The sequence below is a fragment of the Papio anubis genome, chromosome 4 (assembly GCF_008728515.1).
Source record: "Papio anubis isolate 15944 chromosome 4, Panubis1.0, whole genome shotgun sequence".
Lineage (NCBI taxonomy): Eukaryota > Metazoa > Chordata > Mammalia > Primates > Cercopithecidae > Papio > Papio anubis.
Genome location: NC_044979.1, coordinates 158,585,507 through 158,657,595, shown reverse-complemented (window position 1 = coordinate 158,657,595; position 72,089 = coordinate 158,585,507). Strand labels below are relative to the sequence as shown.

General features: G+C 34.4%; 1 long non-coding RNA gene across 1 annotated transcript; it reads right to left on the bottom strand.

The window, feature by feature from the left end:
- Positions 1-51,228: 51,228 nt before the first annotated feature.
- LOC103882679 lies at positions 51,229-64,535 on the bottom strand. The gene is made up of 2 exons (XR_002520858.2): positions 59,369-64,535; positions 51,229-51,380 (listed from the first exon to the last, which is right to left on the bottom strand). It is a non-coding gene; the product is annotated as an uncharacterized LOC103882679 (long non-coding RNA).
- Positions 64,536-72,089: the final 7,554 nt, after the last annotated feature.

Genomic DNA, 72,089 nt, shown 5'->3' with positions numbered 1-72,089 from the left:
AAAATTGATCTCAAAGAAGGAGGGAGTAGAATAGTGGTTACTAAGAGGCTGGAAAGGGTAACAAGAGGGGGAGATAGGGAAAAGTTGGTTAACATACACACAATTGCAACTAGATGGAAGGAAAAGTTTTTAAGGTTTTGTAGCACTGTAAGTTGACTATACTACTAAGAATTTGTTGCATATCTTTAGATAGCTAGAAGAGAGGATTTGGGATGTTCTCAACACAAAGAAGTGACAACTGTTTGAGGTGATGGATTTGCTAATTTCTCTAATCTGATCATTGTACATTGTACACATGTAATGAAATATACTACTATATCTCATAAGTATGTACAATGAGTATGTGACAATGAAAATAATAACAGTGAATAAAAGAGGAGCACATTGGCACATCGTTTGGAGGTAAAAAGGTGGAGAAACTTAGATGCAATAAATGGATGTGAGAAGCCTGGAGTCCCATATTTCCAGAGAAATTTTCATTCAACTGTGCAGGACTTGTCATGTGCAACTGCAGAGGCAAAACATATTGGATACAGGAAATCGGCCATATTGTCATCTTGCTTCAAGGTGCTAAACTATGAAGATTTGATGAGGATGTGCCTACCTCCCTCTTACACTTATGGAGTGTAAGAGTTCGTTTCCGGACTCCCATGAGAAAAGTTCTCACTGATATAGATAGATAGATAGATAGATAGATAGATAGATAGATAGATAGATAGATAGTAAAAGCAGGAAAAATAATGAGCACCTAACAATACAACAACATTAAAATTGTTGTTCAAAGCAGCATTGGTATAACCTTTTCACTTTATGATATTTCTGGTTAAAAAAATCCCAGCTACTTATATAAATTAGAAATGAAGGATCTGAGAGCTCTCAACACTAAATATTTCACAATAAAAATTTAGAAAATTATCAGTGACTAAGTATATGCTGTAACCTCTTAAACTAAGCTGCAAGATATGTAGCAAAAATTCCATTAATCCAGAACATTTTGGAATAAACTTCTATGATTATTGAGGTAGTCTGCTTAGGTGAACATTATAACATACAATTACAAACATAGTGAAAGAAATTTGATATTTTCCAACAGGCATGCTTTTATTTTGCACTGAATTGGAGATACAGTAATATGCACTTTAACACTGTAGGGCAAAGTAAACATAAAAGGGTAGAAAAATAAAGTCAAGCATGCCCCCTGATATTTTCCTTTTAAAATTAAATTTCTTGCATCATTTGGTGTAATTTTGATATACTTAGTATATTTGAATGAGGATGATGATGGCCTCAAATAAACAACAGCTTTCTATTTGAGAAGTAGTTTTTTCAACAATAATTTTTGCATGTGTAATTTTAAAAGAATTGGCTATTTATTAAAATAACATCATTTGACAATGAATACTATAGGAAGAAAATCTTTTTAATAATTATACACTTATATATAAATAAACATACATTGGGTATTTTCATATATTTATGTAAGGCAATGAGTAAAGTATGATATACATGACATATTATTTTGTATTCACTACTATATATATGGTTTTAACACATTGTGGATAACAATGAAACCCAAACATGACAATTAACCAGCCAGTGGGCAAGTCGGAATTTAAATCTAATTTTATCTCTTCCAAAAATATAAGCTCTTAGCTACTATGGTACTCTATCTCCTCTTTGTTCATTTTCAGTTCAATTCATTCTTGCAATGTCATAATTGAGCTTCTAAATAAAAGCTCTCAAAATTTCAATGGACTTTGTATTTGTAGAGATCCAAATGATATAGGACTGACAGATGCACAACTAATAGGCAGCTGTCTTTCAATTTTGCAGGTTATGGAGGAAAATTATAATGAATCCAGTTTATGATTTCTCATATAACTCTGCTGCTATAGGTATAATATTAAAACTCACACAAGATATTATCTTGATTATACTTGTCATTAAAGTCTTTCTATTTTTATTATAGGTTAGCACCAATCTACTTTTACTTTGATAATTTACTAAATATTGGTTAATCATAGCAATCCAAACAATCAAGGCTGTGACAAATTGTCATTATTGCTATATTGAAATTATCCACCTCCACATGGCAGTAGGAAATCTGTAAGAACAACTTGGAAAATGAATTATTCAACCGTAACAAAAAATTACTAAACACATTAGTCTCCCCTTATTTGCAGGACACACATTCTAACACCCCCAGAGGATACCTAAAATTCTGAATAGTACTGGACACTAGAGATACATTTTTTCTAACACATACAAACAGACCTATGATAAAGTTTCACCTTTTAATGTAAAGGAATCACTCTATGACTTATTGTACCACCATGACAGTCTGTGTGATAACCAAGGTGGCTACTAAGGGGCAGGAAGCATCTACAGTGTGGCTACTCCGGAGAAAGGGATGATCCATGTCCGAGGCGGGACAGAGTGGGGTGGCACAAAATTTTATCATGCTACCCAGAAGGCATACAATTTAAAGCATGAGTCATTTACTTCTGGAATTTTCCATATAGTATTTTTGGACCACGGTTGACCACAGCTACTTGAAACCACGCAACGTGAAAACTGCAGAGAATGGCGTGACTACTGCATTCTGGTGAACATACACTAGCGTTCTCAAAACCATAGTTTCTCATCACATGCACTTTCCAGAAAACTTTGTTGACATGTAAACGTGTGCATTACCATCTGGTCTCAGATTTCAGTGAACTTGGAGTGAGAAATTAAGACCATATTCTGAAATTATGTTTCCTTTACGTATTTTTAAAAATAATATTGAACATAAAGAAGGGATACAAAGAAACAGAACACTATTTTAGCCATGTGAACTTTAATTCATCCCCTGTTTTTAAGTGTTTTACCCTAGTATTACATCCGTAACATTCTGCATCTTTTAATGATATGTTAGATTTGCCTGAACTTTTATGGACTATTGATAAGGGAGACTCAGATTACAGATGTCAGCACATCTTATGTGGACAAACGTCCTTGAAGCTGAGTTTGAGTCTCATTTAGATGATTTTTCTGGGATATTTTTTCTTTTTTTCTGTTTTTTTTTTTTTTTTCCTGAGATGGAGTCTCGCTCTGTCACCCAGGCTGGAGTGCAGTGGTGCCATCCCTGCTCACTGCAAGCTCCGCCTCCCCAGTGCACGCCATTCTCCTGCCTCAGCCTCCCGAGTAGCTGGGACTACAGGCGCGCACCACCACGCCTGGCTAATTTTTTGTATTTTTAGTAGAGACGGGGTTTCACCGTGTTAGACAGGATGGTCTTGATCTCCTGACCTCGTGATCTGCCTGCCTCAGCCTCCCAAAGTGCTGGGATTACAGACATGAGCCACTGCGCCCGGCTATGACAAATATTTCATAATTTTTCTTGCATTAAATTTATTTCATCAAACAGTATTTTAGGTCATGTTCTGTCATAGAGTCTGAAAAGGGCGGCACTCAATACTTTACTTAGATTGAGTTACTAGGAGAGCCCAAATAATGAATGGCTAAAAGTCTATGATGAATGGTAAGATTTTCAGAAAATGAATTTTGTGAACTACTTCAAAATATATCTACCTCTTGTTTTTGTGATTAACATGGATTATAACACAATCTTTTAATGAATGAACATTCAGTATATGTGTACATATACATTATTTTTATGGGACATTGGATTCCATCTTTGGGTTATAAAGAAAACAATAAATCCAAGTTTAATTCATGTTAAAATGTTTTGTCAATAATAATGTAAACGTGCTTTTCCTTCTTTTATTATATTGAAAGTAAAAGATTATAAACAATCAATTAAATTTATATGCACAAGAACAAAATCTAGCACTATGATGAGAAGGATTAAAACTAGTTATACTGGTTTTATGCTAAATATTAATTAGCCATAATTAGTAATAAACTTATTTAAATAAAAGCAAGCTTGCAATTACATATTTAATTTAAAAATTTCAGATTTTATTATAATAAAACATGTATTTTTATCTAAACACATTATCAGGCTTGGATAAAACAACTTTATATTTTTGAAAATGTATATGTACATTGTTATGTTCTGGTTTTGATAAAAGCCATGTCTCCACCAAGGTCTGTTAGAAAAAAATTATTTTTTAAAGAAAAATATTGCCCATATCGTATTCATTTATCTGTATTCAAATGTGTGAATCTTCAATAGCAAAAATTCAATAGTTTGCTATTGAATAAAAATCATTAAGCAGGAGGCAAATATGGATACATAGGAGAAAAATCCTGCCAAAATAATGGATGTGTTCATTAAAACCAATCAGTACAATGGTCTCAAGTTCAATACATGTACATATATAAAATGTCAGTGGGGACTTAGGGTCAATTTGTTCTGGAGATTGGACTCTAAGGGCATTTAATCTTCTCACAACAAGCATCTATAGCTTTCAGCTTCAAAACAGTGTGACTGTACATATTAGAAAATCAATGAGAAATTTTTAATTTTTTTCTCACTATTTCACATAAACAGTAAGATCATTTTAAATTTAGGGACACTATAGTAGCTTACCAGTTATGCTGTCTAAACAATAACATAACCTTGACACTGACACTATGAGGTTAAGAAAAATTCAAACTTTTTTTTTTTTTTTCCCTACCACAGTGAGGACGATATTTGTAGCATGAACCTGGGATCAGCTGAGTAATATCTTATTTTGCATGTATTCTAGGCTTTGATTCTCTTGTTAAACTCTGTTATCAAAACTGAAGCCCTATACATTTTGATTTTCAACTACCACCTGGAGTAAAGTTTGGCAATGATGGCCCTTGCACAAGGAACCCCAAATTCCAGGAATCCCTCCTCCTTGGACTCCACGCTGTGTAGCGCACTAGCCAACTGGCTTGCTTTCCCAGTAGTTATCTCTGCTGCTTTAACCTCGCCTCAACTGACCCTACTACTGTCTCACCTCCTTCTCAGAGAAGGGTATTGTGCACTGAGAGCTCGTGGGCCAATGAATAAGAATTATGGTCTCACAATCTGGACAAATCCGAGAACTTTTCTCCAAAGAGTGCTCTGCCTCTTTCCCTCTATTCTTGGTTGTCCAGAACCTCTTACATTTCTATTAACCCAAATCTGCCTATTAAAATGCAACTGGGGTATTGTCCTGAAACTCTGTTTGCAAGTCCTCATTTTAATTCAGTCTCTGTCTCTCTTAATTTTTTTCTTCCTTTTTTCTTCTATCTCTACCTTTATTTGTTTTCCTACCTCTATTACTCTTTAATTTTCAGTATCTGTTATATATTAACTTATTTAGATTTTACCAAACAATCCTATGACTTTGTAGCATAAAAAAACAAAGATCAGAAAGGTTAATACACCTTTGCAAGGTCATCATAATTGTGTCTAAATTAATCTAATTTTAAAACTCAGTGGGAAATTATCTTTTGACATAATTTATGTATTTTCCTGAACATATGTTTTTCATTTATTTATGTCTTCTAGAATTGTTATTTGGCTTTCCAAATATATAAAATTATCTATAGTGATATCTATAGTGACGCATATCCTTCTATTAACCTATTTCACTAATTTGTGTCAAAAACGAAGGTTCAATCAGAAGTGAGAAGAGCATTTGGTGATGATGATGGCTCCAAAGATTATCTATTTTTTCTACCATATATGTGATACAGAAATGGGAGAAATCAGACCAAAAATACCTTGTTCTCAGACATATATAAATAACAAATCATAGACACTTTTAAGTTCCATGTAGTCTTCTGATGCTACAGATTATGGTAGATAAAGACAATGATTTTATCTGGAAAACATTTTTTCACTTCTTTCTATGTGCTATGCTAACAATAAGAATCATTACTTAGAAGATGTTGAAACCACTGGATAATCTGCCACTTAGGGCTGCTAGTACTTATCCTATTTTAGATTTCATCTCAGTAAAATTTTTATTTTGGTCACTATAACGCTAAAATTTACTTTCTATAGCTAACAGTTATTAATATGGTATATATTTTTCAAAGAAAATTTATAGTTGTTTAAACAAACTATAAAAGCTTAATTCGTGTTTACATGTATTAAATAAAATTTTCAGCATGCCACAAGATCAATTAATGTCAGGTTCTTTTCAATTGAAAGTATTGTGAGAAATAAAGATAATAGAATATTTTGACAGAGCCTCAAATATGTCTTCTAAATGCTTTCCCATTTGGTATTTTTCAGTATTGTAGAGTAAGTATTCTCATGGGCAGTCACTTAAACAAGACTTGACTTTGCAGCCTGGTGTGGTGGGGAAGACCCATTTCTAACAGAATTTGTTAAATTGGGGAATAGAGAGCTAAGGATGGATTCAGTACCACAGCAATACAATCCATATCAATCGAAATCTTGTCTTTACTTTTCAGTTTTCTGTTTCTGATAGATGTCCTACAGAATTTGTCTTCCTGTCTTCTCCATTAACTTAAATTCTTAAATTTAATATTTTTCTTTTTAAAAATGTAACTATATTCTTGTCTCCCAAATGAATGCATAATAATCAACAGCGGAAGTCCACCAGATAAGATAAACTGGTTCAAGGAATGGCTACTGATGTAATGTGTCATCATTCCACTGGAGATAATGGACTGGAAGGATTTCAAGGCAGAATGCACTATAAAATAGTCTGTTTATCCTTTTTGAAAATCTTGGTTTATTTAAAGAAGTACAGCTTGGTTTATTGTTAATATGGGAAAGGTTTTACAGGGCTTCACGGTTATACACTTACCTGGTTATAAACTCATCATTAGTAGCTAAACATTACATGAATTTGTATAAATCAAGGGTAAACATATACAACAAATCACTAAGAAATTGTTTGAGGGAAGTTAATGTATTTAACAAATTTTTTTTTAGTCATTTTACTTTGAGATATTTATCTGATACCATACATGACAGAAGATGGCAGTGTAGATCCTTTTGATTCAGTGTTTTATTCCAGACAGAGATCAACATTTAGTTTTTTTAGAAAGTATTTATATCTACAAATACTGATAACATTTACAAAAAGTTTGCAAGGTCATTACTAAAAAGCAATTCCTTAGAAGCCATATTTTACACTACTAAATTAACAGGTGATTTGTATTATATATATACCACTAATGATATCATTAAGAAGAGTCACTTTTCTTTAGTAAAAGTAGCAACTGATAAACCATAGACGGTTTGAAAGAGTAAAAAGTTAGAAATTCAATATAAACAAATACTGCTTATTGTAATTATTTTAAATTTGTAATAAGGTAAGTGCTTTCTGCACAATTTAAAGGTAAGTACACTAGAAAATTTTAATAAGGGTAACAAATAATTAAAATTCAATATGAAAATTAAAATTAATATTGAAAAGGTGAAAGTCAAGATTAATTTTTTCTAATAATTTTCTTCTTTATTGCATGCAACATTTTTATTGATTTTTTTTTCCAGTAAAATGAACCGTAAGAGTCAATTTGAAAACATACAAGAACTAACGTAAACCAACAGAAGGGGGAAATTTAATTTAAAAAAAAAGGTGAAAGCAAACCAGTTTTTGGATTTTAATATTTTGAAGTAATTAAGCATTTAAACTTTTTAATAAACTGCTGCCTATATTTAATTAATATGTGTTTTATATTAAGACATAATGTACACATTTATTTTTTCCTCATAAAATGTTTTTAAATCCAATGCATTTAACAGAATATCATTTTTTCAAATGCTCTATGAAATGATAAACATACAAGGAATTAGTGAGTTTATTTTATAAATGCTAGTATTAAAGATCATAGAACAGTGTAGTAAATCTTTGCCTCCTAGCCTCCAAAATATTGAACTTCTCATTTCTATAACTTTATTTGTACAATGCAATAGAAGTATAAGTCATACATGGACTCATGGAGAAATATTTTCCTTCTTTGAAACATATAGAGTCACTTCAGTTAGAATCAATCTTTTATATTGAATCTGGTAGATTAATATTAAAAGCTGTAAGAAAAACAAAAACAAAAAATAAAAAAACCTAATGTTCCTCTGTTTACGTTACTCTGATGCGAGGTAATTCACACATGAAAAGATGTAGAAAGATTTTTCAACAACTGCGTTAAGTGAAGAAAAGTGTTTTCGAAATTATCAAACTGTTTCAGGAAACATATTTTGACATGGTTCCTTTAGTTTACTGAGATATGTTTTAGAGATTACTGATGACCTATGTGTGTGCTCTGAGATTCTTAATCCAGTCTTAACATCTCTTGAGAGAATACAGAAATAATAATGCCTTTGTAAAACACATAATTACAATAACCCTCACTCTACCCATCAATATGAATAACTACATCATCAAGGCAAGATTAAGCCAAAGATAATCAGGAATTGTTAATTCAAATGTGTCATCTGTTTTGCCCTTTACAAATATTTTTTATTGAAGTACATCTCTAATGAGGGCAGACACATAAAATATTATTAATAAGTATTGCTCATTAGCATTGTGACATATGAATTTTTTTTTAAGATACTGTGACGTGGAAAATGTATAAAGTAGGAAGAATCCAATATATTTATTTGTGTATCTAAGTATTATAGATGTTAGGGTAATGAATCGAGTGTAATGGTTTAGCTGAATGATAGGAACCAATGAAAGAATACATTGAGTGCTGCTGTGGTGCTCAGAGGATTGTCCAGTGCAAAATATATACAAGATAGCTTTGGAGATAGTTATATGGCATATGCTAAAGGAGCATCTCTTTTGTTCAGAGTGCTACAAGGGAAGCTGTCTTTCTAGGGGATGGCCATATTTTAACTAAGGCAAAGAAAGTGAATTGAGTGAAGAGGTTAAAACTTAAAAGAACAGTTGACTTAAAGAAAAAAATCCTTAAGACTTGGTATTGGTGAAATATGTAGCAAAAGAACGTATAAAACTCTCACATGGCAGAGAATATGCTTACCTATTAGTTGATGATTACAATAGGCATGTTCGATTTAGCAAGTAAAATTTGATGCTAAAGAAATAGTTTCTGTGTTTATCTAGCAGATAGTGAAAAGAAGCTGCTCTCTTTGTGTTGAAAATATCATAGAATCTCAAGAGTGAGAGCCAGGTGACTTGCAGTTTTGGGCTTTGAATTTCATATTCTGTGAAATTGAATACATTGTGTTATTATAATCTCCAAACACTATTAAATGAATGATTTTTAAAGGATATATCAGATTGATAGATTGTCTTCTTTAGTTACAGTGGTCCTGAAAGCCCACTGGGGACAAATGTTACTATGAAAGAGCTTAAAATCAGGCAGAGATAAAAATATTATTTTCCAATAAATAAAATGTGTCACTGAGGACAATTCTATAATCTAACATTTTTAGTCTTATAGATTTGCATTGATTAGGAAAAACTTGTGTAATCTGGACAACTGCATATATTAAATGCACATATCTGCTATCAGGATGGTTAGCTATTCCTTAGATGTGGCTATAAAATTATACTAGAGGTTAAGGAAAGCAAACAGTGCAGAGTCTAATATTCTACACATAACGTCTTCCCACCTCAACCTCCCCGTAGCTAGCACTATAGGCACATGCCACCATGTCCAGCTAATTTTTGTACTTTTTTGTACAGACAGGGTTTTGCCATGTTGCCCAGGTTGGTCTCAAACTCTTGGACTCAAGTGATCCACCTGCTTGGCCTCCCAAAATGCTGGGATTGCAGGTATAAGCCCTATTGCCTGGGCCACCCATCTTTTTTTTTTTTTTAAAAGAAAGGAAATACAGATAGTATTAGATATTTGAGCTCCATGTTGCTCATTCCATTCTAGGGCAGCACAAATGGTTTTGACAAGGCTAGAAGTCAGACTCTGTTTAAGGAATCTTGACATTTGAGGCTTAAGGCTTCTTAATATCATGGTTTGGGCTCTATTTCTTGGGTCGTATGGGTCAGAGCACAGTGGAAGTATGATGCAGTAGGCCCTTAGCTTCAGCTGTAACCTGCCAGTTCTGGTAAGTGAAGATAAAGTAGGACCAGCAAAAGTCACTAAGAAAAAAACAGAAATGAGTTAAGAGAAGAAACGTAGAAAGTAGTCTCTAAAGGATATATATTTTTAAGTAAAGTTTGACAAATTGGTCAAACAACATCAGGGCTAAGGATTTCTCAGTGAATTTTAAAATAGATCACTGAGGACCTCGACAAAGGCAATTTTACTGGACAATTGGTCAGAGAAAAAGAAATAAAGTGAATGGGTTAAATAGACAATCTGAGAAGAAAAACTGAAAAGAATGTGTAGAACATCAAAGAACATCATTTTAACTTTAGCATATAAAAGTATTACATATAACTTAACATACTAAAAGTACATGTAATTTTCATTGTATATTTTCATTATTAGAATAAAACTGCACTGTTCTTTTTTATATTGCTTTATGTCTTAATCTCAGCAGGGAAAGTTCTTAAGTCCTTGCCACTTTCTTTAAAAACACTTTCGTTTCTTTTTCCTACATTTTCTTTTACAATCACCTTGTATATACCATGAAAATTATTTTGATACTTTTGTTTGCTTAATATCACAGTAAATCTTTACAATATCCAGGGAAAAGAGGTAATTATGCTTCCTTTATTTTTCTAAAATTTTTCTGATATATTTTTCTAAAAGGTTAACCACACTTCTATTTAACTTAATTATTTAGCAAATTTCATTGAGGTGTCAACCATGGAAGGAAAGTTCTTTCTGGTATAATTTAGCTAGTTATTCTAAGCTAAAAGGAAGGTAATTGCTTTTGTGTATTAATAATCACTTTACAAAAAGCTAACCATTTTACTAAATCCTGGTTACTTCAGGTAAATGAGTTGATTGAATTAACTTCATCAGATTTCGAATGTATTGAGTTTAAGCTCAAATAACATTTAGTTAAAGAGTTATTCTCTGAACAACTTCGAGCTAAAGTAGACTTTGACTATGGCACGTTTTCCAAAATCAACTCTGCCCCTTCGTAATTGTCACCATAAATTTTAAAGTATTGAAATCACACAAACTATGTTTTTTAGCACAATAGTATAAAGATAGAAATACAAATAACATTGTCAATTATAACATCAAAAACTAAAATATGAAGATAGTTTTATAATTTCTTTTGGGGGGAGAATTAGGAATACTAAATGCTTCATTGGGAAATAGGAAATCAGGACCATTGTAAATTTGAAAATTGACTTTTTACAAAGTTACAGTAATTAAGCCAGGATGGTATGGCAACTGGCAGAGAGAAGCAGACAACTGGATCATCAATAAACAGATTCATAAGTATATGATCATTAGTTTTATTTTTACACAAAGGAAACACTAAGATTTAGTGGGGAAAATGTGTTCTTTTTAATCAATTGAATTAGTTCAATTGATAAAAATATGGAAGAAAATACCTCATGTCATATACAAAAGTCAATTTCATGTAAATTGTAAAATACATTACCAAATTTGCTGCAGGCAAAATGCACTAACCAAAACTAAAAATACTGATAAACTGAACTGTTACAATTAAGAATTTGTTATTATTTAAAAACACCAAGACAACATTGAGAATGTGAAAAAATCAACCTTCCAAATAAAATATTTACATATATCTGGATAGAGGGTAGTATACAGAATATATTACTTTACTTAAGACATCAATAGAAAAAAGATAAACAGTGCAATAAAAATGTACCTATGTTGAACCATCTTTGCATCCCAGGGATAAATCCCAGCTCATCATGTTGTGCCATCTTTTTAATGTGCTATTGAATTTGGTTTGCAAGAATTTTCTTGAGGATTTAGCATCTATGTTCATCAAGATAATGGCCTGTGATTTTATTTTTTTGTAGTGTTTGTTTTGTTTTGTTTTGTTCTTGGTTTTTGTTTGTTTGTTTTTTGATGGAGTCTTGCTTTGTCATTCAGGCTGGAGTGCAGTGGCATGATCTCGGCTCACTGCAAACTCCACCTCCTGGGTTCAAGTGACTCTCCTGCCTCAGCCTCCCGAGTAGCTGGGACTATAGGCCTGCACCACAACACCCAGTTAATTTTTGTATTTTAAGTAGTGTTTTTGCCTGGCCTCAATATAGGGTTAATCCTGGCTTTGTAAAGTGAGTTTGAAAGTGTTCCTCACTTTTCATTTTCTTGAACAGCTTAAGAAGCATTGGCATTCATTTTCTTCATGTTTGATACAATTCACCAGTAAAACCATTTGATCCGGGATTTTCTTTGCTGAAGTATTTTTAATTATTTATCAATCTCCTTACTCATTTTTGATCTATTTAGATTTTCCATTTCTTCACAATGCAGTCTTGGTAGTTTTTATGTGTCCAGGAATTCATCCAATTTTTCTGAATTATCGAACTTGTTTGCATATAAATGTTCATAGTGTTATCCTATAATCCCTTATAATGTCTTCCCTTTTATTTGTAATTTTGTTTGAGTCCTCTTTATTTTTTCCTTAGTTAACTTAGCTGAAGGTTTGCCAATTTTATCTTTTCAGAAAACCAACCCTTATTTTTATTGCTCTTTATTATTGCTTTTCTAGTCTCTATTTATTTTATTTCTGCTCTGATGATTGCTATTTTCTTTCTTTACTATTTCTGAGTTCAATTTGTTCTTCTTTTACTAAAGCTCCTTTATAGCAAAGGGAATAATTGACATAGTACAAAAGCCAACTCTGGAATAGAAGAAAATATTTGCAAACCATCTATCTGATAACCAATTATTCTTTAAAATACATAATAAACTCCTACAACTCAATATCAAAGAGTCAATAACCCTATTGAAAACTTGGCTAGGGTCCAGGCATGGGCTCACACCTGTAATCTCAGCACTTTGGGAGGCCGAGATGGGTGGATCACCTGAGGTTAGGAGTTTGAGACCAGCCTGACCAACATGGCAAAACTCCATCTCTACTAAAAATACAAAAATTAGCCAGGCGTGGTGGTGCACACCTATAGTCCCAGCTACTAGGGAGGCTGAGGCAGGAGATTTGCTTGAACCTGGGAGGCAGAGCTTGCAGCGAATGGAGATCATACTACTGCACTTCATCTTGGGCAACAGAGGGAGACACCATCTCAAAAAAAAAAAAAAAAAAAAAAAAAAAAAAAAGGTTAAGAATTCGAATAGAAATTTCTCTGACTGGGTGCGGTGGCTCACACCTGTAATCCCAGCACTTTGGGAGGCCAAGGCAGGCAGATCACGAGGTCAGGAGTTTGAGACCAGCCTGACCAACAAGGTGAAACCCCGTTTCTACTAAAAAAAAAAAAAAAAAAATACAAATATTACCTGGGCATGGTGCTGTGTGCCTGTAATCCCAGCTACTCAGGAGGCCGAGGTGGGAGAATTGTTTGAACCCAGGAGGCGGAGGTTGCAGTGAGACAAGATGGTGACACTGCACTCCAGCCTGGGTGACAGAGTGAGACTCAGTTGCAAAAAAAAAAAAAGGAATTTTTTTGAAGCAGTCACCAGCACCAGGTTCATGAAAGGATATTCAACATCACTAATCATCAGGGAGATGCTGATCAAAATCATAGTGAGATATCATCTCACAACTGTCAGATGACTATTACTATTAAACAAAATATAATATTGGCATGGACATGGAGGAATTGAAACTCTTATACACTGTTGGTGAGAATGTATGCTACTATGAAAAACAGTATGGAGATAACTCAAAAAATTAAAAATAGAACTCTCATCTGATCCAGCAATCCAAATTCTGTGTATGTATCCAGTAAATTTAAAATCAGGATCTTGAGATATCTACAACCCCATGATCACTGCAGTATTGTTTCACAAGGCAAACTATGGAAAAAACAGAAACATATACTGACAGATGAATGGATAAAGAAAAGTATATATATATATATAAATATACTTTATATATATGTGATATATATACTTTATATATGTGATGTGTGTATGTGTGTGTGTGTGTGTGTATATATATATACACTTTAAAATCCTATCCTTTGTGACACCATTGATGAACTTGGAGAATCTTATACCAAGCGAAATAAACCAGTACAAGGACTGCATGATTCCATTTTTGTTAGATATCGAAAACAGTCAAACTCATAGAAGCAAATAATAGAATAATGGTTGTCAGGAGCTTGTGGGAGGGAAAATGTGAAATTGTTGCTTAATGAGTATAGGGTTTCTGGTCTGCAAAGCAAATGAGTTCTAGAGATTTTCTGGGTTATGTAGTACCTGTAGTTAACACCAGAGTGTTGTGCATTTAAAGCATGTTAAAAGGATACATCTCATGTTATGTGCTTTTACCACAAACAAACAAACAAACAAAAACACAAGCAAAGCTTTGGAGGTAAGGGATATGGTTAGTATCCTGTTCCTTGATCATGGTGAGTGTATGCATGTTTTCAAACTCGCAAAAATTATACATTAACTATGTGCAATTTTAAAAATATAATCTAGACCTCAAATGCTAAAAATATCATGAGAAAAACTCTGCACAACTTCATTCAAAATATTATGTTAAAAATTATTTGGCAGGTACACTTCATGATTGTTATAAAAAGTGACATATCCAACTATTAACCTGAAATCAAATATTTGAAAATTAATGATTCTCAATGACCTTGTCATTGTTCTCCTGTAACCAGCTATATTTGATATGAATTACTTTAAGCATATCATATTTTATTATATAATTGTCAAGTTTTAATCTTTTATGGAAGATTCTTTAAAGGTGATTAAAACTAACTAAAAGTCTTAGGAAGTACTAGATTAAAACACTAGGTAATGCAATGCATGCTATTTCTAATATTTAACTAATTTGTACAGTTGTATAAATTAATATTATAGACATTTGTTTTAATGTCATCTATTAAAATATTAATGCCATTAAACAAAATTTTAATAAAATAAAAAATTACACATATATTTTGATGTGGGTGATGTTTATTTTCCTTGAATGCTACACATTGTACACATAAGTGTATATTACACATCCCCACATGCATCCTTAGACATCTAGATACATAGACAAAGACTGAACACTGTTCTTTGATTCCCAGCAAGAAAGAATAACATCTGTATCTAATAATAATGATTATCTCCCTTTCTGTTTTTTAGAGTTAATTATTAGTCTAACAAGATTTTAAGTTTGATTAGAGGCGGATATACACAAGTGAAATAAAACTATTGGTTGTAGCTGACTTTTGTAAGACTTATGTGTATTCAAACATATATGTAAAATTAAACCTTGCCTGTACAGTGGAAGCACTTGGATAGAGAGCTTCTCTGAAACCTGCTTGTATTGTAAAGACTAATCTGACTCCAGACTTAGCCATATTTATGTAAAGTTTAAACCCATAGAGCACTTGACTTACAAAAACCATATATTTTAATTATTATAAAACTATATGGATTATATTTTGAAAAAATATTACATATTTCTTGCACTACATTGGCAATGATAATTGCAGTTAGCAGGCAGCATAGAATAATTGCTTTTGGTTCATTTATACTATTAGTTAATTTTTAAAGTATATTTTAATAAGGCAAAATCTACCTAATTTTAATTAAGTCCATACCTAAAATATATATCTTTCTATTATAAAAAGATTTCTCATAAATATATTTGTATATCTCTATGCAATTCTTATGTATATATATATACCCAGATAATGTTCTCCACTTTACAAGACATTTACAAATGACAATTAATAGCAATCAATGACTTCTGTCATTGATTTCACTCTCCAATTGGCTAAAGTAAATTTTACTTATTGATTTATTTTTTTTTTTATTATATTTTAAGTTCTAGGGTACATGTGCATCACGTGCAGGTTTGTTACATATGTATACATGTGCCATGATGGTGTGCTGCACCCATTAACTCGTCATTTACATTAGGTATATCTCCTAATACTATCACTCCCCCCTCCCCCCTCACCAAAATAGGCCCCGGTGTGTGATGTTCCCCTTCCTGTGTCCAAGTGATCTCATTGTTCGATTCCCACCTATGAGTGAGAACATGCGGTGTTTGGTTTTCTGTTCTTGCAATAGTTTGCTGAGAATAATGGTTTCCGTTGCATCCATGTCCCTACAAAGGACATGAACTCATCCTTTTTTATGGCTGCATAGTATTCCATGGTGTTTATGTGCCACATTTTCTTAATCTAGTCTGTCACTGATGGATATTTGGGTTGATTCCAAGTCTTTGCTATTGTGAATAGTGCTGCAATAAACATATGTGTGCATGTGTCTTTATAGCAGCATGATTTATAATCCTTTGGGTATATACCTAGTAATGGGATGGCTGGGTCAAATGGTATTTCTAGTTCTAGATCCTTGAGGAATCGCCATACTGTTTTCCACAACGGTTGAACTAGTTTACAGTCCCACCAACAGTGTAAAAGTGTTCCTATTTCTCCAAATCCTCTCCAGCACCTGTTTTTTCCTTACTTTTTAATGATCGCCATTCTAACTGCTGTGAGATGTGGTTTTGATTTGCATTTCTCTGATGGTGAGTGATGATGAGCATTTTTTCATGTGTCTGTTGGCTGAATGTCCTCTTTTGAGAAGTGTCTGCTCATATCCTTCGCCTACTTTTTAATGGGATTGTTTGCTTTTTTCTTGTAAATTTGTTTCAGTTCTTTGTAGATTCTGGATATTAGCCATTTGTCAGATGAGTAGATTTCAAAAGTTTTCTCCCATTCTGTAGGTTGCCTGTTTACTCTGATGGTAGTTTCTTTCACTGTGCAGAAGCTCTTTAGTTTAAGTAGATGCCATTTGTCAATTTTGGCTTTTGTTGCCATTGCTTTTGGTGTTTTAAACATGAAGTCCTTGCCCATGCGTATGTCCTGAATGGTATTACCTAGGTTTTCTTGTAGGGTTTTTATGGTTTTAGGTCTAACATTTAAGTCTCTAATCCATCTTGGATTAATTTTCGTATAAGGAGTAAGAAAAGGATCCAGTTTCAGCTTTCTACTTATGGCTAGCCAATTTTCCCAGCACCATTTATTAAATAGGGAATCCTTTCCCCATTTCTTGTTTTTGTCAGGTTTTCAAAGATTAGATGGCTGTAGATGTGTGGTATTATTTCTGAGGGCTCTGTTTTGTTCCATTGGTCTATATCTCTGTTTTGGCACCAGTAAAATGCTGTTTTGGATACTGTAGCCTTGTAGTATAGTTTGAAGTCAGCTAGCATGATGCCTCCAGCTTTGTGTCTTGGCAATGTGGGCTCTTTTTTGGTTCCATATGAACTTTAAAGTAGTTTTTTCCAATTCTGTGAAGAAAGTCATTGGTAGCTTGATGGGGATGGCATTGAATTTATACATTACCTTGGACAGGTATGGCCATTTTCAGGATATTGATTCTTCCTATCTATGAGCATGGAATGTTCTTCCATTTGTTTGTGTCCTCTTTTATTTTGTTGAGCAGTGGTTTGTAGTTCTTGAAGAGGTCCTTCACATCCCTTGTAAGTTGGATTCCTAGGTATTTTATTCTCTTTGAAGCAATTATGCATGGGAGTTCACTCATGATTTGGCTCTCTGTTTGTCTGTTATTGGTGTATAAGAATGCTTGTGATTTTTGCACATTGATTTTGTATCTGGAGACTATGCTGAAGTTGCTTATCAGCTTAAGGAGATTTTGGGCTGAGATGATGGGGTTTTCTAAACATACAGTCATGTCATCTGCAAACAGGGACAATTTGACTTCCTCTTTTCCTAATTGAATATCCTTTATTTCTTTCTTCTGCCTGATTGCCTTGGCCAGAACTTCCAACACTATGCTGAATAGGAGTGGTGAGAGAGGGCATCCCTGTTTTGTGCCAGTTTTCAAAGGGAATGCTTCCAGTTTTTGCCCATTCAGTATAACATTGGCCATGGGTTTGTCATAAATAACTCTTATTATTTTGAGATATGCCCCATCAATACCGAATTTATTGAGAGTTTTTAGCATGAAGGGCTGTTGAATTTTGTCAAAGGCCTTTTCTGCATCTATTGAGATAATCATGTGTTTTTTGTCTTTTGCTCTGTTTACATGCTGGATTATGTTTATTGATTTGCATGTGTTGAACCGGCCTTGCATCCCAGGGATGAAGCCCACTTGATCATGGTGGATAAGCTTTTCGATGTGCTGCTGGATTCGGTTTCCCAGTATTTTATGGAGGATTTCTGCATCGATGTTCATCAGGGATATTGGTCTAAAATTCTCTTTTTTTGTTGTGTCTCTGCCAGGCTTTTGTATCAGGATGATGTTGGCCTCATAAAATGAGTAAGGGAGGATTCCCTTTTTTTCTATTGATTGGAATAGTTTCAGAAGGGATGGTACCAGCTCCTCCTTGTACCTCTGGTAGAATTTGGCTGTGAATCCGTCTGGTCCTGGACTTTTTTTTGGTTAGTAGGCTATTAATTCTCAATTTCAGAGCTTCTTATTGGTCTATTCAGGGATTCAACTTCTTCCTGGTTTAGTCTTGGGAGGGTGTATGTGTCCAGGAATTTATCCATTTCTTCTAGATTTTCTAGTTTATTTGTGTAGAGGTGTTTATAGTATTTTCTGATGGTAGTTTATATTTCTGTGGGATTGGTGGTGATATCCCCTTTATCATTTTTTATTGAATCTATTTGATTCTTCTCTCTTTTCTTCTTTATTAGTCTTGCTAGCGGTCTATCAATTTTGTTGATCTTTTCAAAAAAACCAGCTCTTGGATTAACTGGTTTTTTGAAGGGTTTTTTTTGTGTGTGTCTCTAGCTCCTTCAGTTCTGCTCTGATCTTAGTTATTTCTTGCCTTCTGCTAGCTTTTGAATGTGTTTGCTTTTGCTTCTCTAGTTCTTTCAATTGTGGTATTAGGGTGTCAATTTTAGATCTTTCCTGCTTTCTCTTGTGGGCATTTAGTGCTATAAATTTCCTTCTACACACCACTTTAAATGTGTCCCAGAGATTCCCATATGTTGTATCTTTGTTCTCATTGGTTTCAAAGAACATCTTTATTTCTGCCTTCATTTCGTTATGTACCCAGTAGTCATTCAGGAGTAGGTTGTTCAGTTTCCATGTAGTTGAGCAGATTTGAGTGAGTTTCTTAATCCTGAGTTCTAATTTGATTGCACTGTGGTCTGAGAGACAGTTTGTTATAATTTCTGTTCTTTTACATTTGCTGAGGAGTGTTTTACTTCCAACTATGTGGTCAATTTTGGAATAAGTGCAATGTGGTGCTGAGAAGAATGTATATTCTTTTGATTTGGGGTGGAGAGTTCTGTAGATGTCTATTAGGTCGGTTTGGTGCAGAGTTGAGTTCAATTCCTGGATATCCTTATTAACTTTCTGTCTCGTTGATGTGTCTAATGTTGACAGTGGAGTGTTAAACTGTCCCATTATTATTGTGTGGGAGTCTAAGTCTTTTTGTATGTCTCTAAGGACTTGCTTTATGAATCTGGGTACACCTGTATTGGGTGCATATATATTTAGGATAGTTAGCTCTTCTTGTTGAATTGATCCCTTTACCATTATGTAATGGCCTTCTTTGTCTCTTTTGACCTTTGTTGGTTTAAAGTCTGTTTTATCAGAGACTAGGATTACAACCCCTGCCTTTTTTTGTTTTCCATTTACTTGGTAGATGTTCCTCCATCCCTTTATTTTGAGCCTATGTATGTCTCTGCACATGAGATGGCTCTCCTGAATACAGCACACTGATGGTTCTTGACTCTTGATCCAATTTGCCAGTCTGTGTCTTTTAATTGGAGTACTTAGCCTATTTACATTTCAGGTTAATATTGTTATGTGTGAATCTGATCCTGTCATTATTGTGTTAGCTGGTTATTTTGCTCGTTAGTTGATGCAGTTTCTTACCAGCATCAATGGTCTTTACAATTTGGCATATTTTTGCAGTGGCTGGTACCGGTTGTTCCTTTCCATGTTTAGTGCTTCTTTCAGGAGCTCTTGTAGGGCAGGCCTGGTGGTGACAAAATCTCTCAGCATTTGCTTGTCTGTAAAGGATTTTATTTCTCCTTCACTTATGAAGCTCAGTGTGGCTGGATATGAAATTCTGGGTTGAAAATTATTTTCTTTAAGAATATTGAATATTGGCCCCCACTCTCTTCTGGCTTGTAGAGTTTCTGCTGAGAGATCCACTGTTATTCTGATGGGCTTCCCTTTGTGGGTAACCCGACCTTTCTCTCTGGTTGCCCTTAATATTTTTTCCTTCATTTCAACTTTGGTGAATCTGACAATTATGTGTCTTGGAGTTGCTCTTCTTGAGGAGTATCTTTGTGGTGTTCCCTATATTTCCTGAATTTGAATGTTGGCCTGCCTTGCTAGGTTGGGGAAGTTCTCCTGGATAATATCCTGAAGAGTGTTTTCCAACTTGGTTCCATTCTCCCTGTCACTTTCAGGCACACCAATCAGATGTAGATTTGGTCTTTCCACATAGTCCCATATTTCTTGGAGGCTTTGTTCATTTCTTTTTACTCTTTTTTCTCTAAACTTCTCTTCTTGCTTCATTTCATTCATTTGGTCTTCAATCACTGATACCCTTTCTTACAGTTGATCGAATTGGCTACTGAAGCTTGTGCATGTGTCACATAGTTCTCATGCCATGGTTTTCAGTCCCATCAGGTCATTTAAGAACTTCTCTACACTGGTTATTCTAGTTAGCCATTCATCTAATCCTTTTTGAAGGTTTTACGTTCTTTGCGATGGGTTCAACCTTCTTCCTTTAGCTCAGAGAAGTTTGATCATCTGAAGCCTTCTTCTCTCAACTTGTCATTCTCAGTCCAGCTTTGTTCCATTGCTGGTGAGGAGTTGTGTTCCTTTGGAGGGGTAGAGGCACTCTAACTTTTAGAATTTTCAGCTTTTCTGCTCTGTTTTTTTCCCCATCTTTGTGGTTTTATCTACCTTTGGTCTTTGATGATGGTGACATACAGATGGGGTTTTGGTTTGGATGTCCTTTCTGTTTGTTAGTTTTCCTTCTAACAGTCAGGACCCTCAGCTGCAGGTCTGTTGGAGTTTGCTGGATATCCACTCCAGACCCTGTTTGCCTGGGTATCAGCAGCAGAGGCTGCAGAACAGTGAATACTGCTGAACAGCAAATGTTGCTGCCTGATCGTTCCTCCGGAAGCTTCATCTCAGAGGGGTACCCGGCTGTGTGAGGTGTCAGTCTGTCCCTACTAGGGGGTGCCTCCCAGTTAGGCTACTCAGGGGTCAGGGACCCACTTGAGGAGGCAATCTGTCTGTTCTCAGATCTCAAACTCCATGCTGGGAGAGCCACTACTGTCTTCAAAGCTGTCAGACAGGGACATTTAAGTCTGTAGAGGTTTCTTCTGCCTTTTGTTTGGCTATGCCCTTTCCCTAGAGGTGGAGTCTACAGAGGCAGGCAGGCCTCCTTGAGCTGTGGTGGGCTCCACCCAGTTAGAGCTTCCTGGCCAATCTGTTTACCTACTCAAGCCTTAGCAATGGTGGGCACCTCTTCCCCAGCCTTGCTGCCACCTTGCAGTTGGATCTCAGACTGCTGTGCTAGCAATGAGCGAGGCTCTGTGGGCATGGGACCATCTGAGCCAGGCATGGGATATAATTTCCTGGTGTGCCGTTTGCTAAGACTGTTGGAAAATCACAGTATTAGGGTGGGAGTGACCCGATTTTCCAGGTGCCGTCTGTCACAGCTTCCCTTGGCTAGGAAAGGGAATTCTCTGACCCCTTGTGCTTCCCGGGTGAGGCAATGCCTCGCCCTGCTTTGGCTCATGTTCAGTGTGCTGCACTCACTGTCCTGCACCCACTGTCTGACAAGCCCCAGTGAGATGAACCCAGTCCCTCAGTTGGAAATGCAGAAATCACCCGTCTACTGTGCCACTCACCAGGGAGCTGTACACTGGAGCTGTTCCTATTCGGCCATCTTGGAACTGCCAGCTAAATTAAATTTTAAAGGAGACAAATGAAAATAATCTTTTAAAAGACAGTAAATTTGGGCTTAAATGATAAAGATATTTTAATTCAGCTCATACCTTCTAATTGAAGTAATTCTATAATAGAGGGATATAGTGTCTTTGAATATATGGAACTGTGAATACCATATAATTGGCAAATGAACAACTAGCACTTCAGAGCTGGTAGTTGAAAGCCTTTTTAAAGCAGATAGCTGATAATTTCATTGTTCAAGATCAGCAGGTGTTCTCACAAATTACCTGAAGTAATTTGCAGTAAAGAGGTGCAACAGAGAGCTTCACATTAAATATGAATATGGTGTATGCATGTATGCAGTTCTTTCTATAAAACTAAATCAAAGGTAATTTTATCTTTTTTTCTGGTGCTCACTATTTACCATATAATTATTATCTCAGCTTATAAGAAAATGTGTAAAATACATATTTTAACGTGAGGTGGCATTTTCAAGATCTTAAGTTGCCTAAGCAATTAGGATATAAATTTTAATTTTTAAGGAGTAAAGTGAAACCTATAAAACATATTTTGTGTTATTAGAGTGGTTATTAGTAGTTATTCACAGCTTTGCTTTCTATGTGTAGCCTATGCCATTGTGTGTATTTAAATGTATACACTATTCTATTGAAATATCATTGATACATATTAATCAGATGACATTTTACCTATAAACATTTGTGAAGTCACTTTAACGTTTTTACAAAATTTATTACATTTTGCATATGTACCTAGTTTCTGATAAACCTTGTGTGAGAGTTACATCATTTTTCGTGCCCTCAAATTTTTTTTTACTTCATCCCAGAATGGACTTCGATAGTAACATAATATACTTTACTTTGTTTTATGTAAATTTAAAGTACAACAGTTTAAAGTTTTTGTTAGTTGATATAATTATAATAAACAGCTCTTATTAATGTGTATCTAAATATTTATTTTTAATCATTGAATTTTAGATATCTTAATTAAAAACACAGTAATATCTGGACAGTGCTAAATTTCTAATGGATACACAGCATTGTTATAGCACATATCCTTTAAACTGTATACAATCTGTCATAAGGATGTTTTAGAGTTTGACAGTGTAGTATTGTGATTAATTTTCTAAATTTGGAGAAAAAGAGTTTATTTCTAATTCAAACATCAAATAAATTATTTACTTTTGACTCCAACTTCTTTGCTTCAAACTTCTATCTCTAATAGAGGCACTTCAGCTATAATGATTTTGAGTTAGAAAAATTTAGTCAAAGCAAGTTAATGAGTTAAAAGACATAAGAGTGGTCTACATGATTTGTGACAAGAGCAAAATTAAACTACCATAGTAAAAATATACAGTTTCATTATTTTTGCTACAAATTCAAATTTTTCAATGTAGTTAAAATTTAAAATCCATAGTATCAGTACAGCCCGATGCATGTCCTGTAGGTCTGATAAAGTTTGATATTGACAAATGGAAGCTGTTCCTTATGCTATTCCAAGAAATATAATTATAAAAAGGAATCATTGCATTTTACTCATTAGTTTTATGTAAATATAATCACATTTTGTTTCTTATTAAGTTCAATATTTCTTATCAAAATACATTACTCTTTAAGAAGAAACAAAATTTGAAAAATTTTTATGTAACAGTACAAAGACATTTTTTACCAAAATGTTTCAGTTCTCTAGGATGAATAAAATGTACATTTCTCTATGATGTAGGTCTCTATTAGGTAAAGAGTAAAGAAAGGAAGATAGGAAGAAAAAATAATAAGAAAGCATGCCACTAATTTTAGACCTGTTATTGGCAGGTAATATAACCATGAGATTAATGAAACATTCAGGGCTTCACTTTTATTTATTTGTTTAATTTTCATTTACTTATTTATTTAGTTTATTTTTTCCTTGTTGGAAAATAGGTATAACAATATGTAAGACAGATTGGGAAGCTTTTTATTATTGTAAATTATTAATTTAAAAAATAAAAAAAAAGAAAGCTATTATAAGAATTTCATGCCTAATGTGATTTAAAAAATAATCAATGCTGCTGTTTTTTGTTTTTTGTTTTTTGTTTTTTTTTTTTTGAGACGGAGTCTCACTCTGTCGCCCAGGCTGGAGTGCAGTGGCCGGATCTCAGCTCACTGCAAGCTCCGCCTCCCAGGTTCACGCCATTCTCCTGCCTCAGCCTCCCGAGTAGCTGGGACTACAGGTGCCCGCCGCCTCGCCCGGCTAGTTTTTTGTATTTTTTAGTAGAGACAGGTCTGTAAAAGCAAAGAGAGAGGGACATATGATGAACTAACATTTAAAACAAATGATCAGAAAACTCCTGGCCATCGGAAATTTGTTTTAAATTGTAGATAGACTGCGAAAGCTTGGACATGTAGGGGCAGGTACAGTGGTGACAAACACACAGGTGACAGACACACTTCCCAGGGAAGCTGTGTACTTCTTCATACATTTCATTGGCAGAGTCACACCCTGAAGTAGGTTTACCACCACCAATCTTACAAAAAATACATATATCTGGACAGCACCGAAGTCCTATAAAAGATAATGGAAATGGACAACCTGTCTGCGCGGGGTAATCCTTTCCAGGGTTATTGCTATCCAGGGTTCCAAAGACAAATCTTAGCACAGAACCACTTGCTGCTTGATTAAGCTTCTGCATAAGACTGGAGGTCAACTGTGGCTCTCTAACCTGAGCTTTATTTTCTCCTGTCCACTTAATGCCACATGATCAGATGAAAACTGTGGTCTGGGCTTTAAACCCTCCAAAAGCAAATTTTACCAGTAGGGCAGAAGCTATTTTCAGGGGAACAGGAAACAAAATAACTAGATATTAGAGCAGTAAAATGGCTTGCAGGTGAAGTAAAATTGCAAATTATATACCACACAAAGAAGACTAATTAGAACAGATAGGTCATTGTCTTTTAATTTAGATAAAAACATCTTTGAGACATAAGGAAGGATTTGGGTAACTCAAGCTTTTACAAATTGGCACACCATATTTCTAAAGACATGGGTAAATATTTTGCTCAAAAATAACTGTAGGATAGAAATAGATGTACAATCAGGTAGATAACCGAAGTCTCAGAAAGACAGAACAAAAGAGGAGAAAAATATTTTAAATAACAGTAAAAATGCATTTCCCAGAGTTGAAAATGAAAGAACCAAGAGTGAAAGATGCATTTGATCCTAAAGAGGAGAGTTAAGGAACAACTGTTATGAAAACATATCCTAGTAAAATTAAAGTTTAAAATGTAAAAATAATAATTAAAATTTTAAAAACAATTAGATTTCATATAAAAAACAAATTCACATTTTATAACATATATTTCAATAAGAATACTATAAGCAATATATATATATATTTTTTTTTGGAGACGGAGTCTTGCTCTGTCGCCCAGGCTGGAGTGCAGTGGCCGGATCTCAGCTCACTGCAAGCTCTGCCTCCCGGGTTTACGCCATTCTCCTGCCTCAGCCTCCCGAGTAGCTGGGACTACAGGCGCCCGTCACCTCGCCCGGCTAGTTTTTTTGTATTTTTTAGTAGAGACGGGGTTTCACCGTGTTAGCCAGGATGGTCTCGATCTCCTGACCTCGTGATCCGCCCGTCTCGGCCTCCCAAAGTGCTGGGATTACAGGCTTGAGCCACTGCGTCCGGCCTACTATAAGCAATATTATGCTTCAGTGGTATTTTCAATAATTCAATAACAATAATTTTGATAAATATTAGTCCTTATAAAATTTGCCACACATTGAACATTCTGAATACAGGAGGGAAAGATTCATTAGATAATCCCAAAGGTGTATGAAGAGAATACACCATGTCAAGTCAGATTATACCTGGTACACATAGATGGTTCAATTTACTTAAAATAATCCATGAATAAAATTTAAAGCATTTTCTGATTAAATGACTAATAAATACGATGATTCAATACACACAAAAATAAAATGTAGGAAATAAAACTCATTACCCACTCTGTAAAGACTCTTGAAAAATTAAGTATAAAAAACAAAATAGGAAAGATGACACATACTTTTTAAAACAGTGACAATTTTCTAAAGTTGATTGATTTTAGAAAATATCAGAAAAATTCCTTTTTAAATAAAAAATGAGCCCAAGATTTTTACAGCCTTTTTTCTATGTATTAATTCATTGAAGTTCTTTGACAGTTTTGTTTTCAAAAATAAAAATTACAAAGGTGAAATAAAATTTATTTTTAGTAATGTGATAGAAAACTAACATGTGATAAATATTATAGGAAAGCTTATTTTGGTGAGTAGTTACAAGATGTATTTTAAAAGTCATTTCTATTTATATATACTATTACCAAACAACTTGAGAGCATAAAGTGAAAATATCAAAGGATATCAAGTATCTAAGACAAATCCTACAGAAGATATTGAAGATCTCTCCAGAGAAAATTGTAAACTATTTTTAGAAATATGATACAAGCCTTACTTAAAAACAGTAACCAGTTAAATGTCCTCAAATTGATATACATATATATTTAAAATAAAATCCAACTCTTGACATTTTATTCTGTACAACTTAATAAGGTCATTACATAATTTTCAAGAAGAATAAAAGGACCAAGGTTGACCTGTAATTTTCTGAAGAAGAGAGCAGGGAAATAGTATTTGAACTATGAAATACAAGTCATTCTGAAGCTCTATGGATTTGAAGATACTGGCACAGGGATAGCTATAAACCAAAAATAAAATTCTAAGGTCCCAAACCATCTGAATGGACCCTTCCTGTAGGCCTAGGGGATTCCAAAGATAACCTGAAAAACTAGTTCAGGCCGTGATGGGAAGGGGAGTTAGACATGTGTCATTACTCTTGAGGTAAACACAGACCTTGAGACTGATACAACAGACTTGGTAAGTCTAATAAGAAACATTTACAATCTATTCTCTTTGAAGCCTACTCCCCGGAGGTTTCATCTGAATGATAAATCACTGGTCTCCTCAACCCCCTATTGTAACTCAGGCATTCCTTTCTATTGATCCCAGGTCTTTAGTTAGAAGAAGAAAAGAAGAAAAATACTTGATATACACAATGTGAGACTTTCATGACAAAGTTAATCATAGTATCCATGAAAATAGAAATTGAAAACCACCCAAATATTTATTAATGGAAGAGAGAATGATAAAAGTGTGGTAAAGTGACATAGAAAGTATTGTACAGAAGTTGAAAATGAATATATAACAAAGGAATGTATCTTAGTAGTAGACTATTGAGACAAAAAGTAGATACTTAAATAGTATATAAAGTATAATCAATATTTCAAAAAGATAAAATCACCCCAAGTAGTATTTTGGTAATAATTTTATATAGGCTTGCCATGATAAACACAGAATTTAGAATGAGGTTTATATAATTTGCACAAATGATGGCACCTGGAAAACAAAGTAGAGGAAATCTAGGGTTAATTATAGGTTATTATTGAGATTTAAGCCTTTTTTAAGACAGCAAAATTATAGTTGTTTTTGAAAGTATTTTAAGTTGCTAGTTAAAATTTTCAATTTTAGCTTCACACACAAAAAATTGAAATCATCACTTCTTATTCTCACAGAAAAAAAAATGCTGAATAAAGTGAAATATCAATGGACTCTCTTGTGAAAATACTAGAATTGAGGTCACAGAACAAACTATTACCCCAAAATTTGGAGAGACATATGAATGTAGATTTTTCTTTCTTTATTTATCTCTTTATTTATTTATTGCATTCCTTGGCTCCTGGCTTAGTCTTCCATCTTCAAAAGCAGCAGTGTAGCACGTTGTTTCAGTGGCCCCATTGCATTCTGCTATGGCATCCAGTTCTCTCTGCCTCTCTGTACTAAAGACACTTTTGAATGCATTGAGGGCCCCACTGGATAATTCAAGACAATGTCCTCATCTCAAGACCCTAAACTTCATTCCATTTGCAAAGGCTCTTTTGCCATCTAAAGAAACAGTCACAGTTTCATGGATTAGGACCTGCATCTTTTTGACGGCCATCATTCAGTCTACCACAGTAACTTTGAAAAACTACTGGTCGTTTCTTGAAAAGATAAGAATAGTCTTAGCATACATTGCTCAGTCATGCTCATAAATATTTAGTAAACTGTATTAGTCCTTTCTCATGCTGCTATGAGAATTGCATGTTTCACAGTAGAAACCCCTGACACTGGGTAATTTACAAAGAAAAGAGGTTTAATTCACTCATAGTTCCACATGGCTGGGGAGGCCTCAGGAAACTTATAATCATGGTGGAAGGCACCTCTTCACAGGCAGCAGGAGAGACAATGCATGCCAGCAGGGCAAATGCCAGGCATAAAATCATCAGATCTCGTGAGAACTCACTCACTATCATGAGAACTCCATGGGGGAAACTGTCCTCATGATTCAATGACCTCCCATCCGGTCCCTCCCATGACATGTGGGGATCATGGGAATTACAATTCAAGATGAGGTTTAGGTGGGGACGCAGCCAAACCACATCACAACTAATTGGAAAATATAACCACAGAAAAACATGCACAAAAACATTTACAGCAACATTATTTATTATACAATCATCAAAATGTGAAGCAACCAATATTTTCTTCAACATGCGCATGCATAAACACATTGGCATACAATTATAAAATAAAATATTATTATTTTTAAAAATGAGCTATGAAACCACAAAAAGACATAGTTGCATCTTAAATATATATTGCTAAAGGAACAAAGTTAGTCTAAAAAATTGACATACTGTACAATTCTAATTTTATGATACTGTGGAAAGTAAAGATAGGCAAAGGGTAAACACATCATAGTAAGTAGGACAGGGTGGGGTTAAATAGATAAAGCACAGAGGATTTTTTTGTGGTAGTGAAATTTTTCTGGATAATACTGTAACTGTGGATACATGTTATCATACATTTGTCAAAACCCATTGAACTTTACAGCACACACAAAAAAGAACCTTAATGTATGAAAATTTAAGCACATCATTTAAGGGGTCTAGGGAATTCTGGTGCAGAATACAGAATTTGACAAAACATTCTAACTGTACTACAAGTATATAAAACCGTGTTACTGAAGGTAATAGGGAAATGGTGCTCACCTAAATTACTGAAAATTAATGAAGTCTGTAAAACTGAAGACCAACTGAAAAACACACACTCTGTATTCTAGAGCAAGGGAAGAAGGCTTAAATGATTCATGTGGGAATAGATTAGCACTGGAAATATTAGTATGATCTTGTTTTAGCTTATTATATACAGATGTTTACATATAGACATATTTATAGGTATGTATACACATACAGGTTACAATACATGTGTATATTCCTCTGTTCTATCAACTGAAAGAGACCAGAAGCAACAGTTCTGCAGTAGCAAGAAGCATATCCAGTACCCGGATATTGCTTCTAAAAGCATTCTGCAATAAAATGAACCAGGACTCCTTGGAGAAAAGATAATTCTAGAACTGAAGCATGAAATGTGGAAGATAGGCCTAGAGCACCTTGTAATGCCAGATATCAAGGAAGTGGATATATATACACACACACACACATATATATATACACACACACACACACATGCACACGCACACACACACACATATATATATATATCAGGTACAATTTGGCCATGGTGCTGCTACATGAATCTTTATTCCAGTACCCAGACTGCAAGTTCCCATGCTTCTATAGGAAACACAGGAAACTCATAGCAGAGTGATGTAAATTATTGGTTGAACCACATGAAGGCTTTTAAAGTTTGTACTGAGAAGTAGTACTTATCTGTCACTTATATTCTAATACCAAAGTAAATCATATGGCCACATCTGATTGTATTAGTCAATTTTCACACTGCTTATGAAGACGTACCCAAGACTTGGTAATTTATTTTTAAAAAGAGGCTTAATGGATTCACAGTTCCATGTGGTTCGGGAGGCTTCACATTCATGGTGGAAGGCGAAAGGCACGTCTTACATGGTGATGGGCAAGAGAAAAAATGGTAGCCAAGCGAAAGGGGAAGACCCTTAGAAAACCATCAGATCTCGTGAGACTTACTACCACAAGAACAGTATGGGGGAAACTGCCCCTATGATTCAATTATCTCCATTAGTTTCCCTGACAACACATGTGAATTATGGGAGCTACAATTCAAGATGAGACTTGGATGGGGACACAGCCAAACCATATCAGTGACATAAAAGTGGCAGGGTAGATTTGATTTTATTATCATGCCTTATATATGCATTATATATAACACAGGCATGATAAAATAATGTGTAGAATATATACTGGTGATATACATGTTATTTTATATGTGTTGTATCATATAATCAATAAAATAAAAATAAAATTAATAATGACTGTCAAAGAGTAGCAAATTTTGAAAATGTAGAGCAACGTTAGGATAATGTGCACTTTCAGGAAGATATAGTAATGTAAACAAGATAGTATGACTTTAAAGAGGAATTGCAAATAGAATAGAGTAGAATAGCAAGGTCTGACAACATATGTACGGGAACATTATATAGAAAATCCTGGTAACAAAAGTTTGTGGGCAAAAACCATGGCAGAAGTTAACAATACATATCTATATCTGTATATTCATTTGGTAAATGTACTTTTCCTAATAAGATAAATGTTTTGGTAAACTATTGGTAAATTAGAAGGCAGACCACATGTCTCCTCAGCCCACAGGTCTACAGAAAGTGTTAAATGAAATATTAGAATGTTAGCTATTACTATCTGTGTTAGAGAGGGTATTATAAGAAAGATACAATCTCAGAAAAGAATTGCATGTTTTACAGTAGAAATAAAAGAAAATAGTGTACCGTAATCTGAAGGTTTTCAACACTGGGAAAAATGATTGATTAGGCTCCAAAGACAAAATTGAGATTCATAAAAGACTCTGAATGGTAATGGTCCAATTCATATGTGTCGTTAAATAAACTTACTTAGAACAAAGACAAGTTTAAAGGTGTAGCTTTCCAATTTAATTCCAAGGTTCTCAAGGAAGCTTCTTTGTTTTAACGAGACAGAGAGAGAGAGAGAAATAGGATCAAGGAAGCAGTTAATAAAAAGGAGCTTTGTGAAAAATGTTCATTAAAAAATATTCAATGTGTTTTTTGGCACAGGAAACTGTCAGCAAGCAAATGATTTTTCTTTGCAAACATTGGTTTTGAGGAACTTCTACCACCAAAAATTTGGACTAAATGGTCTTTGAATATTCTGGACCCTTAAACTTCCCAAAGCTGGTGACAGTTTCCAAAGTCATATAGCTCTAAATGGGGCCAAAGAGAATAATGATTAAGAATAAGCTTCCTAAAGTATGGCACAACTAGCTACGATAACGATGGCAGAAGCAGGTTGCATTCAGTTTATAGATCAGAAGCCTTAAAAGACAAATATTTTGAAGACTATACATAAAGAATATTCCAGACTTTGTGTCCCATAGAAAGGGTGTGAGTGATCTGTGTGTAAGAAGTGGGGACAAAACCATTTGAAGTCCACAAGGCTTTGAATGTAAAAGTTTCAAATAGAATATTGTACTCATACTTGCTTGAATTAAATACATTGTGACCCAGAAAGGTTCACTCCTACTGTCAGATAAATCTTTTTTATTTTAATTTTAATTTTTACATTTAACTGGAGTAACTAAATATATGAGTTACCATTAGAACCATTCTTCCAGTGTACAAATATGCAATGTTAAGTACATTTACATTGTTGTGCAATGAACCTCCAGAACTCTTTTCATTTTGAAAAGCCAAAACTCTACACTCATTAAAACATAACTTGGGAGTGGGGTCAAGGTGGCCCACTAGAAGCAGCTAGGGTGCATGGGCTCATGGAGAGGAACAAAAGGCATGAGTAAATAGAGCACTTTCAACTGAAACATCCAGGTACTCACATTGGGACTGATCAGGGGGACAGTTTGACCCATGGAGAATGGAGAAAAGCAGGGCAAGGTGATGCCACACCCTGGGAGCAAGAGAGAGCCAAGGGAAACGCCCTCTTCCCAAGGAGGCAATGAGTTAATGTGTGAACCTGGGAAACAACACTTCTCCCACAGATCTTTGCAACTCTCGGGTTAGGAGATCCCCTCATGTGCCCACTCCACCAGGGCCTTCTGTCTGACATACAGAGTTGCCTGAAGTTTTGGCAGAGCAGCTACTCAGGCAAACACAGAGACCCAGGAGCTTTACATACTCTGGCTCTGGGATCTCATTCTATGAGGCCAGCATCAGCCTGATACCAAAACCTGGCAGAGACACAACAAAAACAGAAAACTTGAACGTGGATGCGAAAATCCTGAACAAAATACTGGCAAATCGAATCTGGCAACACATCAAAAAGCTTATCCACTCAGTCAAGGAGGCTTTAATCCTGGGTTGCAAGCTTGGTTCAACATATACAAATCAGTAAATGCGAGTCATCACATAAACAAAACTAAAGACAAAAAATACGTAATTACCTAAAAAGACCCAGAAAAAGCTTTTGATAAAATTTAACATACTTTCATGTTAAAAACTCTCAATAAACTAGGTATTGAAGGAACATACCTCAAGATAATAAGAGCCATATATGACAAATCCACAGTCAATATCATGCTCAATGGGCAAAGGCTGGAATTATTCACCTTGAAAACCAGCACAAGACAAAGATTCTCTCTCACCACTCTTATTCAACATAGTATTAGAATTTCTGGCCAGAGCAATCAGGCAAGAGAAATAAAGGGCATTTAAACAGGAAGAGAAGATGTCACAATATCCCTATTTGAAGATGGCATAATCCTGTATCTGGAAACCCCATTGTCTTAGCCCAAAAGCTTCTTAAACTGATAAGCAACTTCAGCAAAGTTTCAGGATGCAAAAATCAATGTACAAAAACTGCAAGCATGCCTACACAGCAACAATAGTCAAGCTGAAGCCAAATCATGAATGAACTCCCATTCACAGTCGCCACCAAAAAAAGTTATAAAATACCTAGGAATACAGCTAACAAGGGACGTGAAAGATCCCTATAAGGAAAACTGCAAACCACAGCTCAAAGAAATCAGAGATGACATAAACAAATGGAAAAACATTCTACACTCATGGATAGAAAGAATCAATATCATTAAAAAGGCCATACTGCCCAAAACAATGTATAGATTCAATGCTATTATCATTAAACTGCCATTGACATTCTTCACAGAGTTAGAAAAAAACTACTTTAAAATTCATATGGAACCAAAAAAGAGCCTGAATAGCCAAGAGAATCCTAACCATAAAGAGCAAAGCTGGAGGCATCACAATACCTTACTTCAAACTATACTACAAGGCTACAGTAAACAAAATAGCATAGTACTGGTATAAGAACAGACACATAGACAAGTAGAAAAGAATAGAGAACTCAGAAATAAGACCACACACCTATAAATATTTGATTTTTGGCAAACCTGACAAAAGCAACCAATGTGTAAAGGATTCTCTATTCAATAAGTGATGCTGGGAGAACTGGCTAGCCATATGCAGAAAATTGAAACTGGACCGCATCCTTACACCATATACAAAATCAACTCAAGATGGGTTAATGACTAAAATGAAAAAGGCAAAACTATAAACATCTTGGAAGATAACCTAGGCAACATCATTCATGACATAGGCATGGGCAAAGATTTCATGATGAAGATGCCAAAAATAATTGCAACAAAAGCAAAAATTGACAAACGGGATCTAATTAAACTAAAGAGCTTCTGCACAGCAAAATAAACTATCAACAGCATAAACAGACAACTTACAGAATGGGAGAAAATTTTTGCAATCCATCCATCTGACAAAGGTCTAATATACAGCATCTGTAAGAAACTTAAACAAATTTACCAGAGGAAAAAACCCATTAAAATGGGCAAAGGATATGAGCAGACACTTTTCAAAAAAATACATATATGCTGCCAAAAAACAAATGAAAAAAACACAATATCACTGATCATTAGAGAAGTGACAATCAAAACCACAATGAGATACCATCTCTCACCAATCAGAATGGCTATTATTAATAAGTTAAAAAATAACAGATGCTGGTAAGGTTTTGGAGAAAAAGGAACACTTTTACACTGTTGATGGGCATGTAAGTTATTTCAACCATTGTGGAAGACAGTGTGGCGATTTCTCAAAGACCTAAAGTCAGAAATATCATTCGACCCAGCAATCCCATTACTAGGTATATACCTGAAGGAATAATTTCTATTCCTTCAATATTCCTTAATATTCCTAAAATATTAATTATTCTATTAATATTTTAGACACATGCAAGCATATATTCATTGCACAACTTTTCCCAATAGCAAAGACATGGAATCAGCCCAAATACCCATAAGTGATACACTTGATAAAGAACATGTGGTACATATACACAATGGAATACTATGCAGCCATAAAAAAGGATGAGATCATATCCTTTGCAGGGACATAGATGGAGCTGGAGACCATTATCCTTAGCAACTAACACAGGAACAGAAAACCAAATACTGTATGTTCTCACTTATAAGTGGGAGCTAAATGATGAGAACACATGGACACATAGAGGAGAACAAGGCACACTGGGGCCTATAGGGGTGTGGGAAATGTGAGGAGAAAGAGGATCAGGAAAAATAACTAATAGATACTAGGATTAATACCTGAGTGATGAAAGAATCTGTACAACAAACCCCTATGACACAAGTTTACCTGTGTAACAAACCTGCACATCCTGGATGTGCACTCCTAATTTTAAAATAAAAGTTAAATAATAACAATGATTTGAAAAAGCAAACAAAATCCTTTCCACTATTTTTACCCTTCTGACACCTGGCAACCACCATTCTACTCTCTGTTTCTCTGAATTTGATGACTCTAGGAACATTGTATGAGTAATTGTCTTTTTTGTGACTGACTTATCCCACTGAGCACACTGTCCTTAAGGTTCATCCATTTTGTATATGTCAGAATTTCCTTCCTTTTAATATCCCTTGTAAGTGTTACATCATATTTTGTGCATGCATTCATCTGTCAATTAACAATTGGTGGATTGCTTCTACATTTTGGCTATTATTCATAATGCTACTATTAATGTAGATGTACAAATACCCAATTGAGTCCCTGCTTTCAATTCTTTGGGTTTTATTTCAGAAATGGAATTGGTGAACCACAAGATAACTCTACATTTAGGTTTTTGAGGAGCCACTATATTGTTTTTCATAGTGGGTGCTCTATTTTTTAAACCCACCAACAATGGGCAAGGGTTCTCAATTTTCCACATCCTTATCAATACTTATTTTTGGGTTTTGGGTAGTGTTTTTTTTTTTTTTTATTAAATGGTAGCATTGTAGTGGATATGAGGTAAATCTCATGGTGCTTTTGATTTGCATTTCCCTGATGATTAGTGATGTTAAACATCTCCTTATGTGTTCACAGAAAACTTTACATACGTTCAGAGTGAGAGCATATGAAATTATTAAGTACTAAATGCAGTCTATGCTTCCATCACTGTGAACCGAATATATACAATGTGGTTGATGGATATTATGGCATAATCCCAGAAATGCTACTAATAGTGTAGTAGCAGTGTACATCCAGCCACATGGATTGAGTTTTACAAGGATACTGAGTAAAAGCAGTGAAATATAAAATTAAAACTATTATATGCTATCATTCATAAAAATTTGAAAAACTGTATATTTGATTCAAAAATAAATATAAGAATTAAATATTCTATCAAACACATTAAAATTCCACCTATTGAGTGAGAAGAGAATGAGACTCATGATTGTCAAATAAAAGCAATAAAGAAAAAGAATAAATTAAAGAAAGGAGCGAGTGGAGAGAGGGAAGGAAGGAGAAGTAAGACAGGGAGGAAAGAAGGAAAGAATTAGAGAGGAAATAAAAAATAGAGGAAGGAGTTAAGTAATAAATAAAGGAAAAGGTGAAAAACAGGTAAGAACTTTAGAGCTTAACAAATATATATTAAAGCATAATACATCATTAGTATTATAATATTCTATTTTTATTATAAAGCAATCATTCATTAGAATAAGATTTATGCTGGTACTGTTATAAACAGGTTAAATTAAGCATACTGTGCTTTTTTGAAAAATATAAATGTGATTCAATTCAACTATTTATTGAGGAATTTTATCAATTTATAATGTTTCTAGTTAAAATTTAGATGTACAAATAGAATGCTATTACTAATTTTTTATTGGCCCTCCCCTATTTAAAATTACTAATATGTACTAGTGGGTAAACATTGCTCCACAATTACATGTTTAAACAACAACAATTTACACATAAGTAGATAAGTGAAGAAGGAATACCTAGGCAGAGAAGATGTAGGAATACACAGATATAAGAAACCTGTAGAGCCCAGAATATTTAAAATCTGCACTTAGCCTATTCTTCAGCTAAACTGTCTTCCCACTACTCATGATGTTCCTTTGGCAGCAGCAGACGTGCTCAGACAAGTAATGAATCTCTATAACCAAACTTCTCTCCCTCAACCTCCCACACTCGCATATACATGACACTACCTATTTATGTGCATCAGCTTTCCTCCATTCCAGTGAACACAGACCATTGCTTTCAATTATTTCTGTCAAGAAGACAATTCCAAGTGTTGATTAGTGTTTAGACTTACTGATTATCAGTCAACCTAATTGATCCACAAAATCTATCTTGCAGAGTTTCAAGGATCTCTTTGGTTTGTATTAATTCTCTTTGAATGAGGCACCACATAACAGCAGTCATTCAACATTCTGAAGAATTGCCTCTTGGCAAGGAATTATGTAATTCCATTAATAACATCTGCTCAAAGAGAGTTTGAGAAATGCAGTAGGAAGTGAGTTCAGCAACTTTCTAAGAGTTAGCAAGCAGAGCTTCTCAGCTAGTGGCAGGGCCAAGACTGATTTACACATGCATACGATTGTGTTCTGAAAAGGGGAAGTAAAATATTCCTAATACACTCTGAATAGTATAACATCAACGGTGCTGTCCTAGTAGCTCAGGCAAAGGACAGGTATACTCGTTTCCAAACATTTCCTTCTGGATGACTTCTGCTCTCAGATAGGAAAAATATGTCACTTGATCCATGGAGGTCACCATAATTTTAACCACATCCTTAGCCTGTCTAATAATGTACATTATTTGAAAAAAAAAAAAAACCATATTTATGAATTCAATCAACGGAGACTAAGCTAATTGTCTTACCTCTCCATATTATGTAGCTTGCACAAAAATGGCATTCATCATGTCTCTAAGCCAATATTGTAGTGTCAGAGTCCATTTTGTGCAGCTATAATAGAATACCACAGACTACGTAATTTTTGAATGATAATAAGTTTATTAGCTTATAGTTCTGTAGGCTGAAAAATTCCAAAACTGAGGAGTTGACGTTGTCTAATGGCCTTCTTGCTGTAGTATGTCGTGGTGGAATGTGGAAGGAAGAGAGACAGACTTGTCCTTACAGGACAGCAGCAATGCCACCCGTAAGTTGGAGCCCTTATGGCCTAATTGACTCTTAAAGGTCCTACTTCTTAATACTGCCACAATGACAAATTTCAAGATTAGTTTTGAAGGGGACAACATTTAAATCATAGCTTTCTGCCTCTGATCCCCCAAACTCATGCTGTATTCACATAAAGACTGCATTTATTCTATTCCAATAACCTCTAAATTCTTCTTCTCCTTCTCCTTATCCCTCTTCTCCTTCTCCTTCTTCTTATCACTCTTCTCCTTCTCCTTCTCCTTCTTTCTTTTTCTGATGGAGTTTCGCTCTTGTTGCCTAGGCTGGAGAGCAATGGTGCGATCTAGGCTCACGGCAACATTAACCTTCCGGGTTCAAGCGATTCTCCTGCCTCAGCCTCATGAGTAGCTGGGATCACAGGCAACTGCTACCACACCTGGCTAATTTTGTATTTTTAGTAGAGATGGGGTTTCTCCATGTTGGTCAGGCTGGTCTCAAACTCCCAGCTTCAGGTGATCCACCTGCTTTGGCCTCCCAAAGTGCTGGGATTACAGGTGTGAGCCACTGTGCCCCACCAATCTCTAAATTCTTAACTGAATCCAGTATCAACTAAAATATCCAAAGTCCAGAGTTTCATCTAAACTGGATACAGGTGAAACTCAAGGCACAATTCACCTTGAGGCAAATTTCTCTCCAGCTGTGAGCTTGTGAAATCAAACCAAATTATGTATTTCCAAAACAGACTAGGAAAACATATATAAGATAGACATAACTATTCCAAAAGGAGACATGGACAAGAAAAAAACCCAATAACTTGCTCCAAGTAATTACAAAGCTCAACAGGGAGAACAAGATTAAATCTTAAGGCTGGAGGACAATCTTTTTTGACTCCGTGTCCCACCCTCTGAACACAATGGGGTAGAATTGGGGTCCACAAGACCTAAGGAAGCCCCATCACTATAGTTTCGCCAGGCAGAGCTCATGCCTGCAGCTCTCATACACTGAAGGCAGGTGCCTGCAGCTCTCTCAGGCTGGAACTGAACACTGGAGACTCTACATTTCTGGTGTCTCAAGGGACGCCCCATTCCAACAGCCTTCCTCAGCCCACTGGGGATTCGCCATACGGATCCAACTTAAAAGTTTTGCTAGGTATTTCTCCAATAGAAGCTTTTTGCAGTGGTTCTGCCCTTATAACAAGTCTTTTCCCAGGCCACCAGGCTGTGAGCAACATGCTGTGAAATCCAGGTGAAGGAAACCATGCCTGGCATAGCTCATGTGTTTTGCACCTGCAGACAATACCACTTAGGTGTCACCAAGATTTGCTGCTCGCACCTTCTGGAGAAGTGGGTGGGATTGATCCTCAGCTGTGTGTAGCCGATCCTGGCAAGCCTGAGATGTGGCTGGGGCCGCTGATGAGCCCTGCACTAGAATGTAGGGAACTGAGACTTGAGTTGGCCCTGGGCAGTAAGTCCCAAGTTCCTGAGAGCACCTAAAACCTTTTCTTTGACATATTTCATTCAGTCAGACCTTGACACTCTGGGCCTGTGATGGGAGGGGTCATACTTGTAAGCTCCACAATGCCTTTATGACCATTCTCCCATTGTCCTGATGAATAGCTTCTGGCTTTGTTCTATTCCTACTAGTCTCATCAAATAGGTCACTTGGCCGCAACCTTGGATTCCTCTCCTGAAAATGGTCTTTTATTTTCAACCACACTACTAGGCTCAGAATACTTCAATTCCCTAAATTCTGTTTTCCTTGTATTTACTTTTCCATTTTCTATATGCAGTTAAAAGAAGTCACACATCATCCTGAATGCTTTTCTGCTCAGATATTTCTTCCACCAGACATCCTAATTCATTGCACTTAAATTCTGCCTTCCACAAAGCCCTCTGGCATGGACACAATTCAACCAAGTGCCTTGCCACTTTATAACAAGAATGGTCTTTACTCCAGTTTCCAATACCTTGTTTTTATTTCTATCTGAGACCTCATCAGAATTGCCTTGACTGCCCATATTTCTTCCAACATTCTGTTCACAACAACTTAAGTAATCCTTAGGAAGTTCCACTTTCCCTAAAGTTCTTCTCTTCTAAACCCTCACTAGAATTGCCCTTAATGCTCTGTTTATGACAATATAGGGTTTTTCTAGCGTACTCCTCCAAATTCTTTCAACCTCCACTCACTATCCACTTCAAAGTTGCTTTCATATTTTTAGGTATTTGTTAGAGCAACAGCTGCGCTTCTCACTACCAATTCATTATCTTAGTCTGTTTTGCCTTGCTATAACAGAATACCACAGAGTGACTTATTGTTAAGAACAGGACTTTATTGGCTTACAGTTCTGGAAGCGTGAAGTTCAAATCAAGTGGTCGTCATCTGGCAAGGGCCTTTTGCTGCATCATCCCATAGGAGAAGAGTAAAGAGATAGTAAGATAGAAAGAAAGAGAGCGAGAAGGGGATGAACTGAAGTCACCCTTTTATAACAATACCAATCCCACCTCAAAGTGTGAAGTCTTCATGGCCTAATCAGGTCTTAAAGGTCCTAGCTCTTAATACTGTTACAATGGCAATTAAATTTCAACATGAGTTTGGAAGGAGACAACATTCAAACCATAGCATGTAGTAACCTGGGATTGGGAAATTAATGAAGCTAAGAGCATTTTGAAACTTATGTGTTGGTGAATGAAAGTGCACTAAGCAAGTGCATGAAAATCAATATGGTAAACAAAATAGCAAAATAAATAATAAATGTGAGATTTAAAAATTCACCTAAGTGATGGAAAAGGGCCTGTGGCATGAATTAAGCGAGGTGATATTTGAAAAGTACTATAAATTATAAAATGAAAAAATAATTTACATATAATAGGCTTCTTATGTATACTTATCATATGGAAAGCTGAAAGAGAGACAAAGGATACAAGAGATAATCTAAGCCCAACGCCACAAACAGTCCACAAGTGTATTAATGGCAGAATAAATAAATGTTGATTTATTTATTCAGTAAATTGTATTAACTGTACAATTTCAGCGAACAACTAATACATGTTGTTGCATCTATGAGTGAAAAGGTGTGATACTCAAAAAAACCACACATTGTATAATTTCATTTATCTAAATTCCAAAGACAGCCAAAATGAATATATGATGAGAGATTATTTACTGCTGTGTAATTGACTAGAAAGTTTACAGAATTATTCTAAATCTTGTTTAAGGTGATAGTAACATGGTTTTCTACAACTGACAAACTCATCAAAATGAAAAATTATAATCTATATATTTTGTTCTGTGAATATTATATCTTACTAAAATCATTTAATTCATTAACTATACATGTCTTTACCTAACTTCAATGTAAAATGTTAGGCATTATGTATACTTTTAAAAATTAATAAGCCCCTGACACTTACGTAATATTTTGCTTTAGATATACATAACAAATGTATTCTTTTACTTAATAACAAAATAGGAAATTAGATTTGTTTGATGATAGTATATATTTTATACTAGGGCCTTCTCTTTCATATTGATAATTGCTATTTCTAGTGTTGATACTAAAAGGTAAATATTTTCACTGATGCGGCTGTTGGCTTAGCCATGCAGAACCAATACATATGCATGCATTATTCAAATGAGATTTTGAAGCATTTCTGGCTTCTGTTTGTTTGTGTGTAAAATTGGCATTTTATAGTAATTATGCAAATACAGTTTTCCAGTGAGAATTTTTTCATTTTTATCCTATCCTTTAAAGAATATTATGGAAAAATTTTAACCCATGATAACCTTTTTAATTGAGAAAAAAATGATGCATTACTTTCTAGAATGTGAAACTATGTATAAGCTTAACTTCTATGTTTCTATTGTAGTTAGTTTAACCCACATTAGTTTATCTCTTCCAAAATGTACTTAATTAAACATTGTATGCACCCTTTATTCTAGTTCTAAATCACATACCCACAAATTAAATTCTATTTACTGAAAGGCAAAACATGTTCAGTCATATTGCTTCCAGCAAGATATAAACAAATACTGTTAGAGGAATAAAAACTGGAGAAAGGAGGTGTTCAGGAATGGTCAATAAACACTATTAGCTATTTCACTAGGCATAATTAAAGGGGAAGAGTTTTAATTTTAAATTTATATTTATATTCTGAAAAGAACAAAATATAAACCAAGTTTGGATTATTTTGAAGTGCAACAATAAAAGTCTTTACCTTTTGTCTTTTGCACAAAAACATTTCTGAGGATCTGTATTATTAAAAATAAATTATAAATGTAAAGTACATTTAGAAAAAAGATAAATAGATAAATATTGTGCAAATAATATGAAAGAATGTAAATGTTCCAGCCATCACAAAATTCACAAGAATAAAACTTGTTACTTAATTAAAAATATTTTGTGTTTACATTTTTAAAATTCATTTTTATGTAATTTACAAAAGATGTGCCTAAAATATAAAACCTGGGTTTTTAAAATAAGTTAAAAAAATTAATTTACATCATGAAAACATTAACACAGGTAAGCTGATTCAAATTAATATGAGGAAAATTGACCTTAAGGCCAAATATATCGGTAGATACAAAGAGGTTGCACACAGCAAGTCCTAATTTAATTTATCAATCAAAGACTTAAAAATACTAAATGTATATAATAAATTTGTATAGCTCCAATTGCATAAAACATATAACTCAGAAGTGAAGTAGAGACTGAATTATCTAAAATCACTCTAGTAGTTTTAAGCAATCTCCTTAGGTAGTTTCTAGATCACATGGACAAAACTATGATGATGCCGTAGAGTAATAATTTTAAAACCACAATTAAAAATTGCTGTCTAAAATATATACATGTATGGTCCTGGTACAATTAATTCCCAATCTTCTTAAATGAATAAATTCTGTATTAATGTTGACCGAATTCCAGAAGAGAAAAAATATGTAGAAGAACTACTGAAGAAAAAATAAAATAAAATAAAATAAAAAGACATATACTTAAACAAAATTAAATATCAAAATATATAAAAATGTTCACTGGATTCATCCATAGATGACTCAATATAATATTTCTTCCAAAACTAACCATAAGTTAATCAAATATTATTCACAAATGCATTAGGGCTTTGTATGAAATTTGATTGCATTGAGTATTTTTTAATTGTAAAATGTTATGTGCCACAAAATATTTAGCAAACTTTTGAAATTGAAAGAGAAAGAAGTAGTAGAAAGAGTTTTGGAAGGAAAAGGAGAAGAATGAGTGAGAAGAAGAGGGAGAAAGTGAGAAAGTGAAGAACATCAGGACAGCAACAACATGTCTTAGAGACATGTCTAAGAATATTATTATATTCATTGTTTGTCGTAGCTAAAAATTCACAACAACTCAAATGTCCAAAAGGAAGAGACTGAACATGTACATTGTGGAGGGTGCGGGATGCATAAAGGAGCATTAATGAAAGCAGGAAAGAGAGAAGAGGAGAGGAGGAAGAACAATAGCAAGAGGTCAGGGATAATGCTGTACTGGATAACTCTATAAATCTTAATTAATTAAGTTAAGCCACGTAGTATAGGTACAGAATGAAAAATAGAATATTGGAACAAAGCAGCTGAGAAACAGAATTACAAATATTAACAAAACATCAATTTATGACAAATACAAGGGTCACGATTTATCCATTAATATTGCTTAGACAATTCTCTAGGAAAAAATAAACCTATCTTATAATTTCTATAAAAGCAATATCAATTCCCTGATATTAAAGAAAACCAATTTTCTGCCATTTGAAGTAATGAAAAACGCCATGATGCACACACACAAATACATACCCTCTTATAGATCAACTAGACAAACACAAAAATTTTAATGGCCCTCCTGTGGAATTCCTCTCCAACAGAAGAAATATTTTTGAAAAGACAATGAACAAAATGGGAAACTTAGTTACAAATGAATATATAAAATAATGATCAAATGCCAAATAGGAAAATGCAAAATAAAACTTCAAATGGATATCATTTTACAAACTTCACATGAGCAAAGATTTTAGAATCTGACAATATCAAGTAGCATAAAGATTGAGAATATTAGAATGTCTTATTTATTTTTGTTATTAATATGTATGGATATTATTTCACAACACTCACTCAATTATGAAGACATGCTCTTGTAATTGATGGATATATACCTTCATGACTAAACGTAATTCTAGTAAAGGTTTATGCATACCATGGATACCGGTTCAGAGCATGACATCTGATGTAAAGTTTGTAATAGCCAAGAATTAGAAGTAATTTAAATATCTAACAGCAAAAGATTGTGTACATTGTGGAAACAGATGACACAATGTGCACAGTATTATTGAAAACAGGTGTGTTAGTTCATTAGCATTCTGCTATAAGGAAAGGAAGGAAGGAAGGAAGGAAGGAAGGAAGGAAGGAAGGAAGGAAGGAAGGAAGGAAGGAAGGAAGGGAAAGAAAAGAAAGAAAGAAAGAAAAAGAAAGAAAGAAGGAAGGAAGGAAGGAAGGAAAGAAAGAAAAGAAAGTAAAAGAAAGAACTGCCTGAGACCGGATAATTTATAAAGGAAAGAGGTTTAATTGACTCACAGTTCAGTGTGGCTGGGGAGGTCTCAGGAAACTGATAATTATGGCGGAAGGCCAAGCAGCAGCAATGCACCTTCTTCACAAGAAGGCAGGAAGGAGAAGTGCCAAGTGAAGGGTGAAGATCCCCTTGTAAAACCATCAAATCCTCTGATAACTCACTCACTATCACAAGAACAGCATGGGGGAGGGAGACCACCCCCTGATTCAATTACCTCCACATGGTCTCTCTCTTGACAGGTGGGGGTTATGGGGATTCTGGAGATTACTTTTCAAGATGAGATTTGGGTGGGGACACAAAGCCTAACCATATTAACAGGATAGTAGCATTTATATATATATATATGAAATAATATATGTAAAATATATATATTACATTACACCATATATATGTGTATATATTTGTGGTGTTAAAACATCTAGTGAGACCCTACACTTTGTTGATAGATATATAAATATGAAATTAGAATTTAAATTAATACATGAGAATGATTAACAAAAATCTAGGATAGTGATATCTTCTGGAGAAAATCCCATTATAAAAGGGAGCACATTTTTTTAATGCTTTATTTTTTAAGATTGGTGGTGTTAGATACATCACTCATTGTAACCTCACTACATTGGAAATAATATCACACATTTTTAAGTTGATGAGCCTTGACTTTTTTCTTACTTGTAGCTCCTTCAGTGTTTTTAGTAAAAATTATCTACACCTTTTTTACAGTTCATATTTTGATAAAAGTAATTTCACTTGATCAAACCAAATCAGCATACTTATTGAACAAAACAGGAAACTTAGTTACAAATGAATATATATAATAATGTTTGAGCTCTATTTCTCTGCTCTGAAGCTTGTAAGAGCCATTTACTTAGTGACTGAATTTTTCACTACAGAGGTATAAAAATCTCATTATTTCTATTAAAAAGGACCATAGTGTAGGTAGTATAATGTCATGCTTCCAAGAAAGAATGTAACAACCAAAGGAAATTCACAGGGTGGTTTGGTGGATAACACATACATATTCCTAAAGTTAAACAAAAATATTCACTCTACTGAAAACAGTAACATTTTAAAAATGGACCAGGCCTGACAACTCACGCCTGGCGGCTTACTCCTGGTGGCTCATGCTTGATGGCTCACGCTTGTAATCCCAGCACTTTGGTGGGCCAAGACAGGTGGATCACGTGAGCCCAGGAGTTGGAGACAGTCCTGGGCAACATGGCAAAACCCTGTCTCTGCAAAAAATACAAAAATTATCTGGGCATGGTGGCATGCACCTGTAGTCCCAGCTACTTGAAAGACTGAGGTGGGAGGATCACTTGAGCCTGGGAGGTGGAGGCTCCAGTGAGCCGAGATGATGCCACTGCACTCCAGTCTGGGCAACAAGGTGAGAGGCTGTCTCAAAAAAACTAAACTAAACTCTAAACTAAAATAAACTACACTAAGATAAAATAAAAATTAAACACTTTTTAAAAAACGATTTTTTTTCTGAATTTTATTTCAGAGTTTAATAACTCAAACTTTATTGTCAATCTTCAAAAGGAGATATAATGTAGGGCACCTCCCAAATTACGTGAAAAGAGAATATTTGGGTGGAGAGACAGGGTGTCAATTTCGAACACAACCTTGGAAGTAGTGCTGTGGAATTGCAAAAGAGGAAGTGTTTTTTGTGCAGCTTCATGAAAACTTGATGGTTTTTTATGAACACTTTGGAGAAGAGAGGATAAACATAACAACAATTTCTGACCATTATTGGTAGACTAATAAAACATTACATAAATGTCAGAGAAATTAAACATATAAAGCAACTTTTCTGTAGCAAATTAAGCTTAAAATATATGTCATTACATTCTCCAAAACTTATTTAAAATTTAACATCTTTAGATTATCACATTTTATCATGGACAAAAAGAGTTTTCTGTGCAATATTGACTAAAACATTAATATTTGACTGGAATATTATATTCAAAAGGAATAATATAGAGACAAAAATATTTACTTTGTTTTCTGATAAATATCCTTTGGGATTCATGGGTATGTCTATTATCTGTTTTTTTCCACTTAATTGAACATCTGTTTGCCTAGGCCTCTTTTTTTTTTTTTTTTCTAATAAGGATTCTGAACTTGGAAAGTAAACGCGAAATGAAGGACCAACTGTTCGTAAGACACTCAAGCCTGTTTTGGAGACCCTCTGGGACACCAGGCCGTGTGTTGCTGCTTCCAGGCTGCAGACAGCAGAAAAGCTGACAGATGTTACTGTTAGTCCTTAGATTGCTCCTAACAATCACACACCTCCAAAGATGCCAGTCCATGTTTCCTTTAATGGATTAAGTGGAGAGACAAGAAAAATAAAATGAGAATATTCAGCATCTTATATAAACTGCCTGGAATATATATAAAGCTAAGATACGAACCACAGATTGTCTTCTTAAAATTTAAAATACATCAAGAACCGCATTATATATCATCTTGGTATTATTTTGTGATCATTTATTCAATAGCTTTTGGATTTACTGAGATCTATGGGCATATCAAAGAAAGAAACTATACGTATCACTCTCCTATTTACTCTTCTAAGGTTGATTTCTTCAGCTCTTTAATCAGACAATATAGTTTTAACACACTTAAGTAACGTGATTTAAGACAGAAGTTCTAAGGAATAATCAATCCATTTTTCGAATACACAATTGACATTTGATTAAGTTAAAATTATTTAAAATAAATTCTGTTTATATTAATATTCATGATCCGGATAACTATTACTATTATCACACCTTGGGAAATATAGCAGACATATCTTAAAACTATAAGTCAAAAGTTCAGTAATTAATTCAGTGGGCTGTCACATATAGCAACATCTTTTGTAGGAACTTCTTTTAAGAAAAGATTTTTGTAGTTAAGTGAGAAATGAAACTTTATTTTATGAAAATATGCCTGGGTGATATTTTCAATTATTTGGAATTGCAAATGTTTATCTTTGATGAGGGCACACAGTGTAATATTACGTCGATGTAACTTTTTTGCAACTTCAAAGTTCTTTCAGAATTTAAGTTTTATTTAAAATTTATAATACTCCATGGTAGATGTTATTCTTCTCCATTGTGATTATAGAAAATATTAGGCCTAGCACTATGAATAATGAATCAAGTTTGCATAGTTATTTAAAAAAATGAAAAGTTCATCTTTTAACTGCATCATTTTTTTTTTTTTTTTTTGAGACAGAGTCTCTCTCTGTCGCCCAGGCTGGAGTGCAGCGGTGCCATCTCGGCTCACTGCAAGCTCCGCCTCCCAGGTTCCCGCCATTCTCCTGCCTCAGCTTCCCGAGTAGCTGGGACTACAGGCGCGGCCACCACGCCCAGCTAATTTTTTGTATTTTTTAGTAGAGACGGGGTTTCACCGTGTTAGCCAGGATGGTCTAGATCTCCTGACCTCGTGATCTGCCCGCCTCGGCCTCCCAAAGTGCTGGGATTACAGGCGTGAGCCACTGCGCCTGGCCACTGCATCATTTTTTATAGCATTAAGATTTAATACCTTCCTATATTCTTAATTTGTCAAAAAGCACTTGGCCCTTTCTAGTAGCTGCCGTTTAGAGGCACATACAAAAAAAATAAATAAATAAAAAATAAAAAATAAAAAAAATAAACACCGGGACCTTTCGTGGGGTTGGTGGCTGAGGGAGGGATAGCATTAGAAGAAATATCTAATGTAAATGACGAGTTCATGGGTGCAGCAAACCAACATGGCACATGTGTACATATGTAACAAACCTGCACGTTGTGCACACGTACCCTAAAACTTAAAGCAAATTAAAAACATAAATAAATAAATAAATAAGTGAAAAAAAATTAGTAATCAAGAAGAGACTATCGAGAAAGTTCCAATAAAACCTACTTTTTCTTTCATAAGTTAACACAAGGGAACTCATCATTGCCACCAAAGTAAAAAGTGTTCAGGTGAATTGTAGATTATAATTCTTATTTTTGAAACTTTTAAAAAGTGTTTTGAATATTATATTTATATTAAATACCACAGTAGTTTCCAAATGTTAAAATAGTTAAATTAACTAGAAAACAGAAAATATAATTCTTGCATTGGCAATGCTGTCATATCATTAATGATCACAGAGAATCATTCATTTTTTTTTAAAGGGAGGTTTTTCTCCTCCATACATTTTATAGGTTATAGATTTATGTTTTAAGCTCTTTTTTCAGTATTGAACTTCTACGTACATTTACAGTTCAGAATGTCGACAGATTCCAGACAGCTCATTAGAATGAAAAAAATTTGGACATTTTAAAATTTACTTATCTTTGGACTTCACTAAAATAACCTTATTTAAATGTTATACAACCAAGACTTCCACTAACAGACTGTTTATACCACTAAAATATAATTTATTAACACATTGATATTTATAAACAGAAGTTATATAGGCAAATTCAAACATTTAAACATATTTTATTTGTTAATGTCCCCTTTTTTTCTGTTTTTATTTTAGATTCCAGGGTTTAGATGCAAGTTTGTTACATGAGTAAATTTTTTTTTTTTTTTTTGGGACAAAGTCTCACTCTTGCCCCCCAGGCTGGAGTGCAATGGTGCATTGTAATCTCTGATCACTGCAAGCTCTGCCTCCTAGGCTCAAGCGATTCTCTTGCCTTAGCCTTCTGAGTAGCTGCAATTACAGGTGCACACCACCACGCCCAGCTAAGTTTTATATTTTTAGTAGAGATGGAGTTTCACCATGTTGGCCAGGCTGGTCTCCAACTCCTGATCTCAGGTGATCCTCCCGCCTCGGCCTCCCAAAGTGCTGGGATTACAGGCGTGAGCCCCTGCGCCTGGCCGTAAATTGTATTTTGTTGAGGCTTGAGGTACAATGCTTACCCAGATAATGAGCATAGTACCCCATATATAGCCTTCCAACCCATGCCCTCTTCCTACCCTCCCCTCTAAAGCAGTCCCCAGTGTCTACTGTTCCTATCAGAGTCTAAGAATTTTAAATATTTCAGCAAGCAAATAAAATACAAACCATCATAATTGGATAAATTATGACCTCTCGTTAAACCTGATTAAAAGCTCTAACACACCTAATTCGGGTTTGTTTTTCATTGCCTCTGTGCTCATCCTTGTTTTGAACATAGAGACAATAATTCCTCCCAGCTACTAAAGCTGGTAGAAATTTTATAGGATATTACCTTTATATCTGTGTATGGTGCAGTGCTTTATCTTACACAAAAGAAAAACAGAAAAATAAATAAATAAACAAAACAACCCAAAATGCCATTGCAGACCAGCCAATCCAAGGTTGCAGGATCTGAGGTGTTAACCAACTGAAGCTTGGTTAGAGAAGAAAACTGTTCTACTAGGTAAATTTATTCAACTCTATGCATGAAGTCATCATTTCATTGTTTCTATTGTGGTGTCAAAAGAAAATTGAAGTCCCTGTTTTCACAGAATTTTAGTTTTGAAGATTCAGATGTGTAGTGTTTAAACAATGTAAACTGAATTCATCTTTAGCAGGACTGTGCACTGCTAGAATAAGAGAAAGATATCCTACATATCCACTAATGTTAACCACATAGTGTTATATATGAATAAGTAACACAGACTTTTAGAAGTGAAAAAAAAATAAAATCTGATGAATCACTGCAATATTTAAATTTGCTTGACTGAAAATACCAACTCATATTGGTATTCATATGTATAACATTATTATATTATTTTAGTAAAATGCATGCACATTCAACTATAATATGATTTAAGTGATATATATTTATCACATTTACATAATTAAAGATTCATTACATTTTATATGTGAAACCTATATTCTATATTACAGGTTGGCAATGTACATTCATTTACATATTGTCCCTGGCTGCTTTTGTGCTACTTTGGCAGGGTTGAGTAGAGATGACAAAGACCATTTGGTATGCAAAGCCTAAATGTTTACTTTCTTTAACTTTGTAGAATAAATTTGCTGACCTCTCTCCTATATTACACAGATTTATATAATATTCATGTATATTATGTATGCACATATTCTCTATCTCTTTCTTTCTCTGTCTCTATCTTTCTCTCAAGGTAAATTGAAATGGAGAACAGGCCTGAAAAATCCTTGAGCACACAAAGCCAATTAGGTCTTGAAATTAACCTTAATCTTACTTGAACTGCAAACATAAATGACACTTACTTTAGTTATAAGTTACAAATATTTACAAGCTGTTTCTTGTAAATATTTGTATTATAGAAAAACTAAACTTAAGCTCAACTAATCAAAAACACTCACTTTATAAAAGCCTGTCCAACAAGCTTCCTCAGCAGAATCCAAAACCCCTTTTGGTTGGTGTTTACCAATTCATGAAATTCTGTTTGTTCAAATAAACCTTTAAAATGTTTCTTTGTTTTATTCAATCTACTTATCTATTTATCTTTGTATCTATGTATCAATCTGTCCGTCACTTATCCAACTAGCTATCTTTTTTGGAATACATTGAGAAATGAAATGCCAGATTTCTTGAGTCATGACATTATATGACCTGTACTATGGTCCTTTTTAATAGAAATAATGAGATTTTTATACCTATGCAGTGAAAAACTCAGTCACTAAGTAAATGGCTCTTACAAGCTTCAGAGCAGAGAAATAGAGCTCAAAGGTTATTATATTATTTTATTTAAAACACAAAAACAACTTTCAGAAAACACTTGATTTTGAAATACTACTAGAGAAAATAATGTATCTACCATACTTGATTATTCCTTAGTCACTTATTCATGTGCTCTTCCAGTTATTTTACATAGACTTGTATTAATAGTTAAAAAATTATAATCACCACAAAACCCCACTTCTTATTGTGAGAAAAAAAGAATAAATTGGGGAATACAACCACAAGAAATCTGCATTCAAATAAGAAAACAATACCAACATCAAAACCCACAAGACCACGCCTAAAAAATAGTATACAAGGCTACCATTTCAATATTTAAAATTACCAACAGGAATTAAGTTTATATTTGCATATATGTGCAACAATTTGTATCGATTCTTAGATTGTATGGCTATACACAAATGAAAACTGATTCTGAGGATGCTATTCTCTGTAATATATAAACAAACGGATCGGAATGGGCTTCTTTATTGTGACTTGATTGGCTTCCATTGCTTTACAACCTTTGTTAACTCTAGGGACACTCTAAGAATTAGTTTGCCTGAAATGAATGTTGAGAATGATTCTACAATTGTGTTGATACAATGAGTCTGATACAACAGAGATTAGTCTGATACAATAAGATGATACAACATCATCTGAGAAACATTTGTTGGGGTGAATATTTTATTCCAAATCTGATATCACTTCTGCAACAGTATTTGTGGCACTCCTTTTAACTCCACTGCCAAATCATCCTGGCCAAGGTCCTTCTGGATCAACTGTTGTGCAACCAGCCATTACCAGCAGGTCGCAGTGGCATTACTCCAAGGTGAATTACAGCAGATCAGATATTTCCATGTAGCAGACATAGAGAAAGCAAAGAAAGCAACACAATGATATCCGGATTAAGATCATTTAACCTTACAAAGCATTTAATATCATAAATTAATAAGAATGCTGGTAAAGTTTAAGTCAAAGATTCATCCAGACACTAAGATTTATCTCTTATCAAGTTTATTGTGCCTATCTTTTTGAATTTACTGACTTTTACTGTATAGAAATACTATAGAGAGCAGGTGTTGGCTTGTAAATAGGGCTTTGGAATTTTTTATTTTAGTCATTAAGAATATTATTCAAATTGTTGAGATTCCCTCAAATAGCTTTAAGGCTTTGATAACAAATCTTAAACATAATTTTATGACTACTGATGGAAGCACAACATAAGAGAGAGTTGGATTTCTCTGTAGAGGCACTGAAAGGTAATAGAAAAGATGGATAATCTTCAAAAAAATACAGAGATTATTGCAAGGGGCTATTATTGCAATAGAATTAGGCATGGCTGGGCTGAAGGTTAGGAGATTTGTGAATAGCTAGTGAAGGGCAAGATTCTCTTTCTTCATTTTATTCTAGTCAGAGCCTATTTTCTTCCTAGGTATTGCCTAATAGTCTGTGTTTCTTCTATCCTTCCCACGCAAACCTTCTAGGACCATGTTTCTCACCTGAGTCCCTGTAAGAATCATTGGCTGTCTAGTATTTTATCTTTCCCTTTACCTCACCTCCAACATTGGAGATTAAAGGTAGATATCTATATTTTAACTCCTATTCAGACATTTCTGTTGTGTAACATGGCTGGTGGCCATTGAGAAAGGAACAAAGATACTCAAATGTTCTCCAGGTAACTTGGAAGTCAGCAATGGTAGAAGCATCACCACTTTTAACAACTTAATTAAGCTTCATGTGAATTATAAAATGTCTCAAATTCCAAAGTAAACAAATAAAACACATACATTACCCTTCTGTATATCTAGGTAATTTTTTTTTTTTAGTTTGGGATTAATTAAGTTGCCAATATGAGATAGAGTTTGGAAAGCTTCCACAAAGGTGAAAATTCATGTTGGGTAGAGAAGACCTGATTATGGACAAAGTTTACTGTGTGGTCTTTGTTACAAATTTCACGTGTGAGTCATCATCTAAACCACAAATTATAGAACAGAATCAACATCTGAGTAAAGGTCAGATAATATACAATTGGAGTCATGGAGTAATTAATCCTGCTTGGCATGTAAATGTCTTCACAAATATTATTATTTTGGGGTTAACTCTACTTTGAAATAATAGCCTAACTGAAGATTAAATTGTTAAATTATATTTTCTCCTTAGGGAATACACTCGTTAAACTATTATTAAGATGAACTAAATGGAACAAAAAACCAATAATAATAGTAATAGCAGTTGTAGTCATCTCTTCAGGTAATCTCCTTTATATATACGTAATAAAGGGCATCCAGAGGCTTCTACTAAGTCTGAGAAACTGTTCTTTGCTTTGCACTTGCATATATTATATTTTTTAGTTCTTATAAATATCTTATAGTGTAATAATTATTAATTCTGTTACATATTAGGAGACCAAACCTGCCAGGGACTGATCGAATAGTTAAAATCCAAACACATGTATGAATGAAGTGGCTGGAATTTAAATCTAGGACTTCTGAATCTTAAGCCCTTGATGGGTCTCTTGAGTAAACTGAATGACTGAATGAATCAGGGTCATTGTTCTTTGTGGGAAATGCAGACTGTGAAAGATCATGAGCTTGCACATTGGCTCATGCCTGTAATCCCAGCACTTTGGGAGGCCGGGGTGGGGGGGTGCATCACCTGAGGCCAAGAGTTCAAGACCAGCCTAGGCAACATGGTGAAACCCCATCTCCACAAAAAATAAAAAAAATGAGCTGGGCACGGTGGTGTGCCCCTGTAATCCCAGCTACTCAGGAGGCTGAGGCACGAGAATCACTTGAATCCAGGAGGCAGTGAATGAAGATAGTGCCACTGCACTCCAGCTTGGGTGACAGAGTGAGACTCCATCTCAAAAATAATCATAATAATAAATAAATTTGACTAGCAAATAAGACATTTTGGGTGGATAGAGTGGTAAAAAGCAAAGAACATACATCTCAGGCAAATCAAGAACATCTGGTAACAGGTAAGATACAGGCTTACAAAATGCTATAAAATATGGTGTTGGCAGACACTGGATTTGAAGGTTATATAAAAAAAAAATTGCTGTAAAGCGATTGATCAGACATAAAGTGTAACCAGATAGAATCACAAAAGCTGGAGGGAAAAAAACAAACTTTAAGAAGAAGATAATGGTAAATAGTCGTAAATATTGCAAAGGGACTGAGCTGCATCAGAATGTGAAAGAGGTCGCCATGTTTTTCAGATAGAACGTAGGTTATTATGTCTGAAAAAGCAATATTGTTGTCGGAGTGACATTTTGGGAATGAATGAGTGACTATGTGATAAGAGAGAGCAGTAAAGATAGAATCACCAAAATACTAGCAAATATTAAACAATCGTTTTTCAAAATTTCCAAATATATTGCTCTATGACTTTTACAGCATTTCAGACAAAATATTTGCAAAAAGACTAAATTTTCTTAAATGATATCCTTAATGTATTAGTTTTGAATGTCACCCTACATTATTTGACCTTTCGATATATTTGGCCATATAATTTTTACTACCTACTTTTTCTCTAAGAGTGAATGTTTTCTTTTAATCCTAACATAATGTTACATGCATAACATTGTTTAACTAAAATGTCAAATTGTGTTAGCAATACTTGCTCTTGCCAAATCTACGTCTACTTGCACAGGTGAAAATATTGGGAGCAAAAGAGACCAAAAAATTGAAATATAACTAGAAAAAAAAAAGTAGGACCCAACTTCACTACTTTCAAGGTGAAGCTGAGGACAAATGATGTACTGGGCCACTGGGCTTCAGATAATCCAGGTTTGAAAGGGAAATTAGAGTCCATTTATCTAATTAGTTAATTTCCCCTCTTACATTACTACCTAGACATTCTCTGACTTCTGTTTGTACCTCACATTAGACACCGGCTCAGGATCTAATGAATGAAATTGAGTTATTACATGTTAACCAGAAGCTGAATAAAAATAAGATATTGAGAGAGAAAACGTTGCCATGCTAGAAACAAAGTCAATTTTTAAAAATAGTTTAGATGTTACATTATAGACATGTAATGGCAGATGTAGTGCAGACCCAAGCTTTAACTGGCACCTGAGTAGAAGCAGCCATCTTTAATGGAAAAAAAAAATCACTTTGACATTTCCTTGGACACCTTTCACCTCCCCACCCCCCAGACTATGAGCACATGGAAATGAATCCAGCCTCCCACGGATGAAAAAGGCAGCAAACATAATTCCTTTATGAGGAAGATTTGGCAAACAATGTGCAGAGAGAAGGAGTAGTAGAAGAATTTCTATGGGCAATGGATTTTAGCCTGTGTATTTCTAAACATTAAACTTTACAAAAGTTCATTTTCTGAGTTTTTCTTTCAAAATAGCTGCATGCCTTAATTTTCTTTCATCTGCAAAGCAGCCCAGCCATGGAACATGGGGACAGTTGTGACTCCCCTGGGATGGCCCAGCCTGGGCACTCTAGCTGCAAGTGGCAAGACAGAGCCAACACTCTTCACTGATCAAGAACTCTATGCTCCAAAGCTCGCCATTCTATCTGCGAATAGCTCTTTTAATAAAATACATGTTTGAGCCAAGTCTTTCCTTCTGCTCCTTCTAATAATTGGACCTAAACTATATATGTAGCAAATAAAATATGGCTAATTCATGTTCCAAATTTTTACGTTAGATGACAGCACTCAAACACCTTGAACCATTCTTGTCTCAACCAAAAATAAGACTATTTTTCTCTTCCCTTCTCACATTTAATGCCTTTGAGGTTTTTTTAAATATAATTCTGGATTCCTTTCTCTACATGCATGTGTGTCTGTGCATGAGTGTTTAAGGTCTTTTTTAAAGGCTGACACCAAGACAGGTATAGGGGACTACTCTTTGTCCTGCATGTCTTAATGAGAACCCACAGCGCCAGAGGAAAGACGTCCATGCAATCTAGAAGAGGAAGGCTTGAGGTCTCTAAGAAGAGTAAGATATTTCTGCTGCAAAAGCAGCAGAGCTGTATAAACTTGACATGCATTTCCAATATTAATTGCAGTCATACACGTCAGAGTTTAGATGCTTGACTTACATTAAATGGCTTCTTGGGACCATCGTCTCCCTGGTGAATTTTATTCTACTCCAAGCGTCTGAGAAATGTTGCTCAGATCAAAAGCAGATGTGCAGATGTGTTGAGTACAAATATGTCTCAGTGTTTTATTTACTGGCCATAATAATACAGGGCTCTTCAGAAACGTTGTGAGCTCTCACAATATGAAATATCAGACCTGAGCTCTTCCCATTCCATCATTGGTACCCTTCTTTTCATGGTCTGAACTTACTTTCTATCTATAATAATATACCCACAATCTCTATGTAATTACTTTATCTCTATCATACAGTCTTGGACCAAATAATATGAATCCATTTTGTGCTACATAATTGAATATATCAGTTGACTATCAGTTGACTAATTGGTTTACTTTTGGGATATCAGAATGCTTATTTTTGTTTTAAAATAATTATCTTAAAATCTGATTCCATCTTAGTTGTGTATCTATTATAGTATTGCTCCTCTGGTATTCTTGATACTTCTTAGCGTGATAATACATCTTAAATCTAAAGTCTAACTTGATGTACACAATAGACCAAGACTTTATTTAAATAACCTCATTCAAAATATATTCATACATATATATGTATACACACAGATCTATGTATATTTTTCTCATCTCAGTCAAGGAAAATGCCAGCAAACTTGTATCAAACAAAACTGGAAATTCTGCTGTTTTCTACTCATTTCTTACAATCTTCATCCCAATTAAGCTTATTCATGGCTAGAGCTTTGGATGTTTGGCAAATACCAGGCTGTTTGTAGGACACTCAAAATGCTTAGGCACCCCACATGTGCTGCAGAGTGTTTGGACTGAAGTACCAGAGCTTGTGATTCACAAACAGCGGGCATCTGGACCAGTTACTTACAGACTTGGTCTTTTTGGAAAGTTAGACTCAGACTTCAGTGCATGGATTAGCCAGTCCTCAATTACCCAAAGAGGGAGACAGAAAACTCAGTATATGGTTTGCTAAGGGGAAATTCCTCTATACCCAGATGGAAGCACAAAGCAGGGTGGGTTGGCTAAAGGAAACATGGGTGCTTGGGTGGGATTGGGATGTGAAAAAACCCGGGAGGGTGTGTGGAAATAAAATTGTCTGAAACATCTCTCAAGACAAACATGCGACAATTAAGAATTAACCCACAGTATGTCTCTTTTGCGTATAGACCTGCCAAAGTTCACTGCCAGTCCTGGAAGTATCATTTAGCATGGCGGGGCAGGAAGCTTATGGGTACAATGTTATGATGCCAAAGAATCATAAAGGAGTTGAGAAGTGAGATGGCCCAAATGTCAGCTGAACCCAGGCTGTCCTCTCTTCTTACTCAGTCCGTGTAGCTGTATCTCCTTCTGTTCAATACAGTGTGCCTGGGCAACCAACTAGCAATGTGTTTCAGTATCTTACAGTAGCTTTTCCATTTATTTGACAAATATAAAATCACTACTCTCAGATGCCCATCAGAGTAAGCCTAGAGGGTTTATAGAGATAAAATGTATCAAATATTTTTGCAATATTTATTAGATGATCTCATTCTGTTGTTTTCTTCTGTTTGTTGGCCAGTGTACATAAACTTCTGCATGTTTGGAGAAATGGCGGCTTTTTCTCTTTTATTTCTCTTGGAACAATGCCCCAGTGATCCCACCTCCTGATATCCTAGAGGTACCCCCCTCCCCTTGAGAGTGGGCTTATGTGCCAGATTCTCTGTTAAGTCCAATTCTCTTACACATCACAAAGACTTAAAATACAAAGCATGTGCACTGCCAGAAGTGAATAAAAACGCCATATGAGTTAGTTTGAAAGCAATCGAGAGATAAAACAAGGAAGCAAGGATTTGTAGGGTACATGGTTCACAGAGAATGTGATGGTGCTATTTTCCTCCAGATAGAACAAGCACCTTCTCCAGGGCTCGTAACAATTCCAGGCCACATTGATCCTTAGTGGATCGAAGGAGAGTCACAGAGCACACATATTTTCTTACAGGGGGTTATACCAATTTTTACTTCCACCAGCAATGTAAGAGAATTCCTACTGCTTTATCCCTTCAACAACACTTGATATTATCAGTCTTATTTAAATTCTTGCCAATATGATTGTGTTAGTATCTCATTGTGTGTTTAGTTTGAATTTAGCTTATGAACAGTGATATGAAGGACTTGCTGTCAACATTTGCATGCAATTAAATTATCCTCTTTGTAAAGTGTCCATTCAAGAATTTTGCCCATTATTAAATTATAGTCTTTTCTCATTCATGTGTAGCTATATTTTATATATTCTGTATATAAGCCTTTGCCAGTTACATAAATTGCGTATGTTTCTTTGGCTCTGTGATTTCCCTTTTCATTCTTTTAATGTAGCTTGCAGATAAAAAATAATTTTTAATTTTAACGGTATTAATTTTATCCATCTTTTACTTTGGAGCATTTTTTTTTTTGAGATGGAGTTTCACTCTTGTTGCCCAGGTTGGAGTGCAATGGCACGATCTTGGCTCACTGCAACCTCCGCCTCCTGGGTTCAAGAGACTCTCCTGCCTCGGTCTCCCGAGTAGCTGGGACTACAGGCATGCACCACTATGCCTGGATAATTAGAGCATTTTATCTTTTTTAGAAAATATCTTCTTCATGGCTAAACCAATATAATTATTATTATTTCAAGGAGGGTGATTTCTTTTCTTATTTTACATTTAGCTTTCATGTTTAGGTCTATGATCCCTTTCAAATTAAATTTTGTCTATGGTGTGGAGTAGGGTTTACAGCTTACTCATTTACTTTTGAGTGTAGGTATCTAATTGGTGCAGCACTATTTATTAAAAATAAATCTCTTGCCCACCAAATTGCAATAGAGTTTCTTCTCTATTATCAATCAGGTAGTTGTTTATGATCAGTTATATTTCTTGACCGTATATTGAATTCATTTTACCAATTCATTAATTGATACCTAATACCACAATAACTTAATTTACTGACTGTAAGTTAGTTATGCTATTAGTTACATACAAGGGTACATTTTTTTCCCCTTGATACTTAACGTTTTTGAAATGGCTCTCTCCAGCTCTCTTAATATTCCTTCCCTTAAATCTCCATTGTCTGATCTTAATATAAGAGTGTGAGCTTTATTTTGCTTCTATTTTTCATGGCGTTCTTTTCCTATTCTATTATTTTGAAATGTTGTGTTTTTAAATGTAAAATATTTTTCAAACTCTATGTAGTTTTTCTTTCAATCAGTTTTGATAACATCTGTCCTTTACTTGTCCTTGGGATACTTAGGCAGAAGTCATTAAGCCTTGGGACCAAATCTCTTCAGCTGCTTATTTTTGTAAATAAAGCTATATTGGAATACATCCATGACCATCGTTTTATGTATTTTCTATGGCTGTTTTTACACTACAGGGACAGTGTAGGGTAGTTGAGACAGAGACCATATGGCCCACAAGCATAAAATATTTACTATCTGGACTTTTACAGAAAAATTTTGCTGGCCTCTGGATTAAAACGTTTACATTCAATATAATACTGGTATGGTTTGGTTTAAATCTGCCTTCTTGCTGTTCATTATCTCAGTCTTCCATCTGTCAAGTGCCTCAGGCTCTGTTCCCTAAATTAATCTGCAGGGATATTGACTGGCTCACTATCTCATATAAACCTTGACTACATTGTTGATATTATACAGCTATGAATGTAGACAGCAGATGTAGAAGCTACCTGGTTGCTATGTTTAGATGAATACGTACCAGAGACTGTTGAATCAGTCAATCCCATACAAATTTAGGATCTGACATTCAATGACATTTCTGGAGTGAAACAGTTTGGCAAATTTTAGAATGCCCCCTTTGAAGATAAAAAACAAAAATCTGTAATTTAAATTCCTACCAATAAGAAAGCTAATGGATCATATTTTAGAATTAAAATATTTCACATTTGAGCATATGGCATTCATACCAAAGCAATGATCTCAAAGCAGGTCCAGCCAGCAGTAGAACAGTTCTATCACTTGACCTGGATAACCTCATGAATCCAATGCTTATTTAAAGTATCTCTAGATCTCTAGATATTAAAAGATCATCTCTAGATTATCAAGAAGCTGATTCTGCAATTTCAGTATAAGACTCCAGTAACAAAATTACAGAGGAGAAAGGTGCAATTAGAATATTATAGCTGTGCTCATGAATGGTATTGAAGAGAAGCAGAAGAGGGAAATCTCCCCACTAGGCACAATTTAAATAGTACTCTTTATTAGTCAATTTACCAGTAAGACAGATGACCATTGGCATGGCTCTATAGTAAATCAAAGTTAAAGCTAAGGGTTTATTTACCTGTTTAGGACATGAAAAGAGCAAGCATGAGAGATTCTTGACAAAGCAGTCATTTCAAGGGTTGTCTATGGACACCTGTAATTGGCTCATAAAAATTCACTGTAAAAGGTGTGGCTGTTGGTCTCTTTCTTTTCCAGTTATGACTATTCTTTCCAATAGTTACACATGCACTCAATCAAGACTAATCTTAACATCACAGGCTATGTTAATATGTCAGCAATACAGATTACAGCTTACTCTCTACATTTGCTTACCTTTAACAGCTTGACAGACTCAGAAGTCTCAAATAACTCAAAGACTGCAAGAAGCATACTCATGAAAGGCTTTCAATAAAAGGAAATGATGTCGTTTAGCAGGAGAAAGAATACAACATGAGGGACCCGAGTCAGTTCCAGGCACAGCTCTTTAGAGCACCATCTTATTTCACAGGATTCTCTTTGTCTCCAGAGTAGGAAGAACATATATTTTTGCAATGGACTTGGTTTCCAGAGAGCTCTGGCAAAATTTATAGCAAGATATTGTGTGCCATACTAGTCAAGTGGTCAACAAGGCTGTTTATTAGATTGTTTAACCTGTTAGCCATAAATTAAAAAACAAACAAAAAGTCCCTGGATCCCAACAAAGAAGTTTTAAAGATTATACGCCTGTACTAGTTAGCTCCGGCTACCACAACAAAATACTACAGACTGGATTGCTTAAACAACAGAAATTTACTTCTCATAGTTCTGGAGACTGGAAAGTCCAAAATCAAGATGTTGTTTAATTAGGTTTCCAGTAATGGGTCTCTTCCTGGCTTGCCTATGGCTGCCTTCCTGCTGTGTTCTTACCTGGTGGAGAGTTATCTGATGTCTCCTCCTTTTCCTTTAAGTGTACCAGCTCCATCAGATTAGGGCCCCATTCTTATGATCTCATTTAACCTTTATCACTTCCTCGCTGGTCCTATCTTTGAAAATTTATACATTGGGGGTTGGGACTTCAACGTAAAAATTTTGGGAAAACACAAACATTTAGCCCGCAACACCACCATATTGTAAAGTATTACTTAGTTTAGTAGCATTTACCTTAAATAAGTATCAGTAGCAGTCTCCAAATGTTCCCAGAGATATAGCTTTCTCTGTCCAGTGATAAAATAACAGATATAATAACTAAGAGGACAAGTCACATGTATTAAACTAACTCCAGCAATTTTATTTGCTGAATATATAGTTAATTCTGATTATTTACTTGTGCTTTCTTTCTATACTGCTTCTGCCAACTACCCTATCACTGAATATCTAACCCTGAATGTCTAATTTTCCATCATTCACTATATTACTGAGGCGATGTGCTGATCCATCAATGTGCTGATGAGATTCACATGTCTTATCATTTACCCTATCACGAAGGAGCGTCTAGTCTTACAGAAGAGCAGATATCAAATGGAAAATGTTTCTACCAGAAAAAGAATGTGAATTCAGAAAGCTAGAATTTAGCTCTTCTTCCTGACCATGTTCAAATATTCATTTCACCAATCCAGTAGGGAAAAAATAGGAGGACATCTTGTTAAATGGCAGAATTTACTTTATTTATCAAGGGGATATAATTTTCTCACATTTTGATGGAGGTGGGGAGTAGTATTCCGAATCCCCATGATTCCATGGGACACATCCAAATATTCTGTATTTTCAAAAATACAGGATGAGTTAATAGACTCATCCTGACATAAGTGGAAACACCAAAGGACACAGCTAGAAAGGTTCTGCTGTCTGATATGATATGTACATGCTAAGTCGATGTGGTATGGCTACTGGAATAAGATAGTCTAAATGTAAACTATGAATTCATGACTAGTACACCATAAGTACAGTAGGATGTCCCACAGTTCCTTCTTCATACTGATACGTGGTTAAATGTTCATGTGCCCTCTATAGATTCCACTAAAATATATTATAATTGGATTCCTCTCAGTTTAACTGTAACATTTCACCACTGAATTATGAAATTCAAGATGAGATTGGGATTTAATTAGAAAATACACTGACAATTTATGAAAATTGGGGCATTGCTTTATAGAATTATTGTGCTTATGTGTGTGGGGGTTTGTGTGCATCTGTGTGTGTTTAGGAGGAATAGTTGCATTAGGCAGATAATGTTACTTTGATATTGATTTAAAGTGTGGATACTGAGTACTTAAGATGTAGGTTGCTGCAGATGCTCTAGTTAACTTTGCTAAACATCCATTGCATATCCTTTCTAAACTGGATCTGTACAAAGAAGTGGACATACTAAAAATTACCTTTTCTACAGTCCCTAGTAGGCCAGCAGATGGGGTTCAGGTCACAACACATGAATGTGCACGAGATTAATTTGGTATTCTTTTGGCAAAATTATCAGGCATCTATTTTTTTGGCATATATTTTCAAGAGATGTCCTGTCTTGGACACTATCAGCTATTGGGATGGCTCCTTGATTAGTAGCAGGTACTCAGATTGAACAATTTATTGACTATGAAAGAGGTGGCATGGATGTGCGTCCAACAACTGAGGTTGGTGATGGGAGAGACTGGTTCTCTTGGTGAATGTGGCGCATATGTAGGATTTTTTTTTTTTTCTAGAATTGCCTGAGCTCTCCAGTTGATTTTACACATCTTAGTAATTTAATTTATATGTTAAATAATGATAGTGAAATCTAATGTTTATAATTAAAAGCATTTTGCAATACATAATCTTACACAATTCACTGATAACTTCTTTCCATTTTTGTCAACCAATTTGGGCAAAAAAATTTTAATTCCTCTCCCACTCACATTGCCTAATTGAACTACCAGATTCTCCACAGTCTTCTTATTCTATTGACTCCAATTCCTACCTATATTCAAATGGCATTTAGTTGCTTATTGCATATATTTTATCTGACTTGTAGCTATATGTCTGAAGCTAGGATAATGATATTAAGTAAATATTACAGTAAAGATGATTGGCATATGTTGCAAGAAACTGTCAATGAAATGGATTTATAAAGTAAAATACACAGTCCCTTTCAAATCCGTCAGTTAAATGTAAATTTGATTCATACTGTTTTTTCCTTTAAATTTTATTTTTACAGACATTTCAAAACTAGGAATGAACTTTGTAACACTATTGAAACCTATTGTGACATTAACTTAAATTCTATTCTAAACATTTCTTCACCTCTTGAACACTCGATTTTTAAAAATTTTGTCTGACATTTAGACTGGCTTTTAGAATATCTTTTGGAAATGTCTTCATAATGTCTTTCGTTATTATAAATACGTAGCTAATGGGATCATGAAATAACTCTCTGTGCTCTCATCTTTATCTCTGAGGCATTTTATTACTCACCAGATATGTAAGGAAGCCATAGCTGCACTTAATATGTTCTCAGGCTCTTTTCCTGTTGACTATTTTAAATGCATGAAAGCAAACTTTTCAAAGATAAGTACAGTGTAAGTCTTCAAAATTAAGTGTTTCGTTAAGGTATACAAGAAAGAATGTTGAGCACCCTCTCTGTTTTGTTAGCTAGGTGGTCCAAATAGAAGAATAAAATTTACATTTCTTGCCCCAAAATATCTTTCACATTTTTCTGCTGTCTTAAGTGAGAGCAAAAAAAAAAAAAAAAAAACCCCAAAAACAGACAATTGCACTACAACAAACGATTATGTGAAACATGAGTCTGTCTATAATAAAAACATACTCAAATTCAGAAACCAGACCAGAGACACTTACTCTGTTTTAACTGTGGTTCCTGGAATCTTAGTGCTAACACCACCTGCGAATTCTCAGGCCTAATCGCAGATATACTAAATTTAGATATACTAAATTAAGTAGTATGGGAATGTTTAAAAACCATCTGTGTTTCAACAAACCTTTCAAGTAATTCTGAGGCAGGTTCAAGTTTGAAAACCACTGGCATAGAATATTATCTCGAAAGATTATCAAAGTCTATAAATGATGTTAATTTAAATATATTAATTATACCAAATTATCTTAATTGGAATCTATAAATTATCTCATGTTCTGTGTTAAGATATTAAAGAGAAACTGGAATGAACCTATAAATCATAATGATTCTAAGAAGTTGTGAATAGTTCAAGACTTTGGGACCATACAAGGAAGCAGAGTTGCAAGAGATAATGCTGAATCTTTGTTCCAATGCTTGTTTATGAAGGGTCTTTATGTTGTGGTAAAAAGCTTTAATGGTAAAAAGCTTTAACGGTATCATTTAGGTCAAGGGGATTTACACTTTTGAATGCAATCCACAATGAACAGTAGTTTTTACACTTCTATACAGTACGGATGCGTATGTATGTATATTCACAAAATTATTTTTACCTTTATTTCTTCTTTTTTTTCAATTTTATTAGTTTCTATTTCATTTTAAAAACTGCTGGTCTAGACACAGTATAATTCCATGCAGGTATTTTGTAATGGCTAATAACAATGTACAAGGGTTTCCTTTTTTCCACATCTTCACTGAAACTCTTTATCCTTTATCTTTTTTATAAAAGCCATGCTAATCATACATACCTGTGTGATTATATTTCATTGTGGCTTTAATTTGTATTTCCCTAATGCTTAGTGATATCAAGCATTTTTTTCATGAACTTGGCAGTTTGTATGTCTTTTAAAATTTGCCCATGTTTTAATTAGTTTATATGTTATTTTTTGATATTCAGTTGCTTGTATTCCTTATATATTTTGGATAATAACTTTTTGTTGAATGTGTGGCTTACAAATATTTTCTCCCACTCTATGAGTTGTGTCTTTAGTCTGCTGATTGTTTCTTTTGCTGTTTGGAAGCTTTTAATTTGATGTATTCACATTTGTCTATTTTTGCATTTCTCGCATGAGCTTCTTGAGTCAAATCCAAAGTATCGTTTCCCAGACCAATATTGTGAAGCTTTCTCCATTTGTTTTATTCTGGAAGTTTTATAATTTCATGTCTTATATTTGTCTTTAATTGATTTTGAGTTTATTTTTTGGATATGATATGGGATAAAGATCCAATTAATTCTCCTACCTGTGTATATATAGTTTCCAAACACCATTTTTTATGCTTGTCCTTTCTCCATTGAATATTTTTGGCACTTTTATTGAAAATTAGTATGATCATATCAATAGATGCAGAAAAATCAATTGACAAAAGTCAATATCTTTTCATGATAAAAACTCTCAACGGATTATGTATAGAATGAATGTATGAAAGCACAATAAAGTCCGTATATGAAAAGCCCAGAGTCAACATCATATTCAAATGTGAAAAGCTGAAAGAGTTTTCTCTAAGATCAGGAATAAAACATGGTTGCCCATTCTCACTACTTGTTTTCAACATAGTGCTGAAAGTCTCAGAACAATTGAGCAAGAGAAAGAAATGAAAGGCATCCTAAGAGAAAAAGGGAAAATTGAGTTTTTTTCTGTTTTTTTTTTTTTTTTTGACAATCTAGCATAAAAACTCTTAAGTACTCAACCAAAAAAACCATTTTTTTGACATTTTATTTTATTTATTTATTTCATTATTATACTTCAAGTTCTAGGGTATATATGCACAACGTGCAGGTTTGTTACATATGTATATATGTGCCATGTTGGTGTGCTGCACCCACTAACTTGTCGTTTACATTAGGTATTTCTCTTAAGGCTATCCCTCCCCCCCCCCCTACCTAACAACAGGCCCCAGTGTATGATGTTCTCCGCCCTGTGTCCAAGTGTTCTCATTGTTCAATTCCCACCTATGAGTGAGAACACGCAGTGTTTGGTTTTCTGTCCTTGCGATAGTTTGCTCAGAATGATGGTTTCCAGCTTCATCCATGTCCCTACAAAGGACATGAACTCATCCTTTTTTATGGTTGCATAGTATTTCATGTTGTATACGTGCCACATTTTCTTAATCTAGTCTATCATTGATGGGCATTTGGGTTGGTTCCATGTCTTTTCTATTGTGAATAGTGCTGCAATAAACATACGTGTGCATGTGTCTTTATAGTAGCATGCTTTATAATCCTTTGAGTATATACCCAGTAATGGGATCGCTGGGTCAAAGGTATTTAGAACTTATAAATGGTATTTAGAACTTATAAACAAAGGCACTAAAGTGATAGTATATAAAATCAGCATATAAAAATCAGTAGCAGTTCTATACACAATCACAAATTATTGGAAAAAATAATTAAGAAAGCATTCCCAAATAAAAAATAAATAATATATTCAGGGTCAAATTTAATCAAGGAAGTGGAGAATCTGTATACTAAAAACTACAAAACAATAATGAAAGAAATTAAAGAAACATGTAAGTAGAAAGGTATCTTGTGTTCATGGATTGGAAGAATTAATATTGTAAAATTGTTCAAACTACCCAAAACAATCTATAGATTCAATGCAATCCCTATCAATATTCCATTGTCATTTTTCACAAAAATGGGAAAAACAATGATTAAATTTGCTTGGAACCATTAAAGACCCCAAATAGCCAAGCCAATTTTGAGCTATAGAACAAAGCTTGAGGCATGATACTACCTGATACCAAAATCAACTACAAAATTACAGTAGTCAAAACAGCATGGTATTGGCATGAAAGCATATGCATCAACAAATGGACCAGGATCTAGAGTTCATACATAAATCCACAAATTTACAGAAAATTGATTTTCAATAAAGCTGTTGAGATTTACCTTATCTTCATCTCATTCTCCTTCTAGTCCCATTTTTTCAAAATTATCTTATAAGAAGCTATATATCGAAGTTCTGGTTGCTAAGTTTAGTATCAAGGGTTGTGGGACTATCTCACATCAGATGTCGTACTGGCAACAAAGTGATGTAAATTCTAGCATTAGATTCATAATTATTTGTATTATTATATTTTCAAAGTTTTGAAACCTTAGTTTAATCACTTGAAAATATCGAATAGGTTTATTGCATAGCTTACATTTAGACAATATGTGTACATGAGTCTGCTTTTAAGTAATATTAATATGTATAATAATCAGGAAGTAATTACCTGATGCTAGTATCATTTAGATAAATTATCAATATTATACCATTATTTCTCATTTTTAACATTTTGATGTAAGACAGAATCACACTTTTAAGATTTTACTAGGTTAACATTGATAATCTAAAAATTACATATTTGCTTCCTCAGATATTAATAGCATATGGATTTATACTGAAATTATTTTATTTTTAGTTATGTTCAGTTTAATTCTGTCATTTCATGTAAATTATAATTACTTACATAATGGTTGTATAAATAAATGTATATGTATGCATAATTTATACAGAAATGTACATTGATACATAAATGTAATTTACACAGAAGTGTACAAATTATGTATAAGCAGATACATCAACCAATGAAATAAGAGAAAGGGTCTAGAAATAAATTCATACATTTACAAAAAATTGATTTTCATGTGTTTTATAATTATATACATCATACGGCCACCAAGTGGTAAGCAGAATAATATCTTCAAATATATCCATGTCTTAATTACCAAAACCTGTGAATGTTACCTTCTGTGGCAAAAGGAAGTTAACATGTATGATTAAGTTAAGGATCTCAAGATTGGAAGGTTTTTGTGAATTATCAACATTGGTCCTAAGCATCACAATGGTACTTTTAAGAGGGGCACATGAGGAATCAGTGGGGAAGGTGACGTGATAACTGAAGCCAAGATTGAAGTGATGCTTGTTCATGGAGGGATGACACACCAAAGACTACAGATGCCACTAGAAGCTGAAAAAGCCTGGAGACATACTGTCTCTTCAGCACCTGCAGAAGCAAACAGTCCTGCCGGCTTCTTGAAGTTAGCTCAGTAATTTTGGACTTCTGACTTCCAGCACTTTAAGATAATAAATTTTTTATTTATTATCTTAATAAATTTAGTATGTTACTAAATTTGTGAGTATGCATTATAACAACAAAAGGAAACCAATGCTCATCATAAACACGTTCTTCTTAGGTTATTTATAAACAATAAATCTGGAAAAATATTTTTCAAATAACACATTAAATGCTGATTTTAAGTCATTTTATAGTATCTCCTGAACGTACAGATCCTATATATTAAAGTTCATTTATTCCATTTACCAAGAAGTTTACTTTCACAAATACACTATTTCAAGGCTGAAGAGGTAACTTTTCTTATATGCATTTGTGTGGGCGTTTATATACATGTATATATTTCTAAGCTATACCATAGGTAGAAATATAACTCAGGGAGACCTGCTGCTGAAATCTGTTAGTACGAAGGTAGGCCTGGCAAAATGTCCTTAGGTTTATTCATTCCTATAGAGATTATAGTAGGGTTAACCTCTACCTGGTGGGCTGACACACATAGGGCTATAGATTGAACAGTTTGAAAGGCCAAACAGATATAGATACCTCCTAAGAATGTGAAGTGGAGTTTCTAGAAGGACTTCCATGTCTTCACCATGACAGTAGTGTTAGCTGCAGCAGTGGTGTCTTGTGGAGGACTTGAGGAGAAGGAAGACTGGTCTCTACCCCTCACACTAAACCTTTGTACAGAAAGTTATCTCCTGGGATTAATACAATTGATAATCTTTGTCAGTATCCCATTTGTACAGCAGAATGTCATGATGATCTCCACGAATTTATTTAAATATATTGTTGAAAGAAACAATAAATTAATGCATGTAAATTTTCTCTTAATATTAGGGAACTTTTATAGGTCACTTTATTTTGGTTATTCCTCATGAACACCAAATGTTACCTAAAATCAGTATTTTATATCTAATATGATAGAAATAATTTTATTTCCAGAGATTTAATGAGAGGATATATTTGTGTATGTATATAAAAGCGTATATATGTCTATATAGAGAGAAATTTATTACTTTGAGTATGAACATAGAAATGTGTGTGTCTGTATGGATGTGGTCTTTTGTGCATGAAGTTTAGTTTTGGAAAGCTAAGCTAAGAACCTGTCAAAGAATTGTTCTCTGCTCTTTTTAAATCAGTAAAATCATATTTGTATATCTGCAAATATGAGAACTGTGAAATGTTAAATGTATTTAATGAGACTTCACATGTTTTCATTAAATATTTTACGGCAATAATATGACATTCAATTATTAATTTATTTATTCATTAATCTCTAGATACTTTTAAAATCAAGTGATTTTACATCTCTCTAAAGCATCGCATTATATTACTGGATTCTTTTTTTTTAAGTGTCAAGGTTAGGCAACTAGATACTGCAGGTTACCTCAGCTAAAATAGGTACTAAAATGAGGCATGAGAGGCAATGAGGAGAGCTTTATTAACTACAAGAGGCAGTTGACTGAACCTAGCTGGAAACCAAACAAAGAATATTAATTAGTCTGAAGGTTGCATCATTTTTCTTATCACCATCAGAGAGAGGAACCTCTGAGGCCTGCGATGATTTAACAACAGATACCAACATCTAGGCAGGAAACAACATTCAGGGATGCATGCTGAAGCCCATAGTCTGAAGTCTAGGCAGAATGGCATTGAGGGTTATAAGTCTTATTTATGAACAACAGGAATCCATTGACAGGCTGCCATTGAAGGTCAATATTCAATATTCCAGCAACTTGGGGATAACCATAGCACAATATACAAACTAGAAAGACATTGAGTACTAAGCAGGTAAACAGGAAAGAACGAAATCAACAGAAGCAGACACTGTAAAACCTGTTCTTTTTTTTTTTTTTTTTGAGATGGAGTCTCATTCTGTCACCCAGGCTGGAGTGCAGCAACAGTCTCGGCTCACTGCAACCTCCACCCCTCCAGGTTTAAGCAATTCTCTGCTTCAGCCTCCTGATTAGCTGGGATAACAGGCACATGCCACCACACCCAGCTAATTTTTTAGTATTTTTAGTACAGACGGGGTTTCACCATCTTGGCCATTTTTGGTATTTTTAGTACAGACGGGGTTTCACCATCTTGGCCAGGCTGGTCTTGAAATCCTGACCTCGTGATCTACCCACCTCGACCTCCGAAAGTGCTGGGATTACAGGTGTGTGCCATTGCACCCAGCCTGTAAAACCTGTTTCTTAAATTAAGATCCACAGAAGATCTTGGGCTCAGAAATTTAGTGTAGGAAAGAGTGGAATGGTAGCAGTTCAATGAAAATAACCTCAGTGATCATAATTATACAAAATATTAAGTATCTGATTTAGATTAAAAGTGAATTATTAGCTCAGTGATTAGGGCTCAAACATCACATCACTTCTCCATCAATTTCAAAGGCAAGGTTAATAATGATCTTTCATCAAGCACTTCATTTACAACTCCAACCTGCTTAGTCTTTTAAAAACTGTATCCCTTTGGAAATAGCTCAAAAGACAACAAGACAATTTTTTATAAATGGTCTTGAATCCACTTTGGATAAATATAATAAACCATTACACTTTCAAATCTTCCTAAAATAGTTCCATGCCAAGAGAATGTTTAAACCCACTGTAGAAGCTTCAAAATGGGCCATAAAAACAGAAATCTCTCCTTCCATAGTTTCTGCTCAGACCAGTCTATAGCTCTTTTCTGTGCTTCTTTGCCAAGTAATTCATGAGTATCATATTCTCACTGATCATCATTTATTACTAATACACATGGCTTTTTATAGATGCTTCATTAGGAAGTCGTTGATGAGGACTTGAATATTTTACATATTTCTAAATATGTTGTCATCAAAACAACTAATAGTGTATTGACTCTTTAGTACTATTCAAACAGTTTCCACAAGTGGTAACTTAACAGTGCTATTTTAGAGTTACAGATTCACAGATTTACAGCCTTGAAACAATTTAATGTTTTCATGTTGTGTGAGTTTTCACCACGTAAAATCTTCCTTTTTCTGAAGGCCTTGTTTTTTAATATGAACTTGAAATGCTGCCAACTTCAAAAGGACAGAAGAACACTTTCTATAATCATATAAATTTTATCATTGTAAGAAAATTTCAGACAAAAAAAAATCACTTTTCCTTTGGATAAACTCAGATTTGCTCCCCACAGTTTTCCCTACAGTATGACTGAGTCAAAACTGAAGAGTTTAATGTGTAACGAGAGCTTTCCTATCACCTCTTTTATGAAAAAAAAAAAAAATTTATAATCATTACTTGGATTCCCCAGGCAAAAGACATTTAAACTGAAAAGATGGATATTTGCAAAGAGATTAAATGCAACTAAAGAGACTGAAATCTCTTTAGAAATGGCAAATTATAAGGTAAAAGGCAAATTATAAGGTATGGCAAATTATAAGGTAAAAGGACAATTTATTAAACTGCATTTGCAGTTTATAAATTGAACTCCCATATTTCTGTAGTTATAGAATCAAGTGAAGCACAGATAGTATTAGATTTGTTATACATTATTTTTCATTATATTTCTCTATTCTCCTTTATGTTACCCCACAGGGCAATGAAATATTGTGGTGCTCTCCAGGGTACTGAATATCATAGCTCATACTGTAAGCCCTTAGAGACAAAGGAATATTTAGTTTGTAAAAATAATCCAGAGACAAAAAGAAAGTCACAGTGAAAAAGATAGATTCTAATATATCTTTCCATATTAAAACACATTCAGAAATATGCACTTTCACACATGCCCCAAATAATATTGTCTGAAACTATATTAAAGCACATAAATATGTAAAGCAAATATTCATAGATCTAAAGGAAGAGATAGACTGCAACACAGTTATATTGGGAAGTTCCAATATCCTACTTTAAACAATCAAGCAGAACATCTAATCAGAAAATCAATAAGGAAACACCGAACTACCCTTTAGACTAAATAAATTTAACAAAAATATACAGAGCATTCCATTCAAATGGAATTCTTCTCAAGCACACTGGACATCTCCAGGATAGATCATATGTTAAGTGACAAAATAAGTCTTAACACATTTAAGAAAACTTTAATCATACCAAGTATCTTTTCTGATAAAAACGGTATAAAATTAAAAATCAATGATGGGAGAAAAATTCACAAATATGTGAAAATTAAACAACATGCTCCTGAACAAGCAATGGAATAAAGAAAACATCAAAAGAAGCCTTAAAAATATCTTCCTACAAATGAAAATAGAAACACAGCATAGAAAAAAATGTATGGCATACAATGAAAGGAGTTGTAAGAGGGAAGTTAATTGCAATAAAAA